The following is a 55622-nucleotide window of genomic DNA, read 5'->3' as shown; positions in this document are numbered from 1 at the left end:
GAGTCCGACCTACCATCGTCAATTGTGTTGAAAGGTGGTCGCTTCAACCACTCACCAAAAGATGCAATCCGTAAACTGAAATTCTTCTCCGTTGTTGATCCCCGACGGTATTCTATCAGTTGAGCTTAATAAAGGTTGGAGCGTGCTACTGAGACCCCTTTCACTGTAAGCAGCAACATGGACATTTACCAACTACCTATATAGACGCTTAAGCTGGATTTAGACAGAGCAAGTCAATTGATCTAGTCAGTTGAATTCAACTGACTTGAACGCGAATTGAACGTGTAAACCTGCCATTCAACTGATTTGATCAACTCACTTGAATTGAAAAAAAAGTTGAATCAGGCTCAACTTTTCATTTGACTAAACCCAGCTTTAGGGTGACAAGGCCAACATTGAAAACTACTGAGGAATCACATTCATGGGCCAAGCAAACCATGATTAGCAATGTCTTTTTTTCCCGGAATTTTGGATATTTTTCCGGTTCTGCGATGAAGACTAAGACAGAAGAATTTCTGGATCTTGAATTTGTTTTTCTGCGTTCGGTCTTCATTTTTTTTCTGTTTTAACTACCTGGCCAAATCCAGGCCAAGAAGCGAAAAAATAACGAATTCCAGATTTTTTTCTCAGAATTCAATGAAACTTTGTAAAATAGTTCGCTATGGGCAACATATCAAATTTATGCTGGAATTCGGCCATATTGACACGCGCCTACTTTTTCAAAATGACATATTCGGTGTTTTTCAATAAATTATACAGGGTGGCCAGCGAACCGGGAAAACCGGGAAATAACCGGGAATTTGAAAAGAAACCTTAACATTATTCTAACAAAAATTAAAAGTTGAATTATAGCTTGAGCTTAAACAAGCAAACATGTTTCTTCAGCTCAAAAATGTTTTTTTTCAACTCTTAATTATCTTAGACTCTTGAAAATTATTTGACCTTCGGCAAAGCTGTCCTCATAAATCCTTTGGAATACTCCTCAGAATACCTTGGAATTCTGTGCTGAATTTTCGTGTAACTTTCTTAAAAATTTATTTTATACACGATTCCTTCGGCATTTTTCTCGGATCTCGCTTAAAGTTGTCTTGTGATTCTTCCTCAGTACTCCTTTGAAATTATTATCAGAAAACCCTCACAATTCTCTTCAGAATCACATAGAATTCTTCTACAAGTTTTCCCCACAACTCTCTTGTAATTCTTCTGAGAGTTCGTCAGAACTTAATCCTTGAATTAATTTAAGATTTTTATAAGAGTTCCGTTGAATTTTTCTTCGAATTCTTATCAGAATTTTGAGTTTCCGAAATTCTATAAAACATTCTTCGTATTAGATCCTTCTCGGCTACAACGCTGGATTTTCGAGATTTTTAAAAATTTCATCTTTCAGAAGAGATTACTCTACAACCAAATAAGCTATTCGTGATCTTAGAACGTCAATCTGAAGGTATTTTAATGTTGATTCTAATATATGTACCCACATTTTGTTTTTGTTGTAGTAACTACAGTAAACAGGCTGATTACCGACAGATATACAAATTGTCAAAAAATGGCCTATTTTCACCATGGGCGGGATTTTATTGAGCTCAAATTTTCACCACACTTTGGAAAACTTTTCTACTTGATGTGTTTCCAAGGGCAAATGATTTGGACAAATAGTTTTTGATATATGACCAGATGAGTGAGTGGTAGTTTTGAGCTTTTCTGGTGAAAAATCAATACTATTGAATATTTTTTCTTGAATTCCACAATGATATTTTTATGTTATTTTTCACATGCTCTGGGCAGGATTCTCATTATATGAAATCATAAATAGCTCATTTATATACTGCCGGTGGAAGCATAACTGTCCCATGTTACAAAACACAAAAATGAGAAAACTGCAGTTAAAGATTGAACAGACGTTTTGCTGCTATCGTAAAATTTCACGGAAAAATTTGGTTGTGCTTCGAAAAACTGACGTAATACAACTATTCCATAGAAAGTTTGTCAAAATTTTACATAAAAAGAATTTTTTCCATTACAAAATCTTCTGTGGCACTTATGTTGCGAATTTCTCTGACGAGTTGAAAAATGTACGCATATCTGTCCCACTGTGAACATCTTATCAGTTGCTGCTGTTGTTATGTTTGCCACTTCGTGAGTTGGACGGTTGGAGTTTTTTTCTTTAAAATTGTTGATTTCAGTGCCAATATTTCAAAGGGTCGTAATTACATTTGTAAAAAATGGATTTAGCCGTCGATTTCTCATGGAAAAAAGCTCACTCATGAAAGTTAATGACACCACAGAGACACAGGCAGAGGAATGTTTCATCTACCAGCTAGCATTGCTAATTTGGAGGGGTGAGCATTTACTTGCGAGATATCGACAATGGTAAGGCAATGTTTACAAAAGCAATTACGCCCCTTTGAAATGTTGAAACTGATTTGAATGTGGGCCAGAAACGTCTGCCATAGAACATTTAAAGCAGTACGGTGGTTCCAGTGATAGTGATAACTATTAGTCTTTAACGAGACAATTGCTCCTGTTGGCGCATACGCACGATCATTTCCAGTGTCTGCATGTACACGTTACACTTGTACAAGCCTCGTCCGTACGTGGACATCATGAGAAAGTTGTTTTTCTCAAAAAGGACGATATGAGCTAGGATACGCAAACAACATCAACAGTGAGGACCTTAAATACAGCAAACTGTTTTCCAAGACGGGACATCGGGGCACGGGGCCTCATAGCCAAGTCAGTAAAGGCACGGTATTACCAAGCCGGAGGCGGCGGGTTCGATTCCCAGTCCGGTCGAGGAAATCTTTCGGGTTGGAAATTTTCTCGACATCCCTGGGCATAGAGTATCATTGTGCTTGCCACACAATATACAAATTCATGCATTGGTATTGTCATCGAAAGCTCTCAATTAATAACTGTGGAAGTGCATTTAGAACACTAAGTTGAGAGCACGCAATAAGCTAATATGCGCTAAGCAATAAGCTTGAAATGCGAACAAGAAGAAGATGTTTTCCAAGAAACAACTCCAGCTGATCGCCAACGATACGTTCTCGTTAGCTTAGCTACGTTACGTACTCTGGTAAAGGTCTCCTCGTTGAATTGAAGTAGATAGGAAGGCCTCTCTGTTGGCAGTTGTCGTACCTGTTATTGGAGATGACGAAACATCATTTTTAGTTGGTCTTCCGACCAAGCAACGTGCATCGGAATGATAGTTACACGGCGAATGAGAACGACTCAATTTTTTAGTTTAGTTCACTCATAATCGCTAAAAGTGCAGGAACTCAGCGATGAGTAAATTTGTCTCATGGTTTCCTGTGGAAAACCTAAAAAATCTGCCGGAAAATGAGGAAATTGACGAAAATTTTATTCAGTCTCGGAGTAGTACCAATAGACTGAGTGAATCCAATCTTTACTTTTCTCAAATTCGGGAATTTTTCCCTGGAAAACCCTGGGAAAACATGAGACAAATTTTACTCATCGCTGAGTTCCTGCACTTTTGGCGATTAAGAGTGAACTAAACTCAAATTTGGGTCGTTCTCATTCGCCGTGTATTTTTAAGGTTAAGCGTTGTATACATTTCCTCCCGGGGCCTCCCTTAAACGCCCATTACACATGTCAATATATTGACAATAAATTGACATACTGACAATATTATTGAAAAGGTGATATTGATGATGATGATTGATGACAAGTATTGACGAAAAGCTGATTTTCATTTCACTTTGTCCATACTCAGAATATATTGACAAAAAAAAACAGTAAATTCTATCAATATCATCAATATACGAATATTGACAACATCAATGGCAATACGTTTGAAGCCTTTTAACCTCAATGTATTAAAGTCAATATTACTTGTCTTAATTTCCCCACACAAGAAACATGGATCAGCGGGTCAAAAGAGATACGTCGTTACTGGACCTATGCACTGAAAAAAGTTTTCATATAGTTTCCATTGGAAACGCACATGATATTTTTCCAATAACAAAATTAATGATTTTTATCTGAAATTCAAATAACGTTCATACGATCACATGAATTGTATATGACAAATCACATAAACTTCATTGGACACTTATGAGATCACATGAAAGTTAAGTGAAATTCTAATGGATATTTTCCATTGGAAATGTAATTTTTGAGTGTGGAAAATACTAACTACACACTGAATTCGGATAACCTGAGTCGGTAACATTTTACCCGGTTTTTGAACTACTGAAAAAGTCGTTAAATTTCAAATTACCATCACTCGTAAGAAATCAATAAAATTGACACATTATCATTGAACGGTTTTAAATAGGTCCGTACAATTTCGTAATAAATTTCAAAATTGTTGAATTGGTTGGTACTAGAAATACTCAGAGGAAGAGATGGGCGGAGAGAATGTCAAGAAGAGATGGGCGGAGAGAACTGTCAAAATCTAAGCCAATCGAACATTCCTATTAGAATTTTTCCGAGGATTTCTTATTCTTTCTAGAATAAATTTGAAAGTATTGCAATCGAACAGTAATTCTATCCCCTTTATGTTTTGTGTGCTTCTCAAATTCAACTAGGTTTTGGAACCAAAAACAATACAAAATGATCTTCGTTGGTTAATGAATGGCACCAAGAAATGTGCAAAATATTGCGATGCAATCAATTATTATTTTGCATGTAAATCGAATCAAAAATAAAAGTCATTTGAAATGCTAGCTTCTAGCAAGGGTTGCAAGATAATTTAGGAACAAATCCTTGCTGCCGTATTGTATTTTGTTTTCTCCGCCTATCAGACCCTCTGAGTATTTCTAGTTGGTACTATCCTTTCACTCCACTGAAAGTTCCAATAAGAAACTGTCAATGTTTGTTAGAAGAGATGATTTCTCGACGGTTCCGTCAACGCCAATATCAAATGTTGTAACTTTTTGGCAGGACACAGAAAATACACAGGACATGATAACAAATTAATGGAATTGAATCAAATCGATTGTCGACTGCGTGGAATTACCACTCGTGTTGAATAACCCACGTTCATGGTATGTTTCAGTTTCCCATAAATAAACTATCATGCTGATGTTTTGGTAAACATTACTAAAGGAAAAACTTGCATATATTATTGAATTTGCGTTACGTGTAGGCATGTGAAACGCAGATAGTATTTATTTTATTTTAAAGTAAAAAAAAAACAAAATTACATGATTATGCTTGTGATTTTGTAGAAAATGAACATCGATATAGACGAAGCCTGGGTAGTGATTGGCGACTGTAAAAGGATACTTTTTTATTTAGTTTGATATCCATTTTATATCACACACGAAGATTTAAACAAAATGCCAACACTGCATGCGTGAAGGTGCATTGTAAGTCAGTCGGTCTAAATGACGTACGTTCTCCCTCCTCCTGGGTAGGTGAAGAATATTGAGAAAGTGAAATGAAAATCAGTTTTCAACAATACTCGTCAGCAAACCATCGTCATCAATATTATCTTTCAATAATATTGTCAGTATGTCAATTTATTGTCAATATATTGACCTGTGTAACAAACGCTTTAGTGTATTGTCATCAATGTTGTCAATATTTATATATTGATTATATTGTAAGGAAAATTGACAATACGATGTTTGTCAATATATTGACATATGTAATGGGCGCTTTAGCTCAGTCGGTAAAGGCGCAGCTACAAAGCAAGACCATGCTGGCAGAGTTGCGACCTATCACAATCACGATCGTCAAACAGCTGATGGTAGTAACCCTTGGTACATTCCTATCAATGTGCTCGTCGAAGCTCTCTCCACGACCATCCATCAAGTTGACGAAAGAAGTAAAAAGCAACTGGTGAATGTCGTCTTCGGTTGTGATCCATCACCGATCTGGTCATTCCCGACAATCACGACACTCATCTGTGCTCGTTTTGAAACAGTTGCTGCTTTGCTTGCTTATGTGAGTGTGTTGATGAGTGAGTTTAACAGCTTCCGTTTAATGTTGCCCGTTTTGTTTGTAACTCACACAGTCGCGCCTGCCGAGACGAACTTGGAATTCGTAGGCATTGTTTTCATTTTCTTCTGTCGTTTCGCTTTTTCTCATGATCGTACTGCAGAAGTCGTCACTGTTTTCGTTGTGCTTTTCATCATCAGCAGTGAGTGTAACGTTTTGCTTGTGAGCAGCGACCATTACTGGTGATTGTTGTTTGCCATGGCTCTACCTCTCACTGCGTGACAAAACGTTCTGTCAGCGATAGTCGGTTGATGCGAAGATGAGTGTCATGATATTTTGCATCACTGCATGCTGGAGGTGGCTGTGTTCAATTCCCGGTCCGGTCTAGGAATTTTTCGGGTTGGAAAATTCTCGACTTCCTTGGGCATAGAAGTATGATTGGACTTGCCACACAATTATATCAATGCAAAAATGGTACAGGCATCGAAAGCTCGCAATTAATAACTGTGGAAGTGCATCTAGAACACTAAGTTGAGAACACGCATTAAGCTAATATGCCATACGCAATAAGCTTAAAATGCGAGGAAGAAGAAGAAAGAAGAAGTTGTATGCATTTCTTTTATTTAAAAAAAAATCTCATCATTTTACTCTATAGTTTTTCATTACCTAATTATCATATGTGTCACGAAAAGGTACAAATAGGGCAAGGCGTTGCAAGTTGATTAGTACATTTTATAATTTATTTGTTTGTGAATAGCAACAGAACTGAGAATGATAGCTTAAATTTTCAAAAAAAAAGGGTTAATGTGTTTACGACGCTATCGAGGTATCATCCAAATAATTCAAAGATTAATTTTACCATTTCAAGACCAAACATTGAAAAGGCCTCAACTCTATTTTGTAAACAAACCTTGTAAGGCCATTTTGTCGCGAATCGAAATCCGCCAACGCAAACCAACAAAATGGAACAGGTATAGAGGAAATTCTTCTCTACCCGATTGTGTTCTAGGTTTGCGAATGTAGGTTTCGGTTCGCGAGAAAATGGTCTGACAAGGTTTGTTTACAAAATGAAGTTGAGGCCCTTTCAATTGTTGGTCTTGATTTGGGTAATCGTTTGGATCTTGTAATATGTGTACGATGTATTATTTTAATAACAGACTATAACTTTTGAAGAATTTTTTATACATATTAAAAATTGGAGCAGTGGGACAGATATGCGTCCATTTTTGCAATGGGACAAAACGACTTCACATTTTTTTTAATTTTTCTAGAATAAACAGCATGTTTTAATATATTACTTTAAAAATATGGAACATAAGAACTGGGAAAAAATCAATGATAGATAAGAAAAGATTTATATCACTCAATAAAGGAACAACTCAAAGACTTCTTAGTCTCTCCAAAAAAGATCTATGTACTTTTAGTGGCCTAGTACCAAACTCGGCACATCTCAATCTGTGCCGACAGCTGTGCTCAGTGTTGCGCCGAACGTGCCGCATTGTGGAAATCAAGCTGTCGGTCTCAGTACCCCATGAGTTTGGCAACCCTGCAATTATGACTTCTGAGATTTTTTGTTTATAACTTCAAGCTCTCATGGATGGTTCATTGAAAAACATTAATTTGCTCCCTAATTTAAAAAGATGGTTAGGTACTGTTAGGTAATGCTGATGATGGTGGTGTTGTTGCTATTCAAATATATTTCTGAACAAGAAACAATTATATTAAAAGCTGTGTTTAAGATTTATCTTCTATACATAATGTTTGCAAATGGATTAGGGCGTTGATTGACAACGTTAAATCTTTTTTCGACGACTCTATAAGTGAAATGTAAGCACAAATGTTTGCTTGTCGATGAATATCATTTGATAAGGTTAGTTGAAGCAATGGAGTAAAAGTTACCCAAAACCATGATGCCTCTAGGGTTTTTTGTCTTCAGGGCATAGTAAAGGATTAATAATTATTATAGTTTATGATATTAATATCTCCTTTAAACTTCATTTGCAACGGGCCGGAGTCGATATCGCTCTTGTCGGAAACATCACACCAACCAGCTGCACCTTACCGCCACAATGTTCTGTCTTCTCTACTGAAGCTGCTGCCAGCTTTATCGCTGCTATAACGCCCTCGGACCGACCGATCCTGGTCCTCACGGATTTGCACAGCGTCAAACAAGCCCTGAAATCCGAGGCCCCAACTCATCCCTGGGTACAGGCGACGATGAAGTCCGCGCCACCAAACACGGTATTCTGCTGGGTTCCGGGGCACTGCGGAATACCAGGCAACTCTGAAGCTGACTTTATGGCTGGGGCAGGACCATCTGCCCCTCGCTATACCAACGAAGTACCGTTACACGTTGTCAAGCGGTGGATCGCGAGCAAAGTATGGGAAGCTTGGGACGAGGAGTGGGCCCAAAACCGCTCCCTCTTCATCAGCCGGATCAAATAGGACGACGAGGAAGTGGACAGAACCGTTGAACCAGTGGGATCAGAAGATAGCGTCGCGTTTGAGGACCGGTCACAGCTAAATCTCCCACAATTTCGGTGGAACGCCGTTCCACAGGACTTGCGTCGGTTGTAGAACCCAAGCCTCAATCGTGCACATTCTATGCGTATGCCCTTAGTATCAGAACCATGCTGGGTGATGATCCCTCCACACTGGCAGCAGTAATGCGCTTTTTAAAGGATGCCGCATTGTATTTTAAAGTTTAGTCTTTTTTAAATTCCTTCCGGCTGTTGGGACATCTCTGTCTAATGGGGGCCCTCCCGGTTCCCCCGGTGAAGAGCTCTGCCTTATTCAGACTTTAATTTTTGTGTTCTTAATATGCTTTATGTGGAAATTTATTTGGCCATATTCCAGTTCCAACTGTTTCCAAAAGTATGCCTAAAAGTTGAGTTTGTACATTATATTTAATAGTTTTTCAATCGACCAGAACTTTTGACAATACTTACCTCATCCCATGCCTCTTCCATTTTAAAAACGGCACCAAACTTGGTACATCTCAATTCAATAAATCTCTTGATATCCTGTTTCACACTAGTTTTCCAGGTGTAATACGGTGACCAACTTTTTTCTTCCCTGTGATTTATAATCGTTGTCTTCTTCAAAATTCCATCGTTTTTTTTTCCTTGATTTGTTTTCCGTCGATCTTGTTTTCCGTGCTGAGCACCAATGCTACCGACACCAGGAAGGCAGTTCCCACACCTGGACTCTACCTATCGACTCATCAAACTCATGAACCGGCGTGATCAGAGATATTATTATGCCTCAGAACAATCCCGGCGGCGCCGACTGGGATTGAACCCAGGCCTGCTGGGGTGAGAGTCAATCACGCTTACCACTACACCACCGGTGCCGCTTTGACTTCATCGTCTTGGTCTAAAGAAAAGAAAAACGCAACTCGATCAAGCCAAATTCAAAGGTAGTACCTATGTGACGTCGCATTCCAAAAGTTTTGAACCAAATGAATAATCAACTTTTTTTTTGCAGCCATTAGACTATTTAGAAAAAAACAATTCATTGTTCAAATCATAATTCTTAACTACACAATTATTTTATTTTGGTTGTAGTTAAATTCCAACAAACTGTTGGTCCGCTACATCACAACTGGCATCACTAGTGTGCATATTTCAAAATGTAAAGATACAGACAAGCCCTGGGACCTGGTAGCAGTTAAGCAATTCTCAAGGTTATGCCAATGTCCAGGGGAAAATCATGGCGTGTTGAAAGTGTGCCCATAATTTATAAAACAGTCTATAATGCAAAAATGGTACAGGCATCGAAAGCTCTCCATTAAGAACTCTGGAAGTGCTATAAGAACACTAATTTGAGAGCCAGCAATAGGCTTGAAATGCCAAGAACAAGAAGCAGACTAAGACATAATTTTCTAAATTTGAACTCCATTAGCATGAGCATGATTAACCGCCCACGGTTGCTACTCGTTATTGCCAGATCAGCTGTAATTACACAGAGAATCAATAGACGATGCTCTGGACTAGCAATAATCCTCAACGTGTAAAAACTGGTGATCTCAAACTAGGCAATACCAGCGCCGGCCGCGCCCGAACGCAGGTTAAGAAAGGAATGGTTAAGAATGTGTTCACGTGACACTCGCTTTGATGGCTGTCGAGAAATACTCTGCACTTCCACGAGGAATCACTGGGATGTTAGGTAAGAGGGTAGGGTTTGCAGCAGGGTTCGTTTTGGTATACGATAAACTGAATTGATGTCCGAACGATATGGAGAGGTTACTGTATAAATAAAGAAAAAGGAATGATCTCACCCAAATAACCCAGTGGAGCCTCACCAACAGCAACAGGCCCTACCTACAATTGTGCAATTTTCCCCTACCCGATGGAGATATTGATTTAGGTGGGCGAATCCTAACTTTCTAGACATCGTCTAGAGAAGGCATTGTTTTCAAAAGCTGTTAGGCCCTTTTCCAGCACTGTATTGAAATGACTTGGAGTTCTAGTCAAAACTCTCGTAGAGTTCTTCCAAAAATTAACATGGTGCTATCCGTTGGAATTTGCAGCAAAAGAAGATAATAGTCCTTCAAGTTTCAGAATCTTGTTATTTCCGAAGAGAGCACGAAGTGTGGACAAGGCCTTTTCCCGGTTCACTGGTCACAAAATCGCACGCATACCTGTAAAAGCAAGGAATTTCTCACTGAAGAAAACACAGCCGCTATTATTTACTAGAATCATGAATATTTACCATTCAGTTAATTAATACATATCGAATGTAGCATTACAGAGTCAATACCAATTTCCATAGTTCAGTAAAATTTGTAAGTAAGTAGATACTCACCGCTCTCGAGTACCCTTATGTCAGATGACATGCATTCCAAATCTGTGAAGAGAAATTGTCTGCTGTGCTCTTAAATCTAGCTTAACTCCATGCAGCATCGAACTGAGCTGGATCGAACGCATTTTCCCGATTCCTCTTTGGCGATGGGGATCGATCCTCCGAGATGCGAATGATTGGCACGATGTCCACACCGGCAAACGGATCTCTTTGTCGGTACATCCGAATGTCCTCTCGCTCACGACGGTTTCTGTCCCGGGAGTTGTTGCGTTCCTGACTTTGCCTTGGAGCCCTTCTGGCTTCGCCAATGCCACCTTCTCTGCCACGGCCTCTGCCGCCGCCGAAGCCAACACCGCGACGCGCACGGTTTCTGGCAACAGCAGCAGGATTCGGGACGTAATGGACGTCACCGTTGTCGCTGTAGACGGTTCCTTTCCGTCGGCGTTGATCATGTTCAAAGTCGCGATGACGGGAGCTTTCAACCGAGGTGATCAGTTGCTTGTCCAACTGCTCGAGACGACGCTTGATGGCTTCCTGTTTGCGCATAATGTACTCATCGATTTCATCCTCCGGGATGTTCGGTGGAACTCCGGGCGAATCTCGACCGAAATTGAGATTATCGTCGTCGCGGTCGTCGAATCCACGACCGAATGGAGACCGCTGCCGCGGAGGACTAAATTGATTGAAATGCTGCTGTTGCTGTTGCTGATGTCCCCAGCGGCGATCCAACGGAGGATCGTCACTGTCCATCGGACCATAATTGAACCCGTTGTCGTTTTGCTGGTTGATCAGAAAGTCTCCAAACTGCTGTGACATCCTCTGGTCGAATTGGTTCATGTTGCGACCCCCCTGATCGAAACTATCGAAGGGACCGTCGTTGTTGCGAATGAAGCGATCATCTGGCATGAACTGATCGTGCTGCCGCTGGAACTGTTGTTGTTGTTGTTGTTGTTGGTCGTTCCAAATGGGCCCTTGATTATCCTGCTCTCCCCATGGGTTCATCGAACGACGCTGATCTAGTTGTTGCTGGTATGGATGGTGGCGCTGCGGTGAACTGTTATTGGCAAATGGATTACGATTGCGATCTCTGCCGGGTCTCTGCTGTTGCTGCTGCTGCTGTGGTTGCCTCTGCTGCTGCCGTTGTTGGGGTGGTCCTTTCCGTTGTTGTTGTTGTTGCTGTTGTTGTTGGTATTGCTGCTGCCTGTTCTGTGGCTTCTTTTGATTCTGTTGGTTTTTCTCATTCGGCTGCTTCTTGTTCTGGTTCGGTTGGATGTTCTTGCTGGGAGAATTATTCGAAACTTCGACCACGTCGTCCTCGTCATCAATCACAATCGATTCCGATGGTTTCTTGGCGGGGGCAGCGTAGGGCTCTGAAAATGATAAAATGTTTTTTTTTATTAATAATCTTTTGAGGTACATAGATGGTTTATGTTAATCTCATCGATCGCTGATATGTGCTATTTTGTAGGTACGGAAGAAGATAATTCTACACGATTCACAATACACATCCTGAATTTAGGGACTGACGAAAAACGTGACAAATTCACAATTTATTCAAGCTCGTCCTTCTTAACCATTTAAGTTAACTGACTTAAAACTAAAAAAACAATGAGAGAGAGAGAAGGATTAGTAATTTCCATTTAATTCCACTACCTTATTTGAGTATTAGTACAAGACACTGAAGAAGTCTGCATATTGTAGACGAAATACGCGTATCTGTCAAGGATAAGCAAATAAGGTAGTGGAATTAAATGGAAATTACTAATCCTTCTCTCTCTCATTATATACACTGAAAAAAGTTTTCACTTAGTTTCTATTAGGAACGCACATAGTATTTTTCCAAAAACAATGATTTTTACCTGAATATCACATAGCTTTAGAAATTCTATATGAGAAATCACATAGATTTCATTGGACACATAACGTTCATGTGATTTAGTGGTGCAATTTCCAATTATGGGATCACCTGAAAGTTATGTGAAATTCACATGGATATTTTCCACTGGTGGATGGTGGATCATATTGTTAATATAATATATTTGCTACTGTGCTCTAGAGCTAGTCGATAAAAGAATGGTTGCCTTACGTTGACAATTGACAATTCGCTACTCTGTAACTCTTTACTCCCATGGTAAAATCCCACAAGCGAGCGTCAGCCTGTGCGTGAAACATGTGGGATATTCTCCTTACCATTTCACTCCAGGGAAAAATCCCATAAGATACTGTCAATCTTCGCGTGATTAGACGGTGTCTGGCTGGTACCATGGTGGAGTGTAAAGATATGACAAAGTCCGCTACAATTCATGCACAGATTGACAGATTTTTATGGGAGTTCACAATAGGAGTAAAGAGTTACAGGGCCACCGTCAACCCCAATGCATGCACTTTGCATGCAACCAAATATCTGCTTTTTCTTTCATAGGAGCCAACGTAAACATTGACTTTTTCCGTGAACTCATCTACGGTATCGGGCTAGTCAGTAGAGCAAAGGATTCGGTGGTGCAGACTCTTGCACCCAACTACAACCGGATATTCCAGCGAGCATGGTTGAAGCAGACACATTGCCGTTCGATCTAATGGTTTTGCAAGCTATAATTCGTGTTGCAATTCGTTTGATGGAGAAGGATTCCAGGAATATCGATCTTCTAGTTGTGGAACGAGCGTCACACCGCCTGGCGGCGGTTGATGTAGAGCTTCCAAACATCGTTGTACGTCGCCGAGTGTGGTATGAACCAAAACCGCATATTGGTTGGGATGTGAAACGGCCGGTGAAAGCTTGGGATCCCCCGAATACAGTGCGTTCCATCGTGTAGGAGTTGCTGGCAAAGCGGTTTAACCATGCTTTGGCCATTTATACGGATGACTCTAAAAGCGAGAACATAGTTGGAGCCAGGGCCCAACAAAGTCACTTTCAATTGAAAATCGTCAAGCGACGACGAAGCTGTCAACAATCACTTTCAATTGAAAGTCATTCTGTCTTCTCTTCGAGCAGATCCCGTTCAACATCAACAGAACCACTTTCGATCAATTTTCATGCTGTTTGATTTAACCACTCCGGTGGCAGAAACGTCATCCACCAACAGTTTGCTTGAAGCCAAAATTGTTGGTTCTTGGGCTCGATTATCTGCCAATCTAAGACAGCTGATGCAAACATTGAGAAATTATGTTCCGGCCACATAGATGTTTGATTTGTTGCGCGGCAAAATAATCGTGATAAATGTTTAATAAGCACTTACATGCAGGAATTATATATTAATTATATTATTTTTTTAATAAGCCAAGCTAATCAAGAAACATTCAAGTTTCATGAATGATTATTCACATAAGATTTTTTAACGCATACGTGTCGTTAATGCACATATAAACATAGCATAAAAACTACAGTGCTGACACCACCAATGGTGGTGGCTTCAACAACCCTCCTTCATGGCAGAGGATTGGATTTAACTTGACTCGTGTTCATTTCGTCTATCATTGTCAAATGAACTTATTTTTTTCGCATTGAAGCGAAGCTGTTCGATCGAAATTCGCGTAGTTTTTCTGACTTTGCTTGATTGTTCACTCGGTTCATTTAAAGGTCCGTTTAGACTATCTGATTTGTATGTTTGACTTTTTATGCTGCCATAATGAAAAATCTGCTCGATTTCACTTTCGACAAATCATGTCGAATTCCTTTATCTGACCGTGTTTACACTGTTCGCACAAGTCGAGAAGGTAATCTGTCAAACGATTTGGATTTTTAGATTCTTGACTCTATGGCGCTTATTACCCCCGTGTCACTTCACGTTAATAATGAAGTGAAGTGACAACGAGTCATACTCGATTAAATGAACTCCATTTGTATGGTGAATCACTCAACCCATAATGAAGGCCTTCGTTTTCTTTGGTTAGTGTAGATGTGGTTGATTTGTATTTCATGGAACTCACGTGCTTTTCTTACTCCACGATTAGGGAGGAGTGAACCTCCAATCACCAAATCGTTATTGACATAAGACTGTAAACAGTTCACACTTTCTATGATTTCTTCTTGAACATGTCTTCCCAAAGACCTTTTTATCAGAGACAACCTTCGCATGGAAGCCGGCAGGGTTGATCTTTAAGTTACTATTTGAAACCTTTTTCTCAACGGAATTCAGCTCACTAACATCATAGAGGCAATAGACCTTTATTCACATTTACGGGGTATTTGTAGAAATTCGTAGAGCTTCTGGAAAAATCGTAGAACTTCTGCAAAATTCGAAAAATCTCTGAAAAAATTCGTAGAAATTCTCCGAAATTTGTAGAACTTATATTTTAGTACTGCTAGCAGGTTCGTAAAAAATCTTGGAAGTTCGTAGAGCTTCTGGAAAATTCGTACAATTTTACAAAAAGTTGGTAGATGTTTAGAAAAGTTCGTAGAATTTGCTGAGAAATTCGGAGAACTTCTGGGAAAATCTTATAACTTCTGAGAAAATTTTAGACAGCTATAATGTTTGTAAAAAATCTTGAATGTTCGTTGAGCTTCTGAATACAAAATCGTCAAACTTCTGAGAAATCCGTTGAACTTCAAGAAAGTTCATAAAACTTAAGGGACATTCGTAGAACTTTTGGAAATTCATAGAACTTCTGGAATTTTTTTTAGTGCTACTGGGAAGTTTGTGGTGATTTTCGAAAATTCGTAGATCTTCTGATAGAACTTTTGAGAAAATCGTAGGACTTCTGGGAAATTCGTATCATTTGTGAAATTCATAGAACTTCTGGAGAAATTTAGAACTGTTGGGGAAATTGTAGAAATTTTTATTAGTTCGGTGAACTTCTGAGAAATTTGTAGAACTTCGGGAAAATTCATTGATTTTCTGTGAAATTCGTACAATTTTTGGAAATTCTAACTACTTCTGGCATATTTTAGAACTACTGGGAAGTTTGTGGGGTTTTTGGGAATTTCTTCGATTTTATGGTTATTTTCAGAATAATTGGAAGATCTTTAGGAAAGTTTATAGAACTTATAAAATATTCGTAGAACTTATGGGAAAATATTAAAACTACTGGAAAGTTTGTAGAAACTCTTGAAAGTTCGTAGAGCTTCTGGAAAAATCGTACAACTTCTGAGAAATTCGTAGATTGGACGCCGTTCCAATCTTGTTATCTTTCTCCATTTTTCGTTATATTTATCGAAAAATCTTTTCACACCAGAAACAATTTTAAAAACGGCCTCAACAAGTCGAACGAAAATTAAAAACAATCCTATCTCGTTCGACAAATCAAACGTCAAGTCTAATCGTCATATCGAAAAAGTGTAAACACAACCCAACATTGGATCCGACATGATTTTCGAGCAGTCAGTTCGAATCAGATCAACAAATCAGATAGTCTAAAATGAACCTTAAGCGCATGCGTATCAATGACGTTTATATAAGGTTCGGGCAAGCCGGCAGCTTTCTGAGCACTCAAGTGACGACGTCACTCTACCATAACATTCCATACTGCGAACAGTGAGATTTACGTCACTGCCAACAGCTGTTTCGTGTAAAAAGCTAAAAATTGCAATCTATCATTGTCGGATGGTTTGTTTGGGTATTTTTGGAATCGGGGAGACGTCTAGAGATCGATGACCGACGCCATTTGTAAAATACTGACGCCGACCCATCAATATGGATGATTTTGGAATCGGGGTGACGTCTATAGATCGAAAATCGATAGGGGACGCCATTTTAAAATCCAAGCTGGTTATAAAAAAGTGGGAAATACTAATACCAATAATATAGGTATTTTTTTAATAGGGATGAAGCAAGGGGGGGACGTGGCTGTCAAATACGAACAATCGTCGCCTACCTCGCATAACTGGTTCCAAACGTAAACAAGCCATAAGAAACCTACAGCGTTTGTTTACGTTTGGAACCAGTTTCATACAAGATGATCAGTAGGCTGATTTGACAGCACTTCCCCCCCCAGGGATGAAGTCAATATCCGACGCCATTTTGAAATCCAAGATCTTCCGATTTCAGAAAAGTGGGAAACCTGTCAATATATATGTGTATAGAGAATGAAAATCGACATCCGGCACCAATTTGATATCGAAGATGGTGGCTTCATGATTTCAGAAAAAGTGGGAAATACTGACGCCGATCCATCATTACACGCAGAAAAATGGATTTTTGTTTCAGGGCCTAATGTATTTTGTTATTGATTCAAACATATTGTATCACTATTTCAACGAAACATATTTTTGAATCAACAAAATGGTTTTTAGAAACAACAAACAGATTATTGACTCTACAACCGGTTTGTTGATTCAAAAATATTTTTCTTTGAACTAACCGAATAATATATTTGAATCAATACCAAAAATATATTAGGCCCTGAGCCAAAAATATATCCATTTGAATTTAAAAATCATTTCTCTGTGTGTATAGGTATTTTTGGAATAGGGGCAACGTCTAAAAATCGAAAATCGATATGCGACGCCATTTTGAAAACCAAGATGATGGCTTCCGGTTGAAGACAATGTGGGAAAAACTGACAAATACTCATCAATAAGGGGTGATGCACATATGATGTCACGACTTAGGATGTCATCTAGAGAATGGAAATCGATAGGGGACGCCATTTTGAAATCCAAGATGGCGGCTTCCGGTTTAATAAAAGAGATGAAATACTGTCAAATTACCCATAAATATGGATATTTTTGGAATCGAGATGACGTCTAGAGAATGAAAATCGATATTCAACGCCATTTTGAAATACAAGATGACGGATTTGGTTCAGAAAAAGTGTAAAATACTGTCAAATATCGATCAATGTGGGTTGTTTTGGAATCGGGGTGATCTCTAGAGACCGGAAATCGATGTTCGACGCCATCTTCACATTCAAGACAGTGGCTTCCGATTTCAGAAGAAGTAACAAATACCCTATAAATGGCGTCGAATATCGATTTTCAGCATTTACGTGTCGTTCTTGTTCCGAAAATACCCATATCTTAGGGTATGGCTGCGATCTTGGATTCCAAAAATGGCGTCGAATAACGATTTTCGGCATCTACGGTTCCCGTTCCGACTAACATTCCTTCCCCATCCCCACCAGTTGCAAGGACGTAGCCAGCAGCTTTCTACCTTTATGTAAGAGTGTGAATAATCCCAAATTACTATCTAACAGTACCGGATGGAGGTGGGCCTTCTTCTTAACAGTAGTTTGGAGCTCGTACCACCTACGAATTTGTGCAGCTTGTTCTATGCTATGCTATGTTTTGTGTAGGAATAGGAACTTGAGCGGGGTACTCTCTGTTTATACTCTTTATTATGACGCGTTTGAAATAGATGGCCTACAGCGACTCACGAAGAGCTACTGATTCCGATCAATAGCGGTGCGGCTTCTTCTTCATTCATGTGGGCTGCAGCTTGCTGTTTGCAGGCAGCCTTTCGTTGTGTACTGGAGAACACCATCACTCACCACGCTGTGATTGAATGAACACCTTTTGATGAGACCGGATGAAATTAAATTTTCAAATCTGTGTTAGGGAAATCGCTTTTCGAAGGCAATCCGTGGTAATCTTAATTATCATAGCACCAGTTGCACATTCGTGCAATTTTCAACAGTGACATGATAAAGTCTTAAATTAGAAATATTTCTGATCGATTGGTGATAAAATTATTGAAATTGGTCCAGGGGCAGCTGAGTTATTAACGTTCAAAATCTTTCATAATTTTGTTACATGTTCCATTTTCGGTTTTCACAAAGTGCACCCCCATATAGAAATCACAGACGTAGTCCTACGTCAAAAGGTTACCTTCCATTATTCCCTATTGTAGGATATTTTACACTTTTTGTGAAACCCGATGGCGGCCATCTTGAATTTCAAAATGGCGTCGGACATCGATTTTCGGCATCTACGCGTCGGTGCCGTTCCGAAAATACTCATGATATTTGTCACTTATTTTGAAACCCAATGGCCGCCATCTTGGGTTCCAAAATGGCATCGAATATCGATTTTCGGTACCTTTACGTCGTCCCTGTTCCAAAACATCCCTATTGTAGGGTATTTGAGACCTCGGCAACCGATATTGTGCAAATACTATCCGGATACTAATTTTTGAAAGTGGAAAAAAAACCGAAGGAAGCATTTTTCGAATCATTCATTGTGTCAATTGAAACTTGCTTCAAATGAAATGAACTGATGATCTTGACGAAAGAAACAAGCGATAGCCAAGTCATGTTGAACAGGAGGAATGTTCGTCGTGACTCGATATCAAGAAACACATTGGCTTACACGAAAACGATATTGCTCGAAATGAAGCGATTCTGCGGAGGGTTCATTTTCTTTTCTTTGTTTCGAAAATGCAGAACCCTGGTTGGAGCAGGTGTATTTAGCAACCAGAGATTCCAGAGTTATTTTGAAAAAATCTGGCAAAACCCGGAAAAAAGTCTGGCAAAAATCTGGCACAGCAAATTAACATAGAAAGCTGCCAGATTTCTCAAAAAATCTGTCTGGCAGAGCTTAAATTTCTCTGGCTGTGCCAGATAAATCTGGCAACCTGTCAACGCTGTTAGCAACAGCGTTCAGCAAGCAATAGGTCTTCCGTCACAGTGTAGTGTGTTTTCGACAATCAAGTCGGCCGTCATCGCAGCGAGAGCATCAAACGAACTGTCTGATTCGGCAAGCTGTCTTACGACCATAGACAGTGGAAGATCATAGCATCCATGGATCCAGGAAATCGAGCGTTTATTACGTGGACGGTCGATCCACCTTTGTTGGATCGCTGGTTACGCCGGAATCCGCGGTAACGAAGAAGCAGACCGACTGGCCAGTGAAGCACGAAACAGTTCACCAATCAACGTCACCGTACCAAGGAATGATGCCATCAAAAACATGAACCAAGCAACCCCCTGCAGTGAGATTCAGTTCTTGACGCTGCCGAAATCATCAGCAGCGCTGCTACTCCAAAACACATTTAAGCGCCTATCATGTAACTTTAAATGCGGCAAGGTGGCAACAAATGTAATGCCATCTAAACCATACTTAACTTCTCGCAATGGTCTGTTAAAAATTCATTTAGTTGCTTTCGAATTTACGAGCACAATTTGCGTGAATCATGCTTAACTATAACGTTATCTAGAAAACTCTCTATATTTTCCACAACGCGGTGCGACATGTACCAGTCTTTATCTTAGATGAGAAGTGGAGCTGTCAAATTATTACCAGAGAAATTTGGCTTCACTCGAGTCGTTCGAAGATCTGTAAAACCAAGTCTTTCGTCAGCAATGGGAAGCAAGTTGGGCACAATTGATAGATGTCAAGCTGAAGGAGGTCAAAAGGGAAAGGAAGAAATGGATCGATCAGAACAGTTCTGCCGATCAACGCGTTTGCACATCGGTCATACTTGGCTTACGCATGAGTTTCTGCTCAGGAAAACATCTCCGCTAACATGTGAATACTGTGGGACCGTTGTTGACATTCGTCAAATTATTCTGCACTGCACGCAATTTGAAGCGGCCAGGACGAAGTACGGAATCGATTCTACAAGCTTTTATACGGCGTTACGCAACGACGAGGATACTGAGAAGCGGTTGTTGAAGTTTCTGCATGAAACCAACGTTTATTGGAAACTCTGAAGGGAAAGGAAAGTGCAGGATGTAGGAAGAAAACGGAGCGGAGGAAGGCTGCTGAAATGATGGTTGAACACAATGAAGACACGGATTAAGAAAAAAACAAGGGATGCAGAGAAGAAACGTAGTCTGTAATGAATGGAAAACGATGCTGGGGAGGAAATCGAAGAAGATGCAGCGGAAGAAAGCTACCGATGAATTTTGGAAGCAAGCGAAGGAAACACGGATTCAGATAAGACGAAGAAAAGGGAGAAGCAAGAAAAACTACAAAGGAGGTGTCAAGATGAAAGAAGAAATTAGAGAAGTGCAAGCTAACGAAGAAAAATGTGAATGTGATGTGAGAGCAACCCAAGTAACCATAGGCACGTTATTTTGCCGTCTTGTAGATGGTCAACTTCGTGCGGTGGCTAATTGTATTCGACTAGATTCCCTGCCATAATGCTTCTATGAATGTCTCTGCTGGTATCATTTTCGGTGGTCACCAGTGCACCAAATACACGAACTCGTCGACCATCTCGATTTCGTCACCGTCAATCTAAACTCGGAGTGGAAGGCTAACATTGTCTTCCCTAGAACCTCTTCCTCTCATGTATTTCGTCTTCGATGCGTTGATGGCAAGCCAATCCGCCTAAGTTCTGCCTTCAGTCTGATGTTCGTTTCCGCCATCGTTTCAAAGTTCCATGCCATGATGTCGATGTCATCGGCGAAGCCAAGAAGTTGGATGGACATCCTGAAGATCGTGCCACTCGTGTCTATCCCAGCTCTTCTTATATGTGGTGTTTACATACACACTGGTACACTAGCACTGTACTAAAAAGTAGCCAGCATAATGTAAACAGGGCGTCAGCATCTACCAGCATGAGATTTCAGGAACAACTGGAATTCGTGCTAGTTGATTAACCTGGCTGAGCTAGTCAACTAGCATAAGTGTAACAGTCCATAAATATCAGACACGAAACCCGAGCAAAGCTGAAGATCAAATTGAAATCAAAATTTGCTGTTATGATCAAGGTATCAAAAATATCTCTAAATGACAAAATGACAAGCGATCAACGAACCGAATAATAACGCTGTGTCAGAAGTGGAAAGCAATAATGATATAACCTTCTTCGTTCTTTTTCATGACAAGCAGCCCGTGCGACACAGCTCACTCGGGGCGGTAGAAGGAAACGAGCAAATTGTTGGCAAGCTGCTTCACGAAGTGAAGCCGAAGATGATACACGTGTGGTAATGGGAATTTTTGTGTTATGTCTTTTCTCGATTCAGATCAAGCTATTTCCTCATCCGTGTATATTGCAACAAAGCAGGCAAGCAATATATCATTATCCTTCTACCACTCGGATCGAGCTATGTTACAGAGCGAGTTTGTCATGGTAGTCGTAGCAACCGTTTTGTCTGTATCGTTGGTTGCTTTATGTTTTTGGATTCGCTGGTTATGATGTAACTTATCAAGTATTCAATCCAGTTGATTTCAGTTTGGTTGACTTAACGGTTAACACAACAAAAATGAGAGCAAAATTTTACACTGTCGAAGCAAACGGAAAACTAATCCTGCTTTCGATGAAATCAATTTAATTACTTAGAGATGAACTAGCCTAAGGCTAAAAATCTCTTTAATAAAGAATTAAAAAAAAAAAAATTAATTACTGATTTTGCATTCATAATGTTTAACTGAATACGGGCCTGGAGTAAATGGTTACCATTAATGTTTCTCAATCTGAAATACTTGGGCTCCAATCTCACCCCGGGCAAGTCACGAATGACCTAAAATGTGTCAAACAAATCAAATAAACAATAATCATTAGTTCAACGACAGATGAATTTCAATTAAATTTTAAACCAGACGTAAACAGCAAAACTTCAAGTTAAGTTGCTTTCATTTCAAAAGTCTTGACTGCATAATGAAAGCATAATATGATATCAGACTTATGTCGCAACATTTGAAATCAAAATGAGTTTTCATTATGATAGGAACTTCACACTTTAATATCGATTTGCTTTCATTTTGTTAACCAACTTTGCTCGGGAAGCCCATCACCTTGCAGTAACCCCCTTCGAGGTTCAAAGGGACTCGAGAGTGTCCCCGATACTTGAACAACGCACATCACTCGATCGATCGTCACCTTGACCAATCGCTTCAGTTTATTCGGAAATCCGTACTCGTGCATAATCTGCCATAGCAGATCTCGATCGATTGTGTCGTATGTGTGGGCACAGTGACAGATGTTAGATCTTCGAGTCCGTGTAATGTCCGTGCTTGGGATGCAGCAGATAGTTGTTTTACAACCAAATGACAACATTTTCCAATTTATCTACCTATGTATCCACAAAACAATCTGGTAACGTTTCCAACAATCTTTACTTTTTCAGGTGGATTCCGCCAAATCGGTGAACGGGTCTAACCTGCAGAATGGAGTAAGCAACGGCCATTCCGAGGGTTCCGGTGGCGGTGGTGGTGCGACTGGTGGTACCAGTGACGATCGCCACAAGAGTCACAAAAGCTCCAACAAGGACAAACACCGGGACAAGGATCGGAGCCGCTCGGATGGCAACAAGGACAAGGAACGATCGAACGATAAAGATCGCGATCGGGACAAGCACAAGATCAGCTCGTCCTCGTCAAAGTACGTTTACCTTTTGTTTGTGGCTCGGTATGTTCATTGATGTAACATTATGTTCTTGCTCATTTTAGGGACAAGGATCGCGACAAGGACAAGTCCAGTAGCAGTAGCAGCAAGGACAAGGATCGCAACCGTCACAGCACTTCGCACAAGAGCTCAAAAATTGACAAGGATCGCGACAAGGACAGGGAGTGGGAGAAGGATAAGGACAAGGAGTGGTCAAGGAACAAGGACAGGGAGCGGGAGAAGGATAAGGATAAGGATCGCGATAAGCACAAGAGCAGCTCTTCGCCGTCCCGCGATAAGGACAGGGATCGCGAGAAAGATAAGCCAGCAGCAGTAGCAGCAAGGACAAAGACAAGGATCGGAAGGATCACGATCGCAGCGACAAACATTCTTCAGTAAAATCAGAGGGGCTCGTGCCAAGTCGTTTGCTTATTTGACAGAGAATTGCTCTTGTGAGGCGATGCATATATAGGGTTAACTACCCCATTTTCGGCCAATTAAGCACAACCCGCACTTAGTCTTTCTTAATCTAGCGCAGTTTAGCACCAAACGGAATGTTATTATTACTGATGGCTTCCAAATTTATTTACCTTCTGTACGTACCGTAAGATTTGATAAAGAGAAACTAATCGTTGAGATATTGGCAAAAGTCTAATACTGCTTCTTGACGCCAAACTCGGCCTACGGATTCTAAACTCAGCCTAACGCATTGAAACGCCATTGAAACGCAAATGAATTCACTTCGGCCTATCGGATGAAGATAAAAATTAATTCGGTCGGAGCGCTTCTTTTGTTTTTGTGAATTATGGGTGCAAACCTTCATATCACGCGTTCTCATTGACTTCGTTCGGTAGCTTATTAACCAAAGTATCGTACCAAACTCATAATTGACTTGTTAACTCAGAAATCATGGAATTATTTTGTATTTTCTGCACGATAGGCCCAAAATGGGCGATTAGGCTGAATTAGTTCTCTGCCCTACCTAGCGAAAAATAAAAACGCTATTTTAAGAAGATTTGGTGTAAAATCATTTTCTCAGTTTTGGTAATGAATGTGCAGAAAAAGAATTTATATTTTCGATTAAAATGTAGTGAAAATCGATCATTTCCTTAGGGAGCGCGTATTTCCCCCGTTCCCCTAGTGCATTTTGCAACCATTTCTTCACTGCCCCAACGAGGATTAGTGTTTTATTGAATATTGAATTGGTTGGGGCCTTCCTTAGCTCAGTCGGTAAAGGCGCACCTACAAAGCAAGCCTGTGCTGGAGGCGGCTGGGTTCGAATCCCGGTCCGGTCTAGGAATTTTTCGGGTTGGAAAATTTCTCGACGTCCCTGGACATAGAGTAGTATGATTGTACTTGCCACACAATTATACTACTGCAAAAATGGTACAGGCATCGGAAGCTCTCAATTAATAACTGTAGAAGTACATCTAGAACGCTTAGTTGAGAGCATGCAATAAGCTTGAAATACGAAGAACAAATTTGGTTTCCGCAAAACCGTTTTCCGGGAATTGATTTGAAGCAGGAGGTAAAATGAGCGAATGGATCTGCTGAATTGGTTAGAATTGATGTTTCCTTATACGACACAATCAACAAATTCCTGCCGCTTAATTTAGCTAAAGAATTATTTCTTTTTCGAAAATCGGCCGTATTATGAAGAAAATTTTCCAAACATCATCATTTTCAATGTTCTCACTTCGAAATGTAGGCGACGAGCGATCGCAACAAAGTTGCTGTATTTCATCAATCGTCAACCAAGTAGGGTAAATGCACCTACAGTTGCGGTACGCTAGAAGTGTTACGTTCCTGTATTTGTGTATGGAGGCTCGATACACAACTATAGGAAACTAACGCTTCTAACGTACCGCAAATATAGGTGCGTTTACCCTAGTTCAGCTTTTCGATTTATATCGCTTGTTGACACAAAGTCAACAAATTGGTAGCTCGCCCTAAACTCAAGTTCCGCGCCGAGAGTTTCAGTGCACCAAAGTTGATGAAATTTTGGGTTTTCCATCAGCAACAAACAACTGTTATAAACAACACCATTCATACAACTTACCTTTCCCACTGCGTAGCATACGCGCCCTACGCATCACGATCTTGAAATGAGACATAATAGCTTCCTCGATTTGAGTTTGTTTTCTAATGTCTCTGGTCACTTGTTTCATCTGTTGCTTTTCTTGTTTAGTAGCACATTTAGTTCCCCGCTTTTTACAAATCGACCTGCACTCATTATTGAAAAAACCCTTCTTTATCTGGTTGATCGTCATAACCCGGTTGAACTTTGCTAGAAATTAGAAAATATTTCGTTGCATTAGCGGTAGCGCTAAACGGGCATGTTGCAATCAATGGAAATAGATTTCTGCGGATGGGTTTACTTAAGTATCAATCTCGGTTAATTTATTTAGAAATGTCGGGGAAATTCATCTGCCCGGTCTACAGTCAGACTTAGGCCTATGTGTCCTTTGCTCTTCGTCTCGTTCCAGTCGAGAAACATTTTCACCGGGCTGCAGTTGGACATTCTTACGCCGTGGGTGGTTCTCCCAGCAGCTGGTGCAATTCGCGGTTCATTCGCCTACTCCACGTTCCGGCTTCCATCTGCACTCCACCGTAGATGGTACACGTTGGTGTCATTATCTGCTCTTGTACTTTCAACGAACTTCTGCAGGCCCTACGTTTTGAATAGCTTAAAAAGCTCATCCGAGTCACTGAATTTGTTCATCAGCCAGGCAAATTGGGACAACCAATTATTCCAGTTCGTTTCCCGCCTGTCTTATCCATTTGTGACTGGCTCTTCCAGTTGGACAGTGTTAGAGCAAACTTCCTTTATCGAATGACATTGTTAGTTTGCTTTGGTGTATTATGATTCTCGAGCAATTTGCGTTTAAAGCCATTGTTTACGTTTGGTTGTTCCGCCTATTTCAATTGTTGGTCTAGAAATAAATCGCTTGTTTTTGATTGGATTCCTCTCGGCGCATGATCTGGCATCTGCAACAACTTAAAGTTGATTCAGGCGAAGAGCTCAATAAACAATTCATCTGAAGAATGTTATTTGCTCACGATATAGGTAGTTAACCCCGACCAACTATTCGAGAAACTTCTTTAAAGTGATTTTTTTATTTGGTCGAACCTCTCAACGGAATCCCTTTATGAAGAGCTTTTGAAGGTGTTGATATATTTCCTTTTAATTCGGTTATAATTGAGTATTTTTTGTCAGATACGTGTATTTCGTCTGCCACTTGCAGACCTCATCAGTGCCAACACACTCAAATAGCTCGATAGGGGAAATGTATGTAATGTCGGCCTAAGTTTCCCTAATTTGAACCCATACATAAATTTAGCAATCGACTAAATTTTCAATAGCAAACAAAAATTCATTTGCATGCCTGAAAATCCAAAATTGCTCAACATTTACCAAATCTCGAAAATAGATTGGAAATATTATGAGGAACATTTTTTTTTCGAAGACTGCAAATCGATTAGACTTCTGAGAAAAAAAAAAGTTGTGATTATATTAATTTAGACCTATTGCTCCGCGCATACGGAATTCGTATTCTCCTTGATATGTCCTCAGAATTCTCAAATCAAAAATCCATCTCTTGATACTCTTCTTAGAATTTCTTTGAGCTTGTACTCGCAAAATATGGTTCCACAGGTAAAAAGTGAGGTTACGCGACGCCACCGACGTAAGCCTTGAGCCAGTTTTAACTATATGGGTAAACCTGGTTTAAGATTTAAGCGGAGGTGAAGACATCGATCCTCAGAGCACCTAAATTTACACAAGACTTTCGTAGTGTCTGCTTCGATATTTTTCTCTGAAATAGCTTGGTGTCATCACTAGAATTCTTTTAAAATTCTCTTCGAATTTCCTTTCGAATGTTCATTAAAATCTCTTGATAATTCTTTGAAGACTTCTGAAAATCTAGCTTAGACCAATATTTTTGACAAGTTTCCAAGGTTCAGAGTTTATTTACGGGAAAAGGAGGTATGTTTTCTCCGATTTGTCATCGAAGTTCTACACTGAAAAAAGTTTTCATATAGTTTCCATTGGGAACGCAGATGATATTTTTCCAATATCAAAATTAATGATTTTTACATCACATGCACTTCATTGGACACATAAGGTTCATGTGATTTCGTGGTGCGATTCCCAATTATGAGATCACATGAAAGTTATGTGAAATTCTAATGGATATTTTCCATCGGAAATTTGATTTATTTTTTGAGTGTAGGCTTTTGCCAGTTTTTACGGATTGTGCGGATTCGTTCTTAAAATACGATCGATCCGGCATTAACGAATACACCTACCATAAGGGGTTTTAAGTTAATTGGGACCAAACACTGATTGTACGGCAATTTGAAGAGATTACATCCTGATATCTTTGAAGAAGTTGTTAAGCAGATAGTTGGCCACCTTTTGGGAAGAGTCAATTTCCGGAAGCCTGATCCTGTGGAAGATCCGGAACATCCCTAAAACTGGTCAATTCATGAAACTGATCCTAGAGTTCCGCGGTTTTTTAAAAACCACTTATAGACATTTTATCAGAATGATTATATTAAGAGATTGTTTTAAAAATCTTGAACTTGATACGGCGCAAGAATTTGTATAAATGTATGGTGATCTGTGCTAATATAAATCTTATAAACAAATTAAATCTTAAAAACAATTTAAATTTCTATGATTCTGAAGCTTTGACATGTGTTTAGAGTTTTAGAATATACAATTTTTCAGAGAAGGACTTATAAAAATCTATATAAGAATAGATTTTTTTCCCAACAATATGAAACTAAGAAAAATTATCAAAATGTTGGATTTTTTAAACTTTTCTAGATCCCTGATTTAGAAAATATTTCAAGATTCCAGATTTAGAAATAAACAGGCGCTTGAAAATTGTGTGGTCTTGGAAAAATGTTCAGGGTTCTAATCAGAAGATTTTTTTTTATAGAATTTTGAAAAATCAAAATTCTGAGAAGAACTCGAAGAAAAATTCAACGGAGCTCAGACAAGAACCCTAAAATAATTCTAGACTTAAGTCCTGGCGACCTCTTAGAAGAATTACAAGGGAGTTGTGGGGGAGAACTTCAAGAAGAATTCCCATGTGATTCTGAAGAGAATTGTATGTGGGGAGAATAGCAGGTGAATTTTAAGGAGAATTTAAAAAGAAATATAAACAGAATTTCAAGGGTTTTCTGATAATAATTTCAAAGGAATACTGAGGAAGATTCACAAGACAACTTTAAGCAAGATTCGAGAAAAATGCCGAAAGCATCATGTTCTGATGTAAATAAAGAAAAATGCTGAAAAATTGAAATTGAATTATAAGAAAGTTTCACGAAAAGTCCAAAGTTCCAAGGTATTCTGAGGAGAATTCCAAAGAATTTCTGAGGAGAGTTTTCCGAAAGGTCACATAATTTCAATGGTTTAAGATGATTAATAGCTGCATAAACAATTTTTGAGCTGAAGAAACATATGTTTGCTTGATTAAGCTCAAGCTGTTATTCAACTTTAAATTTTTGTTGGAATAGGTATGTTACGGTTTATTGATTTTTCCCGGTTCTGCCATCAAATTCCCGGTTATATCCCGGTTCGCTGTCCACCCTGTATATTAGCTTTTTGCATGCTCTCAACTTAGTGTTCTTTGAAGCACTTCTACATTTTAATTGAGAGCTTTCTATGCCTGTACGCCCAAGGAAGTCGAAAACATTTCCAACCCGAAAAATGAATAGACCGGACGGAAATCGAACCCAGCCTTCACCAACTGAGCGCTAGAGGAGTATCGTTTGTAGTTTATAAAAATAAATAAAACAATGTTCATTTTCAGTTATTTATGTTCTTAGTAGTATAAATCCTAAGTATTTAGTGAACATAAAAAAACACCTTTACATTATGAGATTCAATTGAATCAAAACGGCGTATGGATAACGCAGTAATGTATGCAACCTACATAATATCTAGCAAAAAGGATAACACTTACCGTCAGCGAAACATAAATTCGCTATTTTGAAAAGTTTTTTTTTGGTAATCATTTCCTCTGTGATAAATGCATATGACTGTGGAAATGATGCATTGAAAAGTGATCCTTAGGATGCGCGTATTACCCAAGGGGTAGATCACTCCACACACCAATATTGGGTCAACATTTTCTCAGTGTGCCGCTGGGTGTGCCGATTGTGCCGGTCATAGAGCAAGCTGCGATTTTTTTTTTGTAAAATACGAATATAATGGTATATTTGGCAACCCAGTATTTCTGACAGCTTGAATGTTTTGGTTTGCAATCACAAGGTTGACAATGTCCCCGCATCGAAAACCGTTGGATGCGATAATTGAACGTCCCCGAAAATGTCGAATATCGTGCTCGATAAAAATTCCTTCTACCGACGAATAAAACACCTTTACGACAACTGGAAGAAACCAGAGTTTTCCCATCATGATTCGCTGCAGAAGGTGGATTGCATTCTGACGGCGGTCGGCGAAGTCCATCTTTTTCCTGACCAGCAAGAAGAAGATCGACTTCTTGAGCAGATCGAGAAGAACGGTGAGGGCACTCCGTCGGTGAAGCTGTTGGTTCGGGATAAGAACGAAAAAGACAAGGTCAATTTTCAAAAGCTGCTGGAGGCGATCAAGGGATCCAACCGTTGAGCGTCTTCTCCAAGGACCACTTCCCGGGTGCATTCTGTGAATCGTGGCGAGCCTTCGTCAAGAACAAAAGCTGGATGGTGGATATCAGCGTCCCAATCGTGTACATCATGTGCTCCAAGAAGGAGGATTCCGGGGTTATCACCATCAAGAAGGCCTGCCTGGTAGACGTATTCAACGAGTACCTCAAGGATCACATCATTTGAAAATATGCATTCATCACTGAGAAAATGATTTTACAAAAAACTTTTTAAAATAGTGATGTTATATTGAGTTCAGAAAAGGTGATAAATACCCTACAGTACGGCAGTGTGATAATTGTATCTAGAAAGCAAGCGAAGGACAATGTTGAGGAAGGTACTAATCGGATCGAGCATTCCACCATATTCATCCGTTTGCGAGGGGCGGTGAGGGATATTTCCCCTGGTCACCACTGGCAAAAGGAATAATTGCCGATTCGCTCATGCACACACTCAAGCCGCCATCTGACGTAAGCATCTAGTCAATGGTTTTGACAGCTACTGATTCCTCTACCACTGTCTGTGCTTTCGTCATTGTCAACTTCTGTTTCGCACATAGGAGGAACATGAGCGTAGCGGCGATCATTCCTTTTGCCAGTGATCGGCGTGGGGAAATTTTCCTCACCAACGGTTGAATTTGTTGAAAGGAATGCTCGATACGATTAGTACCTTCCTCAACATTACTTACTATACTTCAGCTCCTCATCGATCGTATAAAATGTTCACTTGAAGTCTGATATTGATGTTAAGCATCTCCAAACTTTTACAAGGTTCCCACTAACTCTTTTTTTTTTCCTTTGGTTTGTTTTCCGTCGATCTTGTTTTCCGTGCTGAGCACCAATGCTACCGACGCCAGGAAGGCAGCTGCCACACCTGGACCCTACCTATCGACCCATCAACTCATGAACCGGGAACCAACGGCTTTACTTCCCTTCCGAAGGAAGGCGTGATCAGAGATGTTATGCCTCAGAACATCCCGGCGGCGCCGACTGGGATTGAACCCAGGCCTGCTGGGGTGAGAGGTAATCACGCTTACCACTACACCACCGGCACCGCCTTACTCTTGTTTTACGTAACTCATAACAGCAATTTAAACGTCAACGGTTGTTTAGGAAATATCAAAACACACTTTCACCTACACGGTAACCGCAAAATACCCAATAATGACTACAAAGTAAGCATTTTCGAGGGAAACTGGGACTACCCATAAAATGAGTAAAATTTTACCCATTTATGAATTACAACTACAACTACAAAAATAAGTAGTTAGTATTCGTTTTTGAGTAACAAATACTCATAAATGGGTAATATTTTTACTCATATAATGGGTAGTCCCAGTCTCCCTCGAAAATGCTTACTTTGTAGTCATTATTGGGTATTTTGCGGTTACCGTGTATTGCCCCACCCTCAACTCAGAACTTTCAACATTAAAAACGCAAATTTCAAGCTGAACAATGCATTAGGTCCTAAGTAACATTGACAGATTCTCTTAGTCGACTTTCTGTTTGCATCTTACCGGGCATGTTAAGGCATTCCCAGCTATTTTTAGCAGCCAGATCGATGAAAGAAGCTATTATCTAGCTTCTAATACGACAAACACGACAAGAAACGGTTCTTTACCCAAGTTAGAGGTGATGCACATGTTATGTCACGCTCTAAGTTGGAAGGGGGGGGGGGGCAGGGGGATGGATCGCCCCTTATTAACGAAAAAGATAGTCGATGAAGAGAATCGACCAATGTTACTTAGGACTTAATGCATTGTTCAGCTTGATTTGTGATCGAAAAACATTCACACTAAAGAGCCTAAATTTATAAAGAGGCGACATGTCAAAATTGGAACAATCGATTGTCTGTCAAAGTCATAGGAAAAGTCATTCCAATCGAGCAGAAGACCTGTCAAATGGATAAGATGTCATCTCTTTATAAATTCAGGCTCTTTAATTCACGCGTGATTCATATTGGGTAAGTGAGACAGTTCTTAACCCATCTTTATTTCCATTACCCCGCCGGTGAGACCATTTTCCCATGCACCTCATACGGTAGCGTCTGGAAAAGGTGCACGCTTTTCTCGATGATACAGTATCCCCCCGCTAATCTGGCTCTCGTTAATCTGACGATTCGATAATCCGACATTACGGTGGAGCTTTGTTTACATTGCTAGCATAGAGGTAACTCTAAGACCAGAAGGTCCCGAAATAACGTGGTCAACTTTTTGGCTCAGCTCTGGTACTCTCTTCGGTCCCAAGCTAATCGATTCACCCCTCGAAACATAGGAAAAACCAATAACCCCTCATTTTATCTGTCAAACTTTCATAGCAAATCAAAACAAACATTGCGTAGTACTAGAATTTCGACTAGAATGGGATACGTTAATCGTTTGCTTGGGACCAATAGGCTAGTCAAGTAGTGAGCCAATTTAACATCGTTAGTTTCGTATTGATTGTTGTTGCTAGGTTGGTAACATTGATTTGTATGGACTCCGCTAATCCGGCCACAAATTTGTCGGATTGGCGGGGGGATACTGTATCATATTCGTTGACATTGTCAAAATCTTCTGGGGTAATTTGCTTCAACCGGCGGATGGTTCTCGACTTAAGTGCTCTTGCTTGCCTGAAGCGTTCTCTATTCTCCGGCATGTCTGCCCATTTCATAAGTGGACCTCCAACACGATTGCTTCTATTGACAATAATCGTATTGTCAATACATCGGTATTCACACCATCAATATTATTATCAATAATAGGGTTTTTGATCTCATTTCCGTCCTACTAAGCACAACCCGCGCTTTACGTCTCTTTTTTGAACGGGTTTGAACAAAAAATGGAATATTTCTGTCAAAGATAACTTCTAAATTTATTCACTTTTCCATACGGTACCGTTGGATTTGATAAAGAGCCACAAATTTATAAGATATTGTTTAAAACCTAATACTGCTTCTTGATTCTAAATTCGTTCTACGAGTTTCACTTCCGTCCAAACGCATTGAAACGCCATTAGATTTTTTCCGTCCTACGGATAAACGTAGAAAAAGGGGATTCGCTGCTTTTATTTTGAGAACAATGATCGAAAATATTCATAAAATGCGCTCTAATAGGATTTATGTTGTAGCTATGGAAACTAACGCATCGGAACAAACCTATTATTGATTTGTGCACGGTGATATTATTGATCTTTTCTGATCGATAGAACGGAAATGGGCGATTACGACGAAGTAGCGCTCTACCCTATCCCTTCGCGTCAATATATTGATTCGAGTGGGGTTTGCTATACGGTGTCTGGCACAAACTACCGCTTCAATCAACTCGTTGCACTCCTCAATAAAACAGGTATTATATTTTTGGGTGCTCTAATCCTCTCTTTACTGAAAGTGCTCTAATATGCGGAACAGATTGCGTTGCTCTGGGTGGCGATAGTGTGAATTTGCAACCGATGGAAATAGATTGCTGAACATATTTAAGCACGTTTTGAAATTCATCAACAGTTTTCAACGAATTTCAAAAGCCTATTTTTAAAATAGCTAAATAGCTTATTCGAGTCAATGATTTATCGAACGTGCGTTGAGCTAGAACATGTTAGCCAACAGTTATAGTTCCTAACTCGCCCGTATTATCTGTTTGTGACCTGACTTTTCTGTTTTTTTTTCTCCGTCGAATCTTGCACTCCATGATCATGTATCCGTTTCAAATTAAAAGTCTATACACTGTAGACATTCTCCAATCCCAAAACTTACCTTTCTCGGTGGACTTATCACGCGCCTCATCCAGTGCTTGCTGGAGAAGGAAAACGTGTTCTTCGATGCCACCATATTTGTTGTAATTATCAGCATCTTTTTTGGAATTTCGCTTCAACCGACGCACAACTCTCGTCTTGGCCGCCATTGCTTGCTTGTAGCGTTCTCTATTCTCCGGCGTGTTCACCATTTCCAGAAGGCGTCTGGCTTGGTTCGCCTCCTTACTCAACCGGTTGCACTCTTCATTGAACCAGGATTTACCTTGTTTACCGTCCACCCCCTGGTAGTCTAAGAAGTCCTCTAAAATGTGCAAAAGATTTCGTTGCTCTGGATAGCAGTACGTCGGCATGCTGGCGGGTTTGCAACGGATGGAAACAGATTTCTTCTTTTACCTCCTGCCTTCGACGCTCTGACTCGAGTCTAGTGTTTTAAGAAGCACTTCCATAGCTAGTCCATAGGGAAGTCCCGAAAATTTCCCATCAGAAGAACGACTTTTAAAACCGGGTCGGGAATGGAACCCACCACCGAGCAGCCATAACTGACTACAAACTGCTAATTTCTCAATTCAATTTGTCTCTTTCGACCATACAAAAGCATCATAGGGCAATCATTAATTTGCAGTTGAAAACTGAGAGTTTTCAAAGTTGAGACTTGAACGACATGTGCGGAATTTATAGCGAATTCGTTTATTATTCAGTTCCAACCTGGATCGGGTATCAAGATTGGGTCTGCTTGTTTTCTGACAAACGTCAGTTTGCTCGTTTGTTTTTAAAACCTAGCTCAGGTTGAGGTTCACACTGACAAAAAGTTCGGTTTCGCACTGGGTTGGAACTGGTGTTAACCCCGATAATAAACGAATTCGCTATTAGAGAGACGAAGTGTATCTGGGAAACGAAATCAACGGAGTGCACAGCAACGATGGAACTAGGGTAGATTAACAAATCGGTTTAAAAGAAAGCCAAGGACTACTGGATAAAGTTAAGTCACAGAGTTAAGTGTTGACGCCGACGAAACAAACACTCAGTTGGCGAATGGACGGTGAGAGATACTAATGAGTCAAATCAACGCAAAGTGGGGCCACTTCATACAAAACCCGGAGAAAAAAGGCCACCAAAGGTTTTGTGGTGTGCACTGCCAACACTGGACAACAGCGCGCACCTGGATACACCCCCTGCATCAAAAGCGACCATGTTGATTTTAGTTAGTAAGTTTGGGACAAGGGAGAAATAAACACGTTGTGAAGTCACACCCGTTTTCGATTTATTCTATCGCGGAATTCTCCTTCCCACATTGGTGACCCCGCCGTGATATCACGACGCGGAAAACAACGAAAACCGATCGCTATCGTCGCAGATTCGAAAATGACGAAGGTAAACGCTGCTGTTACCGCTGGAGTTGCAGTCAAACTTCCAGATTTCTGGAAGAATGATCCCGTGATGTGGTTCGCGCAGGCCGAAGCACAGTATGCTCTGGCTAATGTGGTACGGGATCACACCAAGTTCTATCATATCGTCGCAAAAATTGACCAGTCTGTCATATGCCATGTAGCGGACTTGGTCACGACCCCGCCGGAGGAAAACAAATACAAAACCATCAAGCAGCGTTTGATTTCCCGATTCCAAGTGTCAGCGAAAGGAAAATTGGAGCGACTTTTGGACTTGCAGGAACTTGCTGCGGGCCTGAATGTTACGGATGATTTGCTGAAAATGCTGTTCCGCACTTTTGCATTACCCTGATTCCTCGAAACCGTTGAGTTTACTTATCGATGCATCAAATACTGTAGCAAGCGCTGTGCTACAGCAGTTCAACGGCAGCAACTGAGAGTTCCACTGGGTTTCTATTCGGAAAAGTTCTCGCCGGCTCAGGTGAAATATTCAACGTTTGGCCGAGAGCTGACGGCGATGAAGATGTCGGTGCAATACTTTCGTCATATGCTGGAAGGAAGGAGATTCGTTATTTATACCGATCACATGCCGTTAACACACGCTTTGGCTTCAAGTCCACGCAGTCGTCTTTCACACGAGGAGCGGTACTTGCGGTTCATCTCGGAATTTTCGAACGATATTCGTCATATCAGCGGACAGTTCAACGTGGTAGCAGACGATTTCTCTTCCCACACCGATTGACTACGACAAAATTGCTGCTGATCAAGTCGCTGACAATGAGTTGCAAGGCCTGCTGGATTCGTCTTCTGCATTGAAACTGGAATTGCGTCAGACAGCTTTAGCATCAAGACCCCTGTATTGTGATGTGTCACACAACAAAGTAAGACCATATGTTCCACCTCAGCATTGTGCCGCGGTTCTTCAACATGTCCATGGTCTGGCTCATCCAGGAGTGCGTTCTACTCGACGACTTGTAGCGGATCGGTTCGTATGGAAGAACATCGCCACACAGTAGCTCCTCTTCAGAGTATTCCTCTGCCAAACAGCCGTTTTCGACATGTTAATGTGGATATTGTGGGACCGTTGCCACCATCCAATGGCAACCGCTATCTGCTAACAATCATTGACCTTTTTCTCGATGGCCTGAAGCCGTACTACTTCAAGACATGACTGCTGAGACTGTCGCTCGGGCTATGTGCGTTATTTGGTTTTCTCGTTTCGGCGTACCAGAAACAGTCACCACGGATCAAGGAAGGCAATTCGAATCTGAGCTGTTTCGTGAATTGGCTAAAGCGATGGGTTCCAAACACATCCGAACAACGGCATACCGAACCCACAATCAAATGGTTTGGTGGAGCGATTTCATCGAACCTTGAAAGCTGCAATAATGGCTGTTGATTCGAAGCACTGGTGTGATAAATTACCGATGATAATGCTGGGATTGCGTACGTCTTTCCGATCGGATTTTGATTGTTCAGTTGCGGAGTTGGTGTATGGTCAAACGTTGCAGATTTCCGGGGAGTTTCTAGAACGTTCAAGTCAGGATATCGATAGAACGGATTGCGCCAAGCAATTGCGAGACACGTTTAGCAAGCTGAAACCAGTTGATCCTGCTCACCATGCAAAACCAGCCGTGTTCGTAAACCCCGAGCTTAACAAGTGCAGCCACGTCTTTGTCAGGATCGACGCAGTCAAGAGGCCTCTGGTGAAACCGTATGAAGGACCATTTGCAGTAGTGAAGCGATATGAGAAGTACATGGACGTGAAAATCAATAGGAAGGTACAGAGGATTTCAATAGATCGCTTGAAACCAGCATTGGGAAGTGCGGTTTTAGAGCAAATCAAGCATAACTATTCAAATCGACGTATCTGAGTTTGTTAACAATCACTTCATTCGACAATTTGTGGCAACAGCAAGCTCACTCACAGAAACTAACAACACCAGCTAGTAGGGGAAAGATTCCACTACCTGATGGTGGAGTTTGTTTGCGTGGGTGAGTTAGCAGTTAAGACAAATCGTCGATTGAAGTAATTGTTTACTAAAGTCGATGCGTCGATTTGAATAGTTACGCTTGAAATTGTAAACAAACTCATGAAATTGACACATTATAACACCTATGTGTAGTCATCTTGGTCTGTACCTTGGCATATTTTGATGTGTTAGACATGTTTATATCGCGTGATCGCAATCAATAGGATGTTGCTTTCTTCTGCCAAAGATATTCAGGAATACAAGCTCTTCAAAACTATGGATAGTGTATGACAGAATACGCGATACACAAATTACGTAACGCAAAAAATCCGGATGTTGGACCCCCTCCCCTCCTCTGTCACAATAAGTAACGCTTGACAAGACTCCCCCCCCCCCAATTACTTAACGCTCAACACCCCCGTTTTTATTTGTTTTTCCATGGCTTATTCTGTTACGAAACATTTATCATTAACTGCCCTTCCCCCTATGTAACAATAAGTAAGGCAAGTAACTTCCCCGTCCCACTCGCTCCATGCGTTACGTAATTTGTGCACGAAACCTTACTAGATGGCGCTTAAACGAAAATGACCATGTTGCGCTATCTTAAATACACATTATATAATGCTGTCTATAAATCCTGCTCATATGGATTGTTCCCGTCTTCAGCAAAGTTGTTCAGATGGACAAGACTTATCCTAAGGTAAGAGTTTAGTTCAGAATTCACTCAAAAGGCAGCGCTAGTGTGACATTAATTTTGAACTGTTTGCCCCCTCACTTAGCAAATGGACTAGATAGAAGGTTTCCATCTTCGGTAAAATTGTTCAGAGAGACAAGACCTACCATAAGATAAATATTCTAGTTCAGAACTCACTTATCAGGCGGCGCTAGTGTGACATTAATTTTCTACTGTTTGCCCTAACTTAACATATGGACTAGATAGAAGGTTTCCGTCTTCGGTCAAGTTGTTCAGATAGACAAGACCTATCCTAAGGTAAAGAGTTTGGTTCATAATTTGCTCACCAGGCAGCGCTTGTGTTGCATTGATTTTGAATTGTTTGCTATAACTTAACTTCTTGACTAGATAGAAGGATCCCGTCTTCGGCAAAGTTGTTCAGATGGACATGACCTATATTATGGTAAAGATTTCGCTCACCAGGCGGCTCTATTGGGATATTCATATTTTATTGTTTACTCTAACGTAACATATGGACTAGATAGAAAGTTTTCGTCTTCGGTCAAGTTGCTCAGAGGGACAAGACCTATCCCAAAGTAGAAAAATAAAATAAAATAGTACAAAATTCACTCGCCAGGCGGCGCTAGTGTGATGTTAAGTTAGGGCAAACCATGCAAAATTAATATCACACTAGCGCCATCTGGTGAGTGAATTATGAGCTGAACTCTTTACCATTAAATAGATCTTGTTCACCGAAGACGGGAACCTTCCATCTAGTCAAGAAGATAAATTAGGGCAATCAATTCATAATGAATGTCACATTACCACCACCTGGTGAATGAATTTTGAACTAAAATCTATTCCTCAAGATAGGTCTTGTCCTTCTGAATAACTTTGCTGAAGACGGGAACCATCTATATGAGCAGGATCTGTAAATAGCGTTATATTTGTGATTGTGTGTATTGTGTATTTTGTGATTTTTGAAATGCTGATAAAATTTCCCTTTAGACATTACTAAATTGGTAGAGACAAAATGGATGTTTTGTGTGTGGAGCTAACGAACCCGTGCTAGCCTTAAGATGTTGTTTTAGAATGTATTTTTACAATCCTGACCATCTGTCATTGTGTATTAGAATAGCTTTAGCTTAATGTGTGTCAAATTTAGCAGATTTTGGCGAACTCTCAGTTTAGCGCCCCTCCCTCTGACTCTTTCACTTTTAAGATGCCCTCATCACATTTCATAAGGGTAGCGTAAAAGTGAAAAAGATTCCTTTCCTTTATTTAACGTCGGTCTCTGTTCCGCAATCTAGTGCCAATCACCGACGGACATCGATTGCCATCCATTGACGGCAATCGAATGTGCAGGAAGGCAGCTTCCACACCTGCGTAGGATATCGCACCCATTCAACACACATGGGCCGGGACCAACGGCTTTACTTCCCTTCCGAAGGAAGACGTGACCAGAGATTTTTATGCCTCAGAAAAATCCCACCGACCTCGGCTGGGATTGAACCCAGACCCATCGGGGTGTTAGAAAGCAGTCACGCTTACCATTACACCACCGGCGCCGGCTAAGTGAAAAAGATATCGCAACTAATTTTCACTATTATACCTGTTTACCCTGACAAGAAGTGAGAGTTATGTCGCCCAGGGATGCCAGGTGTATTTAGAAAAAATCTTCAACGAGATCGAGGGGATGTCTTCACATGTCGTCACTGCAACATTTAAAATTTACAGGAGGGGGAAGGTTTTTCAATATTTTAGAACTGAGTCCTCCCAGAAGTTCAGGGACCGTTTTAGTAATCAAGGGCAATTCGTAAAAGTTAAGAGAACTTCGAAGAAGCTATAAGTTCAGAGAACTTCTTAAAGGCTAGAACTTTCGTTAAGATTCATTTAACTGAGTAGCAGTTCTGGGAACTTTCTAGAAGTGCAGCAAATTTTATGGAAGTACAGCTGACTTTGTAAAAGCTCGTTGCACTGCATAAAACTTCAGAGAATTTTGTAGAACCTCAGCAAGTTTTGTAGAAGCTTAGAGGCATTTGTAGAGCTTCATCAAACATTGATGAAAATTCGCGAACCAAAGAGAAATGTGGCGAATGTTGTTCAAATTCGGGCAACTTCGTTGAAATTCAGGGATTTTCTACAACTACATATGACTTTTTAATACTTCAGGAACTTTGTAGATGTTCAGGGGACACCGAAGAAATTCAGAAAAGAATATATATATATACAGTAAAGATTCCTATAGTGCGGATTCGTTATTGCCGGATTCCTATAGTACTGTTGCCACTGGATTCCTATAGTACGGTCGATCCGGCATTAACAAATACACGTACCATATGGGATTTGAGCTGATTGGGACCAAACAGACGACAATTTGAAGAGATAACTTCCTGATGTCTTTGAAGAAGTTGTTAAGCAGATACTTTGCCGCCTTTTGCGAAGAGTAATATTCCGGTAGGACACAAGTTTGGTACTGTGGAAGATCCGGAAGATCCATAAAAGAGGTCAATTCGTGAAACTGATCCAAGAGCTCCACGGTTTTTTAGAAAGCACCCATAGACATCTTATCAGAATTAAATCGGAGTTGTGACCAGAAAATTTATACTGAGGACCACGGGATGGTCTACTCAAAGATCCGGAACATCCGTAAAAGTGGTCAATTTATGAAACTGATTCAAGAGCTCCGCGGTTTTTTTCGAAACCACTCATAGACGTCTTATCAGAATAAATTCGTAGTTATGACCAGCAAATGAACGATGGGGACAATAAGATGGTCCACTAAAAGATCCGAAACATCCGTAATTCATGAAACTGATCCTAGAACTCCGCGGTTTTTTTGAAACCACTCATAGACGTCTTATCACAATAAATTCGGAGTTGTGACCAGAAAATTTATACCAGGGGATGGTCCATTAGAAGATCCGGAACATCCGTAAAAGTGGTCAATTCACGAAACTGATCCTAGAGCTCCACGATTTTTTGAAACCACTCCTAAATTGATATGAATAATAACTCAATAAGACATTATTTTTAAATAGCTTATTGATTAAATTTGATGGATATTTTTGGTCGCTATTGAAAATTTAGTCGATTGCTGAATTTATGTATGGGCCCAAATTAGGGGCATTTTATTTCTATTAAATAACTAAATGCCACCTAGAAATCATCCATGATAATAAATTGAAAAATCATGTCTATAAGCAGTTCTTAAAAAACCACAGAGTGCTGAGATCTGTTTTCTTGAACTATCCACTTGAACTGATATTCCGGATGCCCCGGGGTCCGATTTCCAGTCATAACTTCGAATAAATTCTGATCAGCATTCCATGGCCTCCAGGGTCTATTTTCCGATCATAGCTCCGAATTTATAATTATAAGACGTCTATGAGAGTTTTCGAAAAAATACGGAGTTCTTGGATCAGTTCAGTTCAGTGAATTGACCACTTTAACGGATGTTTCGGATCTTTCGGAGGACCATCTACTGGTCCCAAAACAAAAAAAAAAAAAAATTGCGCCCAAACCGTCAGTTTAGGTATATAGTGTCTTCGGGAAAGTTTGTTCATATTTTTTGGCCGATATTTTTCTGTTAGTGAAATTGGGGTGGTCCATAAAATTGGTAAATAGAATATACAAACTTTTTTTTATAATTTGAAAAAGAACAATGCAATGTTCTAAAAAGTTGTAGAACAATCTATTCGAAGCTGTTTTGCTCAAGACACCAAATTTCTATCTCTTATGGTTTATGAGTTATGATTTTTTTTAAACAACCAGGTTAGGGTGGCCCTTAAAAAAACAACCTGGTCAGCAATCCTAGCGAGAAGCTGGTAAGTCTCCTCTAGGAGGAACACTGCCGGCTCGGTTCAAGGTTCAACCTTGATCGGCAGTTCGATTTCACCTCATCGAAGTGGGGGTACGAACGAAAGGCCGCGGTCCATTCGAACTCCCAAAATCTTAACGGTTTTATGCTGCGGGATGGCCTAATATCCGATGGTGATTGGTGACGTCAGGGATCGGTGGTTGTGGGCATAGAGGTAAGCGAATGCACTCTTTTCAGCCGACAGCTGAAATCTGGCATCAATGGTCCAGCGGTGAATGTGGTTGACGACATGGGACAGTTTAATGCGGAGGATTTTTAACGACCATCCCCGCTGGTAGGTTGCTGAAGACTCCGTTCATTCTGACCAGGAACAGGGTGATCGCAAGGACGGACCCCAGGGGCACATCCGTCTGGTTGAATGGGGGTTGCAGAAAGTTTTTGGCGAATTGGCTGTGGCTGTGACCTTCTAGCTCCCAATTGGCTAGTTGTTGGATGACCTCCGGCATCCAGGCCCGCTTGTACGCCTTTGAAATGTATAGGTGTTTCTATCTGCGGAGGATGCCAACGAGTGCCGGAGGGTATCCACCGGTTCCGGTTGGTCGTGAACTTCCGCATCGGTGTGGCTCCGTCTACTCGAGGCCTTATCCGAGTCGCTGTACAGTGAAGTGGAGTTGCTGTGTGGTGTTAATTAGTGCCGAAGTTGATTTTGTCTGAAGTCCTCGTTGTCGGTGAGCTCACTATCACTCTTTATGGGTGGTGAAGGAGCTATGAGTACGTTGGATGGGTGCTGCAGGTGGAGTAGCTGATGGTTGTGAGGACTGGAATGAAGTACCAGAACTTAAATTTCCATCAAGGGATCCGGGGGATCTACTTCCTCCTCGTCGGATAAAAGGGAAAAGTCGGTAGAAACATCTTCCAATGCAATTACCTCGTCAGAATCGCAGATTCGCAAAGCAGAATCTGCCTTGCTCCGTTTTGGGTCGATTGCTGAGAGTCCGTTTTCTTTTTCGCACTGGTGTACGGGCTAGGGGTTAGTTAGAGCCGTTGGTGTTACGGAACGATGTCAGCTCTTTGTCCTTAGTGTTTATGGCTTTCTGAAGATCCTGAACCTTGGCCACAAGGTCGTCGATCGCGCCATCCTTCCTTGTGAGTTCCAGTCGGTTCTCCAATGCCTTGATGCGTTCGTCCATTTGGCGGAGTTCCTTGCGGAGCTTCAAGCAATTGGGCAATCTGATGATCTTTGTTTTGGATATCCTAGCGAAGCTCAGCGAAGGCGTTGCGGATTTCTTGGGAGTCGGTCTGGTGGTTTGTCATTGGTTGGCCGAATCTGATTGGAGTCCTCGAGCGCTCCAATCTTCCTGTCTTTCTCCTCGCTGTTTTTGGCCAACATGTTGACCTTCGCTGATAAGTCCATCACTTTTAAAATTAATTTGAGATTCTCTCTGTGAGTGCCTAAACAATTGATTTGCTCTCTTCCATAATTCTCTAAAAAATTAGCTTGAATTCTCTTTAGGATTCGCAAGCAATTTATCCCAGAATTGCCTGGAAATTTTGTTCAAAATGACCATCCTCTATTTTTTTCTGAAATATTGCTTAGAAATTTCCTTACATTTCTCTAGAAATTCGTTTCGTGATGCCTTTGGAATCATTCCCGGAATTCCCTCAAAATTATTCCCAGAATTTCTTTGCAATTCCCTCAACATTCGATTCGCTTTATATTTTTCACGGATCGAGGGATATATAAACGGCTTGGAATTTCCCACAGAGCTACTTAAAAATTTTCTACTCTGAAGGTCCAACTTCTTTTGATTTAAAATAAAAAAGATCAAATATTTTTTCCCGATTTGTCATAGAATTGCCGGTGACTTCAAATTCCCGGTTCACTGGTCAGCCTGCCCTATACAGAATATTCTTACCGGTTATTTACTATGGCGCTTACACCACCCGACAGGGTGCTCATCTTATCCCAACGACTATATATCGGCTACAAAACGAAAATTTTGTAAATCGTTTTCCTTACGAGTCAAAAGCATTGTTGTTATGTTGGCTTCGGCAATACCTTAACCTATTAACCTATTATCGTCAGGGGGTGACCAATGAATGCTCTCAAACACAATGTATCCACATACCAAAATTGAGCCCTCAAGGACGTTGTTTACCCCTCTGACGATAATAGGTTAAGGTATTGCCGAAGCAAACATTTCCTCTATTCAATTTGTTTTCATTATGTCATTTGGTTGAAAACCGTTTGACTGTTTCACTGAATTTGGTATCATTAGTGATGATTTTCTAAGGGCGACCAAACTGCCCCATACCCCCCCTAATCTTAATATCACTAGCCGCAATACTTTTCGAAAGCCGGACAAGGTTTCAAGGTATTCAAGGTACTTTTGGAACTCTTTCTTCTGGGCTGTGCTGCATCAGTACAGGTTTCAGCTGCCTCCTGGTATCAATTCGTTCACATTTTCCGCTTCTTAATCCGATTCTTTGTTGGTGACCTGCCTGAGCGTTTTCTCCCGTCCTTTAATACCGCTGAAGTTCGAAAATTTTCAGCTGGTTTTCCTCTTCGAATTTTGCTGTCAATGAAAATGAAGACCAAAGTGACGTCGAAATCCTCACCGCGGTGGCAAAACCGGTTACAAGTATAAGGTTATGATAGGTCCTTCGGATCGAGCCAAGAAACCGGTTTTTACCCTACACTCAAAATAATTCGCTCCGATTATTCCAGGACGAATGGGGTTGTTTGTACCGTGAATATTTTGCAAGTCACTAAATTTCACATGCTGACCGATGAAACTCGAGCAACATCTTTATCACGCAAGCCTACCGGCAGGCAATCTATCTCCATTGTTGCAAACAAAGCCAAAATAGCACAATTGCGGGTATTTCCATTTACATAAAAATCGCCAAAGGCACTTACCTTTGCCGACGACAGACACCGATCCGATAGAGAATCCTTTAGTAATCTTGCACTTGCTGAAGCCGTTGCCTTGGCCATCCCATACAACCAGGGCCGATTTCGGGTTTTCCTTCTCGATGTAGCGTATCTTACCGTAACGAATCAATCCGTCGTAGACTTCCTGAACCGTAATTTCTAAAAGTCGACGAAAAGTTAGTTTGATTCAACCGATCCGACTTTCTGAGCTTACCTCTGGAATCGAAAAAGAACCTCGATGTGTTCTTTTCCGTCATGCGCGGTTTGGTCCAGGCAGCAAAAATGAACGGTTTGTAACCATTCAGGGTCCTGTCCGACGGCAATTCGATAGCCTTGAGCACCATGGACATTGTGCGGAATCCAACGTAGATGCGTTGGAAACCAACATTGAATTGTTCCTGCTCGCGGCGGACGAAAGTCGGATTACCGATGGATTCGAGGAATGCATTGATCTGCTGCACGGATGTTGAGTTGTGAACATTGGAGATGAGCACTGCCGGAGAAAAATGGGTGTGAGAGGATGACTATGTGTTAGATATGCTAGGAACTCACCTACGATGCCTTCGGTTTTACCATCTGGATTGACAACAGGATCGCAGCAATCAAACATCTCTTTTTTGTAGATGTCGAGGATTTTTGCCATGCGTGCCTCTTTCTTGGGGCCCATGACTGCCCTTTGCATCCTGAGAGTAGTAGCTATTTTCTCTGTGGGACAGTTACAGAATTTTGAGTGGAATTAGTTAAGAAGTTACAAGTCAAAAGGTTTTCCAACTCACTGGGAAGCTTTAAATCCATGCCCTCTATGTATGGTTCAACATTGACTGGCCTTCCGCCAAGTGACTTCACAGCGAGCACGGCCTTGGCATCCACATTGTTCAGGAAGAAAATCCGCACCTTGAAGTTGTTGTCCAATAATCTCACCAAATAGAACACATCCCCAACATGTTTGAAGCTCTTGACGACGTCCTCGTAAACTAAATCTGCTCAAAAAAGACGAAGAATTTCCTTAGAACCCCTTTTTTACCCCTATGCCAATGGAACTTACATTTCGATAGATAATCCAACACAAACACCTTCCCCGGAACTTCGACAATGTACCGGTTGCATGCCAGAACGAACAGATATCGTCCGTGGAACGGATGCAGAAAGTACTCTGTCGCTCTTACTGCAGCTTCCTCCGAGGTAAAACAAACTTTGGCCCACCGAGTAAAGTAGCAATTCTTCGACGAACCGATCTTGCACGTTTCCACATCGCCAAACTGTTCCATGTACAACACCAGAACGAGACGACTCGTCTCCGGTTGGATGTTGTTAACCCACACTGGAAAACCAAACAAAAATCAACCAAATTAAATGCATTTCATTTTATGTAAGGCCATCTACTTACCACTGCGGCAATCTTTCTGGGTCTTCACTTCGGCAACGTTCATCTCAATCTCAGAGGCCTTCACTGGTCGCATGAGATCGTTCGGCTGCGGTTTGTACGCAGATGGAATGGGTGGAACGACCGATGTGTCCACTATTGATATTTCCGAGTCGGATTCATCGAGGATTTCTGTCGTTTCCATTAGTTCTATGATCTGTACATCATCCGCATCTTCTGAGTCCACAGCGGGAGCTGCAGCGACAACAGGAGCCGGAGCGACAACGGGAGCCGGAGTGGCAACAGGGACCGGAACTGGTGTAACTGTTTCCTGCTTCTTCGGTTGTTCTTGTACTGGGGGAGTGGACTTGGTTGGTTGAACAACAGGAGCAGGTTGTGGAGGCTTCTGCTGTGGTTGTTGTTGTTGTTTCCCAGCAAATGCATTGGCCTTCTCCTTCAACAGCTGAATGGTGGACATCTGCTGTCGTTCAGGTTGAGGTTGTTGTTGCTGACGCTGGGGTTGGGGTTGTTGTTGTTGTTGTTGCTGACGCTGGGGTTGGGGTTGTTGTTGTTGTTGCTGACGCTGGGGCTGTTGTTGTTGCTGACGCTGGGGTTGTTGTTGTTGCTGACGCTGGGGTTGGGGTTGTTGTTGCTGGCGCTGGGGTTGTTGTTGAGGCTGCCTTTGCTGTTGCGGTTGCCCTCTTTGCTGCTGCTGCTGTTGTTGTGGTTGTTGCTGACGTTGATTTTGCTGTTGTTGATTTCCGGTTTGTTGTTGTGGTTGATACTGTTGCTGCTGTTTCGGTGGTTGAGATTTCTGCTGTTGGTTTCCAAATTGTTGCTGTTGCTTCGCAGGTTGCGAATGCTGTTGTTGTGGCTGCTGCTGCTGCTGTTGTTGATTTCTGGGTTGTTGTGCCTGCTGCTGCTGTTGTTGTTGTTGTTGTTGTTTTGCAGGTTGAGATTGCTGTTGCTGTGGCGGCCTCGACTGCTCCTGAGCCATATCAGGCTGACGAGGCTCGATCGGCAGGATCATTTTTCGATACAGATCTGGCATTCTTGCTTTCAGCGTGTCCAAATTGACAATCATAATTTCAATGTTGCGAGTAAGCAATTGAATCTTAAGGCTGGATCCCTTCAGAAGCATGTTGTTTTTGTTCATCGCATTGCGAACCGATGACTTGTCCTCGAAACCTATGTAGGCAAAATCGTCGGTACGAATCTGAAGGAATGCTATCTTGCCGCATTCTTCAAAATGATCGTAAAGGTTCTCTTCGGAGATTTCTGAAAGTGTACAGATGAAAACAGTAATTATTTGATCCTAATGCAATAGTATCCCTCAGAACTCCAAGCTCGACCCAAAATTACCCCCACCACCAATCCATTGCATACTCACTTCCAGTAATGTTGCGCACAATGACGGTATGGTCGGCTTGGAAAAACTGCGTCTGATCAACGCGCACCATAAACAGTCGCTTGCCGCGGTAATTTTGCTGATTCCGCAACAGCAGCAAATCCAGGTCGGCTTCGTTGGCCACCCGTACGAACGCCGCAATGGACCGCTTGGTGCATTGCTTCTCCCGCAGGAAGTAGACCTGCTGCACCGGGGCCCACTTTTCGAGGTACGTAATCAGATGCTCCTCCGAGCTCGATGGGGAAATGTTCTCCACGTAGAGCAATTGGTTTCGGTTCATGTTTTCCGCTCTCACACTTGGAAATGGCAGATTTTCTCACTGAGAGGAGAATGGGAAGGTAGGTAACAGAAGAGAAAATGGTTCCTATCAGGATGCGCCATCGGGGACAGCAATCGAAATTTTTCCACTTACCTTCATTTAAATCCGACCGGAAATTGGTGGATTCGATGCTGTACGGATTGCGGATGAACTTGAGAATGAGTATATCTTATAAATTATTATTAAACGCTACTAAAATGCGAGAAATTCGACCAACAAAACTGTTTATCAAGCTACGGCACGCAAGCGTTTCAAACGACTTTGACGGCATGAAAATTTTTGGCATAAGAGCTGCTTTCCGAAAGGGCGCATGCTGAGCGTCATGGAGCGCACCGGTTGACAGACGTCAGATGATGATGATGGCTGCGTTCTGATGACGGGGATCGTCAATAATTACTGTACGCAACATAACGTATGAAGCCTGGTACGCAGCTGAAAAGTAATGACGTTTTAGGCTGTGAACCATTTGCCGAGTTAAATTTAACTCGTGGTTAAAAGTGACATTTCGAAAGTTATTTTCTATGTTCGAAAATCCCCGTGCTGTCGATCGACCGGTTTTCGAGCCGCGGTTGTCAAAATTTAACTTCTTGTCTGTCAGAAATAACCATGCTCGGGTAGCAGGGTTAATCGATAACTTTTCATCTGTCAAATTTTAACCAAAAGTTAAAATAATGCACCAAATGGTTCAGAGCCTTAACGTGCTACGGGATAGGACACGGAATGCTAAAGAAATTTCTTTTAATTAGCATTTCTTGACCCAGTACGCAGTTAAAAAGAAATCGGTGAAGGAAAGATCGATTACATTAGTATCGTGATCGACATGAAGGTGGCGCATTCTGAATGCAATTTCACTTTCCTTGCGGAATAATGGTCTGATCAATTATTCCGTTAGGTAATGTTGGCGTTTATTGCAAAACTGATGTTTTGGATGCATTTAAACAACATAAACACTAATAAGTGTTGATTTTACAATTTGACCACATCTCCCTATATCTCAAAATTTAGCAGACTATAGCTGTCAAATTTTCTTTTGGGAAAAATCCTCAAAAATTACTTTTCCGTTTTCTTTTCAGCTGCGTACCAGGCTTGAGCCAAAGAAACAAGTCAGTGCTAACATTTGAAAACGGCGCAAAAGCCATTTGTAAACAAATGGTTTGTGGGCCCTTTACTCGCTACCCGAAGAACGCCCACGCAAACCAACAGCATCGTCAGGAAGGGGAAAATTTCCCCTACCCGATGTTGCTGTTGTGTCGCGTGGGTGTACTTCAAGTAGTGAGTAGAGGGCCCACAAACCATTTGTTTACAAATGGCTTTTGTGCCGTTTTCAAATGTTAGCACTGAAGTGACCCGCCCGCATTAACGCGAACCATAACTTTACCTTGCCGAAAATGGTTTAAAATTGTTTATAATCCCTGCTAAACTTTATCTGAAATGGTTATGGAACTTTACATGAACGTTTGGGTGATACATTTTGAACCTTCTGTATTATGGTTTTTTGGAAGTCAACCTTACAAATAATGGGTTGTTAAGAACCATTACCAACAATCAATACGAAACTAACGATTTTAAATTGGCTCACTATTTGACTAGCCTATTGGTCCCAAGCAAATCGATTAAGTACCCCATTCTTGTCAAAATTCTAGTACTACACTATGTTTGTTTTGATTCACTATGAAAGTTTGACAGATAAAATTCGATTTTCCTATGTTTCGAGGGGTGAATCGATTAGCTTGGGACCGAAGATAGTACCAGAGCTGAGCCAAAAAGTTGAGCACGTTTCTTCGGGACCTACTAGTCTTAGAGTTGCCTCTATGCCATTACCATTCAAAATAGTTGTTTTCTCCATACATTTTCGGAAAGAGAACTATATTAGAACCATGGTGGGTATATAAATGGTGATACAGCTTTGTCACTATATAGGCAAGGAGGTCACGGGGGAGGGGGGGTAGGGCGTTTTAGAGCAAATTGTAAACAAACTCGGTCGCTGTCCCATACAAAAATCCAACATGGCTGAATCATGAATTTGACACATTATAATACCTATATGTAGTCACCTTGATTAGAACCTTTTACGTTATATGGTTTGAAAACTTTAATGGTAATGGGGAAGGGCGTACTCAGGTTTCAAATTAGGGTGGGGGGCAAAAAAAATGTTTATGAAGAATTAGGTTAGTTGCCTACACGGTGTTTCGCGAAGTAATTATTAAAATTGTACTTCTTCCCTCTCTAATGAAAATCCACGAACCTCTCATTTTATCTGTCTGGGGTACGTTAATCGATTTGCTTAGGACCAATAGGCTAGTCAAGTAGTGAGCCAATTTAAAATCGTTATTTCCCTTGCAAATGTTACAAAAATGATCATCATGGATCCTAGACACAATCATCGTTTTACACTTCTTTTCTATTTTCTGCCTCTCCTTGAGGACTCTTCCCTTCTGCTGCACGACAGTTACCGTGTCTCCTGCTTCGACTTTCAAACCCGGCACATATTCTTTTTTGGTCTCGACATTTTCCACTAGATCATGCTAATCCAGCAGTGTGAGCATCCGAAATTTCCACGCCGCGTTCCCCATTTCTAGATTATTGGCTGCTTGTCTTCAGTATCTTGAGCGTCCCTTACTTCCTAGTTCTTGCTCCACTTGTTCTACATACCAAGCTCACTGCGCTCATTTACTTCTTGAACCGGCCTTTTTTGCGGAATTCTCGCATCACTTTTCAAATATACCAATGTAACATATCCTCCATTTTGAGAAAATCGAAGTTGAAGTTCGACAGATTATTATTTCAACTGTTTAAAAACAATACATTTTGTAATACTATTTCTAATGTAGTCAGTGTATAATAACGTTGAAAATTCATAAGAAACGGTAAAATCACAATTTAACTTTGAATTTCATGCTACAACATAGAAAAAACCACATAGGACGTTTTGACAAGTCGAGTTGTTCATCGGAAATGTTACATTGGACGATTTTTCTCAATGACATAATCAATGAGTGTTACATTGGACGTTTTGTCTACATGATACTAGATTCCCTTTCACAGATTTCAGAGTAGAGTACCTAACTTTAGATTGGCCCGCCTTTGGAAAATGAGCACCACTCATGTTAGGCAGTCCGAATGACCGAAGTAACAATCATGTACCCATCATTTCAAACTGTACATTGGACAATTTTTGATTAATGATTATCTTAAATAAATGAAATTAAATTTGGATGGATGTTTTTGTATGACATACAATGATAGAAGAGCAATAGTTTGTATCGCTTAACTCGATTTGTTTACATTTGTTACATTGGTCTATTTGAAAAGTGACGCGAGAATTGTTGTCCGGTATTCTTACAACTTGTCCCGCTAATTGTACCCTGTAGTAGATAGAGTTAGCTCAGACAAACAGACATAACACATTAAATATTTCTCACTGTAAAACATCGTCGCTAAAACATTACCGCCATCTGTTGAATACACTGTGGTGGGTAGTACACTGAACAGATGGCGGTAATGTGTAAACGTCAAACGCAAGGGAATTGACTATGCGCGCCACAGGTGGCGGTGCTACCAACTACGATACTTTTTAATGGACCGTTAAATGCTTGTTCGATGAACAACTTGCGAGTGTAATGTCTGTTTGCCTGTGGAGTTAGTGTGAAATAGAAATGAGTAGAATTGAGTGAGCGTGAAGCGTGATAGACCGTATGTAAACGGAATCTGATTGGTTCGCAAATTTTGATACAGCTATAGAGGTATAAATATGTGGTAGCTAAGCTGTTCCGCTCGCACATAGAGAAAACCCTAGTTAAGTGCTCCGCCTTGGTTAGGTGTTTGTATCCGCTCATTTGCCGCAGATCCCGCCTCTCAAGGCAAAACAAACTGGCTGTTTACAAACAGATCATAGCCCCCGCGATCTTCTATGCCGCCCCGGTGTGGGAATCGTGCGCTCAGACCCACAGGAACAAAATCCAGGTTGCACAGAAAAGAGTGTTGAGGATGATCCTAGATCGTCCATTCGACACAAGAATAGCAGACCTCCATCAAGAGGCAGAAATTCCCAAAGTAGATTCCAAAATTGATGATATGACAACTAAATTTATTCAAAAATGCAATCTTTCTGAACATGCTTTAATAAGCAATTTGTACATAGTAGGTTAAGTGTATATAGTAGAGTAGGTTAGTTTTAAGCTGTCAATAGTAGTATTAAGTAGTTTCTCTTCAAATTCTAAAAACAAAACAAACCAATCCCACCAAGGTGGTCGACCGTGTACTAAGTCTAGGACTAATTCTGTAAAACAAATTTTGAATTTTGCCCATACCTAAAGATGAAGAAAGCAATTAAATCACTTAGTAAAAATTTATATGGTAATCGTCCAAGTTAAACAAAAATAAAGATCATTTAATCATTTAAACAAACTTGTTGACGGCTTTCTTATGACGGACTGTGGAGGTGGAGAAAGCGGACGACCAGCAAAATACCACCAGCAGAAGGGTTAGCGGCACTAGCGGACCAACAGAGAGAGCAGCAGATTCGTGGCACCGTGACTGAGGCTAGAAACCTCAGATTCGTGGAACCGAGGCTGGAAACGACAATGGCGCAACTCGGTAAGTGAGAAGCATCCTCTTTCTTGCGAGGATGCTACTGGCGCTCTCTGAGAGGGCAGTTGAAATTCCGCTGAGGGGGTAGATGAAATTCCCCCGAGAGGGTAGATGAAATTTCCCCCCGAGAGGGTAGATGAAATTTCCCTGAGAGGGTAGAAGAAATTCCTCCGAGAGGGTAGAAGAAATTCCTCTGAAAAGGTAGAAGAAATTCCTCTGAGAGGGTAGAAGGAATTCTTCCGAGAAGATAGAAGAAATTCTTCCGAGAAGGTAGAAGAAATTCCTCCGAGAAGGTAGAAGAAATTCTTCTGAAAAGGTAGATGAAATTTCTCCGAGAGGGTAGAAGACATTCCTCCGAGAAGGCAAAATAAATTCCTCCGAGAAGGTAGAAGAAATTTCTCCAAGAAGGTAGAAGATATTCCTCCGAGAAGGTAGAAGAGATTCCTCCGAGAAGGTAGAAGAAATTCCTCCGATAGGGTAGAATAAATTCTTCCAAAAAGGTAGAAGAAATTCCTCCGGGAAGGTAGAAGAAATTCCTCCGAAAATGTAGAAAAAATTCCTCCGAGAAGGTAGAAGAAATTTCTCCGAAAGGGTAGAAGAAATTCCTTCGAGAAGGTAGAAGAAATTCTTCTGATAGGTAGGTAAATTCCTCCGAGAGGGTAGAAGAAATTTCTCCAAGAAGGTAGAAGATATTCTTCCGAATAGTGGAGGCGAACCAGCCCAAGGCTGAAAGCCTCCCTAATAAAGATAAATAATAATAATAATAATATTCTTCCGAAAAGTTAGAAGAAATTTCTCCGACAGGGTAGAAGAAATTCCCCCGAGAGGGTAGAAGACATTCCTCCGAGAAGGTAGAATAAATTCCTCCGAAAAGGTAGAAGAAATTACTCCAAGTAGGTAGAAAATATTCCTCCGAAAAGGTAGAGGATATTCCTCCAAGAAGTTAGAAGAAATTCCTCCGAGAGGGTAGATGGAATTCCTCCGAAAAGGTAGAATAAATTACTCCAAGTAGGTAGAAAATATTCCTCCGAAAAGGTAGAAGATATTCCTCCAAGAAGGTAGAAGAAATTCCTCCGAGAAGGTAGAAGAAATTCCTCTGAGAAGGTAGAAGAAATTCCTCCGAGAGGGTAGAAGACATTCCTCCGAGAAGGTAGAATAAATTCCTCCGAAAAGGTAGAAGAAATTACTCCAAGTAGGTAGAAAATATTCCTCCGAAAAGGTAGAAGAAATTCCTCCGAGAAGGTAGAGGATATTCCTCCAAGAAGTTAGAAGAAATTCCTCCGAGAGGGTAGAAGGAATTCCTCCGAAAAGGTAGAATAAATTACTCCAAGTAGGTAGAAAATATTCCTCCGAAAAGGTAGAAGATATTCCTCCAAGAAGGTAGAAGAAATTCCTCCGAGAAGGTAGAAGAAATTCCTCCGAGAGGGTAGAATAAATTCCTCCGAGAGAGTAGAAGACATTCCTCTGAGAACGTAGAATAAATTCCTCCGAAAAGGTAGAAGAAATTTCTCCCAGAGGGTAGAAGACATTCCTCCAAGAAGGTAGAATAAATTCCTCCGAAAATCTAGAAGAAATTTCTCCAAAAAGGGAGAAGATATTCCTCCGAAAAGGTAGAAGAAATTCCTCCGAGAAGGTAGAAGAAATTCCTCCGAAAGGGTAGAATAAATTCCTCCGAGAGGGTAGAAGAAATTCCTCCGAGAGGGTAGAAGACATTCCTCCGAGAAGGTAGAATAAATTCCTCCGAAAATGTAGAAGAAATTTCTCCAAGAAGGTAGAAGATATTCTTCCGAGAAGGTAGAAGAAATTCCTCCGAAAATGTAGAAGAAATTCCTCTGAGAAGGTAGAAGAAATTTCTCCGAGAGAGTAGAAGAAATTCCCCCGAGAGGGTAGAAGGAATTCTTCCGAGAAGGTAGAAGAAATTCCCCCGAGAGGGTAGAAGGAATTCTTCCGAGAAGGTAGAAGAAATTCCTCCGAGAGGATAGAAGAAATTCCTCCGAGGAGATAGAAGACATTCCTCCGAGAGGACAGAAGAAATTCCTCCGACAAAGTAGAAGAAATTCCTCCGAGAGGGGAGAAGAGGGTAGAGGGTTGATAAAAGGCCCCGAGAGGGTTGATAAGTTGCCCCCGTTCCTCAATTAAGGAGAGTAGGAAAGGGGAAGAATGTAGTAGATAGAGTTAGTTTTGAATAGAAATGAGTACAATCGAGTGAGCGTGAAGCGTGATAGACCGAATGTAAATGGAATCTGATTGATTCGCAAATTTTGATACAGCTGCCGGCTTTCCCTGATGGTGGATCGTTGTCTCTGTTCGCAGATGACACATCCATCGTCTACAAGGGTAGGTTCTTCGGAGCTCTGACTGCCAAACTTCAGAGCGGCTTTGACGTCCTGTCTGAATATTTCAACAGCTGGAAGATCCGTATAAACGCGGTAAAAACCGAGGTAATTACACTAGTTTACAGCATTTTTGAACTCGGTAAAGTGATGATCATTTCCAATGCAAAATCCTACGCTGAATTCAATGCCGTGGTCAGAAAAAAATAAAGTAGAGCCATTTTTGAGATAAACAAAAATTTGGATTTTTTGAATTTTGGACAAAAGTACGATTACTAAAATGTCAATATCTTTGGAATTAGTGCACCAATTTTAAATCTTTTTTTATGAAAATGAAGCTAAATAAATTTGCTATCACTAAAATATTATGTCTTAATTAAAAATTTAATTTTGAAGTCATTTAAAAATTTACAGCATTTTTTTTTATTTTTCCTGCGAATTTAACATAAAAATCTTGTTTTAATCCACATTTTTAATGGGATAAAAAGATTCAAAAAATCATTCCATAACTGATTCTTAAAGTCCATTCAAAACCGGAGAAAATGAGCCTTTAATGGATGAAATCGGTTGGAAATTGTCGAAGTTATGAGCATTTTTGTAAAACACTTAAAAATGTTGCTGAAATACAACAGCTTTAGAGCTCCTTTTCTAGGTGTCGTTGTAAGCATCCAAATCGCATGTAAAGTTTTCATGGGAGATTCTTTTCTCTACATTTCAATTTGATTAAGGCATATCAGGATTTAAAACCGAGTTGATACAAAAGAAATTTATTTAGGTTTTATTAAAAATGATTGAGAATCGAATGACTTTGTCTTCGATGTTTTGAACTTGTTTCTCGAATCAGAAACAAACAATAGTCACCCATCATTGCTTCATCCCAAAACCCTTGGTAACGACGTTCCATCATCTTCATTTGTTGGTGAAAACGTTCGCCGTGCTCATCACTCTCGTCACCAAGATTTTTCGGGAAAAATCCATGTGAGAATGTAGGAAATGTATCTTCAAAGACATATTCACACCTGTGTTCAGTGAAATAAAAGGATTTGAAATTAATTATATGTAACAAACACAATATTTTTGATTTATACCTATTTTCTCATAATTTTTGAGCAATTCATCGACGGCTTCCTCATAATCTAAGCTTCTGAAATTTCCTAAAAAGGTTGTGACAACACGCTGGAACGATTTCCACGCTTCTTCCTCATCTGGTGTCAAAACTGTATTGAATGCGGAATCATTGAGCAGTTTTTTGATCTGTGGGCCAACAAATACACCTTCCTTTATCTTTGCGTCAGATAAATTTGGAAATACTGATTTCAAGTACTGGAATGCCGGCCCTTCTTTTTGCAACGCTTGACGAAATTTTTGAATAGCCCAAGTTTTATATGTAGTGGTGGAAGTATTATGCGTTCTATTACCACAAGAGGATCATTTTTAACGTTGTCTTTACCAATTGTGAAATTATCCCGTTTTGGCCAATCTTTTCGGACGTAGTGTTCCTTACGAGCTCGACTGTCCCATT

At 40.7% G+C, this 55622-nt stretch overlaps 2 protein-coding genes across 4 annotated transcripts; one reads left to right on the top strand and one right to left on the bottom strand.

Annotated features, from left to right (window-relative positions):
- Positions 1-10595: 10595 nt before the first annotated feature.
- Positions 10596-47437, bottom strand: LOC135710789 (uncharacterized). 3 transcript variants are annotated; one of them, XM_065233467.1, is made up of 10 exons: positions 47271-47437; positions 46841-47177; positions 45475-46728; positions 45133-45408; positions 44864-45067; positions 44640-44792; positions 44302-44580; positions 44073-44246; positions 33303-33602; positions 10596-12080 (listed from the first exon to the last, which is right to left on the bottom strand). In XM_065233467.1, the coding sequence occupies exons 2-10, from the start codon at positions 47136-47138 to the stop codon at positions 10795-10797; spliced, it is 4224 nt and encodes a 1407-aa protein (XP_065089539.1). In that variant the 5' UTR covers positions 47139-47177; positions 47271-47437; the 3' UTR covers positions 10596-10794. The 3 variants fall into 3 exon arrangements, with proteins under 3 accessions (XP_065089539.1, XP_065089540.1, XP_065089541.1); XM_065233468.1 differs by lacking the exon at positions 33303-33602 and adding an exon at positions 24976-25203; XM_065233469.1 differs by lacking the exon at positions 33303-33602.
- On the top strand, positions 20573-23315 carry LOC135710758 (DNA topoisomerase 1-like). The gene is made up of 3 exons (XM_065233424.1): positions 20573-20626; positions 22660-22913; positions 22982-23315. Exons 1-3 carry the CDS (start codon positions 20573-20575, stop codon positions 23313-23315), a joined length of 642 nt encoding a protein of 213 aa, XP_065089496.1.
- Positions 47438-55622: the final 8185 nt, after the last annotated feature.

Source organism: Ochlerotatus camptorhynchus, unplaced genomic scaffold (genome assembly GCF_037179485.1).
Source record: "Ochlerotatus camptorhynchus isolate MF236.1 unplaced genomic scaffold, CSIRO-AGI_Acam_v1.1 ptg000402l, whole genome shotgun sequence".
NCBI classification, from domain to species: Eukaryota; Metazoa; Arthropoda; class Insecta; order Diptera; family Culicidae; genus Ochlerotatus; species Ochlerotatus camptorhynchus.
Note: the sequence above shows the minus strand (reverse complement) of the source record. Positions and strands in the feature narration are given on the sequence as shown.

Bases quoted from the DNA above. Each gene is read 5' to 3' on its own strand.
- LOC135710758 (XM_065233424.1), top strand. From the start codon at position 20,573: ATGAAAGAAGAAATTAGAGAAGTGCAAGCTAACGAAGAAAAATGTGAA. The intron at 20,627-22,659 runs GTGAGAGCAACC...TTACTTTTTCAG, and splicing joins AAGAAAAATGTGAATGTGAT to GTGGATTCCGCCAAATCGGT. The intron at 22,914-22,981 runs GTACGTTTACCT...TGCTCATTTTAG, and splicing joins ATCAGCTCGTCCTCGTCAAA to GGACAAGGATCGCGACAAGG.
- LOC135710789 (XM_065233467.1), bottom strand. From the start codon at position 47,138: ATGAACCGAAACCAATTGCTCTACGTGGAGAACATTTCCCCATCGAGC. The intron at 44,581-44,639 runs GTGAGTTCCTAG...TTTCTCCGGCAG, and splicing joins TAAAACCGAAGGCATCGTAG to TGCTCATCTCCAATGTTCAC. The intron at 12,081-33,302 runs GTAAGTTTTGGG...TATCATTTTCAG, and splicing joins TGATAAGTCCACCGAGAAAG to AGCCCTACGCTGCCCCCGCC.